At 33.6% G+C, this 72,089-nt stretch overlaps 7 protein-coding genes, 1 long non-coding RNA gene and 2 pseudogenes across 8 annotated transcripts in view; 2 read left to right on the plus strand and 8 right to left on the minus strand.

Annotated features, from left to right (window-relative positions):
• Positions 1 to 343: 343 nt before the first annotated feature.
• LOC120219421 lies at positions 344 to 10,511 on the minus strand. Its single transcript, XR_005525302.1, has 3 exons — positions 10,256 to 10,511; positions 6,878 to 6,883; positions 344 to 355 (listed from the first exon to the last, which is right to left on the minus strand). It is a non-coding gene; the product is annotated as an uncharacterized LOC120219421 (long non-coding RNA).
• A 25-nt stretch (positions 10,512 to 10,536) lies between these two features.
• LOC120219419 lies at positions 10,537 to 11,986 on the minus strand (annotated as a pseudogene).
• A 3,290-nt stretch (positions 11,987 to 15,276) lies between these two features.
• LOC120219420 (ethylene-responsive transcription factor ERF070-like) lies at positions 15,277 to 15,978 on the minus strand. Its single transcript, XM_039216235.1, has one exon. It carries the CDS (start codon positions 15,886 to 15,888, stop codon positions 15,457 to 15,459), a length of 432 nt encoding a protein of 143 aa, XP_039072166.1. The 5' UTR covers positions 15,889 to 15,978; the 3' UTR covers positions 15,277 to 15,456.
• A 3,441-nt stretch (positions 15,979 to 19,419) lies between these two features.
• On the plus strand, positions 19,420 to 19,827 carry LOC120219241 (agamous-like MADS-box protein AGL62). Its single transcript, XM_039216082.1, has one exon. The coding sequence runs from the start codon at positions 19,420 to 19,422 to the stop codon at positions 19,825 to 19,827; it is 408 nt and encodes a 135-aa protein (XP_039072013.1).
• A 1,094-nt stretch (positions 19,828 to 20,921) lies between these two features.
• LOC120219422 (elongation factor 2-like) lies at positions 20,922 to 24,582 on the minus strand. Its single transcript, XM_039216236.1, has 4 exons — positions 24,528 to 24,582; positions 24,102 to 24,141; positions 23,901 to 23,988; positions 20,922 to 23,589 (listed from the first exon to the last, which is right to left on the minus strand). Exons 2-4 carry the CDS (start codon positions 24,102 to 24,104, stop codon positions 21,149 to 21,151), a joined length of 2,532 nt encoding a protein of 843 aa, XP_039072167.1. The 5' UTR covers positions 24,105 to 24,141; positions 24,528 to 24,582; the 3' UTR covers positions 20,922 to 21,148.
• A 16,411-nt stretch (positions 24,583 to 40,993) lies between these two features.
• LOC120219313 (transcription factor JUNGBRUNNEN 1-like) lies at positions 40,994 to 42,466 on the plus strand. The gene is made up of 3 exons (XM_039216131.1): positions 40,994 to 41,266; positions 41,495 to 41,817; positions 42,018 to 42,466. The coding sequence occupies exons 1-3, from the start codon at positions 41,065 to 41,067 to the stop codon at positions 42,399 to 42,401; spliced, it is 909 nt and encodes a 302-aa protein (XP_039072062.1). The 5' UTR covers positions 40,994 to 41,064; the 3' UTR covers positions 42,402 to 42,466.
• Positions 42,467 to 49,246: 6,780 nt separating this feature from the next.
• On the minus strand, positions 49,247 to 50,566 carry LOC120113440 (probable glutathione S-transferase). Its single transcript, XM_039134613.1, has 2 exons — positions 50,239 to 50,566; positions 49,247 to 49,495 (listed from the first exon to the last, which is right to left on the minus strand). Exons 1-2 carry the CDS (start codon positions 50,551 to 50,553, stop codon positions 49,280 to 49,282), a joined length of 531 nt encoding a protein of 176 aa, XP_038990544.1. The 5' UTR covers positions 50,554 to 50,566; the 3' UTR covers positions 49,247 to 49,279.
• Positions 50,567 to 52,174: 1,608 nt separating this feature from the next.
• LOC120219424 (probable glutathione S-transferase parA) lies at positions 52,175 to 54,030 on the minus strand. Its single transcript, XM_039216237.1, has 2 exons — positions 53,610 to 54,030; positions 52,175 to 52,674 (listed from the first exon to the last, which is right to left on the minus strand). The coding sequence occupies exons 1-2, from the start codon at positions 53,925 to 53,927 to the stop codon at positions 52,327 to 52,329; spliced, it is 666 nt and encodes a 221-aa protein (XP_039072168.1). The 5' UTR covers positions 53,928 to 54,030; the 3' UTR covers positions 52,175 to 52,326.
• A 1,618-nt stretch (positions 54,031 to 55,648) lies between these two features.
• On the minus strand, positions 55,649 to 62,853 carry LOC120219423 (annotated as a pseudogene).
• A 904-nt stretch (positions 62,854 to 63,757) lies between these two features.
• The window catches only part of LOC120219425 (probable sugar phosphate/phosphate translocator At3g14410), a 9,107-nt gene continuing 775 nt past the window's right edge, over positions 63,758 to 72,089 (minus strand). The window contains exons 2-7 of the mRNA XM_039216238.1: positions 71,407 to 71,514; positions 71,273 to 71,307; positions 69,638 to 69,750; positions 65,463 to 65,724; positions 65,079 to 65,347; positions 63,758 to 64,272 (exon numbers count right to left, since the gene is read on the minus strand). Of these exons, the coding sequence (XP_039072169.1) occupies positions 64,148 to 64,272; positions 65,079 to 65,347; positions 65,463 to 65,724; positions 69,638 to 69,750; positions 71,273 to 71,307; positions 71,407 to 71,514 (912 nt within the window). The 3' untranslated portion in view covers positions 63,758 to 64,147. The remainder of the gene's footprint in view (positions 64,273 to 65,078; positions 65,348 to 65,462; positions 65,725 to 69,637; positions 69,751 to 71,272; positions 71,308 to 71,406; positions 71,515 to 72,089) is intronic.

Raw genomic sequence — 72,089 nt, forward strand, 5'->3', positions numbered from 1 at the left:
ATTTCTTATTTTTAATAAAACTAACTCCTACTAATATATATATAACGGCGAGACTAAGTGGAGGCTAGTGGGGGCAACGTCCCCAAAAAATTGAAAAATTATAATTTAGACCTATAAAATTTTTAAAATATTTAATTTGGCCCTCCCAAAATTTTCAGAATTTCATATTAATCTTTAAAATTTTTGAATATTCTCAATAAAACTCCTCCCATAGTTTTTAAAAATTCTTATTAAGTCTCAAAATTTTTAAAATTTTAGTTATAACCCAATTTTTTATAAAATATAAACCCTTCAAAATTAAAAAAAAATAATTTAAACCTTTAAATTTTTTAAAATATTAAGTCGACCACCTGAACTATATCACCAAGTTTTATCACTATATATATATATATATAGCCATCAGATTGGACCAAATAAATTGGAATAAAATATGTATGGTAATGTCATCCAACATCATAAATGCGTCACACATATTGTGCTGTCCGTCCGACAATTAATTAGGTCATTGCTAAAGGGGTGACCACCAATATTAATAATGGACCATACCATAGTTTCATGACCCTATAAAATCACAACTCATACATGATTAGGACACCAACATGCTTTCATGTACGGAGTTTCTTAATGAAATCTTAAGATATAACTTTGATATAACTTTAAATTACACATTTTCTGGCGAAATCTTTATGAAAATCACGATAACGACATTGCCTTTGTCACATTCATCTGACATTGGTAACTACCTCTTGTGTTTTAACATCATTAATTACGCTCTAAGGTAGGGTTTTTTTCTTCTTTTTTTGTCATCTTAGGCTGTCCACCAAATGGACCACGTTAAACAGTGGGATAGGACTCGGTGTATTCAAATCTGGTTCGGTTTTTTAATGGAAACGTGGACCAGGCTACACCTGTCCTATCCAGGGACCCTTCATAAACACATTATTCAGTATGTATGCATATATATATATATATATAACACATATAACTCTTCTCATAATTAGGTATAAGAGGTGTTTAAAATTTAATTTTATCTATACATATCTACATTAAGGGTCCGTTTGGTTCACTGAAAACATTTTACAGAAAATGAAATCTGGAAAATATTTTATAGAAATGTAAAACATTTTCCATAAAATATTTTCCAGTGTTTGGATGGTTCATTGTAAAATGTTTTACACAGTTTGGGTAATTTTCCGGAAAATTATTTTCAGAATCTGTTTTTAATGAAGAAGCTGTACATATTGAATATGTTTTATTATTTATTATTTTTCAAAGGTTAATTTTTTTTATATATAATTATATTTTATAAAAATATGTATTTTATATAACATTAATAATTGATTAAAAATATATTATAAAAATTTATAAATCCTAAGAATGTTTAATTAATAGTACACCAAATTAAAACAACAATAGTACATAATATTATATTAATAATAATATTGTCAAATTAAAACAACAATAATATACAACCGTAATAATACATAGTCTAATTCATAATTAGAGCTACAATATATCAATCTAACAATACAAATACTGAAGCCTATACTACAACACTACTTTTAATACAAAACAACATCTCAACTTAAACAACACGAGTAGTTCAATAGTTTGTTCTAAAAGCCAAGATATCACATAGCTTGATCTAATTCCGGGAATGCTCAAAAGCATGTTTTATATAGACATCGAATGCATAAAAAACCAGAGCATCTACAATGGCAACCGTGCATAGCCTTTTAATTATAGGCCATTAAAAATGTTAAATGCATCTCTCATATAACAAAACTTTCTAGCTTGAAGTTGCATATTTTATTGTAAAAAGCAAACATGTTCGATCATACAATGATTCTAGCTAAACTGGGAACCAATTTATGATTAAATCTTAAGCCATAAGGTGACTGGCTAACCCAAAACTTAATGTTTAAGTTTTTTATAAACCATGTTATACTGACAGTGACAGACAACATGTTTATCCGATCAATGGTCCAGGAATCTAAATATTTTGGACCACCCAACATCAGGATTCATCTGATATACAAATACTTGTATCTCTAAACTACTTCCTATTTATTCTGGTATGAAATCAAGATGGGTCTAATCTCGAATCCATCTTAAACTGAAACAGAAACGATTTCGTTTAGTAAGAAAACTGCTTTCAAGAATATCGTGAACAGAAAAGATAAAATCAAGAACCCAAACCATATTGAGTACCAAAAATTCAAGGTAAAAATGATGATTTCTCAGTTGAGATTAAACAAACCCAAATTGAAATTTCACAGAAACTATAAACAAAATCAGAAATCGAAGAAGTGAAATAAGGAATAAGAAAAAGGAGATGAAGAAACGAGACATACTTGAGAAGGATTTCAAACGGTCGACGGTGTGGAGCAAGCAACGGGAGAAATCGTTTCTGTTTTTCTTCTCTGTGTGCAGCAAGTGAAGCTTGGAAAACAACTTACCCTTTTAGAAACGGTAAGTTGAAATACCGTGAATTTGCTTAAGTTTTCCATTGACCGTAAAATGTTTTCCGTTGACTGGGAGTTTTACGCGAACCAAACACCTGAAAACGGGGAAAACATTTTCCGTAAAATGTTTTCCCCGTTCCAAACAGACCCTAATATTATATATCGTTATAATTTCTCCATAAATTAAGTTAGTTACACTTTCAAACTGATTTCTTATATTCTGATCAATTATATTTAAAGATGTGATCATATGTAAACTCATGTGATTTACTAACAGTCGAATTTATTCACCTTGTCAACGTACGAAATGTTATTATGATCTTACACATACATCTCTATTAAAGAAATTTATATAAACCTTGCTACAAATATAAAAAAATGTTATATCGTAATCTTCATTTTGCACTCTTATTATATCTTCTTTTTTATCACTTTAGCCACTATTCTTTAATCAATTTTAATTTTTCATTCAGATGGAAAGAGATTAACCACTTATAACTAATACAACTAACTTATTTCCATCAACGTGCGTGTGTATATATATATATATATATATATATATATATATGTAACGTGATTTTTAACTGTAACTTTTAGTTCATTTTCTATCATAGAACTGGACACACCTGAAAAATCAAATTAATTTTTTAAATATTATATTTAATTGACTTAAATGGTAGAAAGTCTATGGGAAAATAGTGAAAAGAATTAAGTTTCAAGTCATTAATGTAACGTTCATATCAGATTTTTCATTAATTTTTAAAATCGTTTTGGGGTTTTTTAGATCGAAATAAGATTTCTTCAACTGAAACGCCTATAATTAAAGAAAATGAAGTTTATGATTTAATTATTTGGTATTTTAGATTGTAGCTTTTTAACAATTTGACATATATTTATTTTATTATTATTACATTGATATTATGTGTAATTTTATAATAATTTTAAATTTTTTAAATCAATATGTTAACGTCCACGTCAAATTCTAATTATTTTTTTAACGAAAATGAATTATTTTGTAACTTTCGATTAGTTAAGTAACTATTTTGTAATTTTTATAGTTGAGGCACAAAATTAAAAGATATTTTATAGTCAAGAGACTATTTGAATAGTTTACCATATTTAAAAATAAAACTATTTGTTATAAAAAATAAATGAATTTGAACCAACAATTGGTTGACTAATAAAATGATATATTAGATCTCTTAAACAATGTTTGAGATTCAAATTTTTGACGACGTTAATGGATTAAATTGGATTGAAAGAATTGCTCTCACAATATAATTTTACGATATCTGATTTGAATTAATCGGTCAAGAGATCAAATATCGATGGTTAAACTAGAAAAAATAAATTTTAAAGAATATTAAAATATGATTCATAATATTTTTTTGGTTGCTCTCCATGTTCCAAGGCTTCGTCTTGACTAATTCGGACCGACATACGTCGCACAACTAGCTTTGGTGGGTGAGTCTCCCAGCAAGAATTTTCTGTATACACAAGGACTCGAATTCGAGACATAGCTTAAGCGATATCAAGCTGCTTACAACTTAAATAAATAATGTTATAAATAAAATCAAAATTTTAAAATAAATGTAACCTCATATACCTGGTCTATGCGTTACGACCAAATCTATCAGATTACGATAAAAATTTCCAAAATATTTTTCAATAATTTAAATCCATATTATGAATAAACACCTTTTAAAAACATAGTTATTAATAATAATTTCTAATTCAAGTAATATATAAAATTATAAATGTCTGAGTAAAATAAAATCTTTCACAAATCAGTATCGATGTAATTCTAACATCAGTCGCAAAAGCAATATACGTCGATAAATAGGCACATGTCACCCATTATAATGACAAATCAGAAGATAAAAACATTACAACAAAATAATATTGTACGAATGTGTCGATCCTCTAAATGCCAAGTCTGGGTCGCCTATCAAAAAGTATCTAAAAGAGAAAAGTTTGGGGGAGTGAGCTAGGAATCTCAGTATGTTCCAGTAGTGCAAAATAAAAACATACAGTTAAGTTTCAAAATCAGTTTATTATCAAAGTTATGAAAATGATAGTAGAGTTGTAGTTTAAAATACAAAACAACCCTCAAACCATACGCCATATACAATTCCCCAGAACTACATCCATAAAGACTTACCCTAGGCCCAAAGAGCGTAGGTGTTAACCGAAGGGAGCACGTTGGGTCCATAAGATCTTATCCTAGCCAAAGCGTAGGTGCCCACCTGAGGGGTGTGCCCTCAAGCCCATAAGGACTTACCCAATGCATATAACAGAGGAGCCACCCTAAAGGAGTATCTTAGGATCCATAAAGGTTTTACCACTACGCCCATTGGGCCCAGGAGCCCACCCAAGGGTCACCTTAGATCTATAATGAATTATCAGCTTAATCGGAATTGAACATGCATGAGGAATTATCAGCATGATCAGAGTTGAACCTGCAGAGACTTCATACCAGATCTCTTAATATCCCAAAGAGAATAGTTTTCAAACAGTAACTAACAGTAGCAAGGAAATCAAAGTTCTAACAAATATCAATTCAGTAAAAACATGAACCAGAAAACATGAACCAGACAAGTAACCTTAAAACTTCAGTAAATCAGAAACCAGGCTTGAAATAGATAAATCATGCGAAATTAAATCAGATCAACTAGTCATATTGCAAATTAGGTAAAACAATCATGTACACATGATATTTCAAATATACATACATACATATATATATATATATATATATATACGCACAAGGAACACACCTCACAATAAAAAGCAGTCTGGTAGATTTATTGAGCACCAGCTTCACTATGCTCTTCGACTGTACGAGAACCTAAGTCATATCAGAACAAAATTATTATTAGAGTAGTACACTAAACCAAGTATTTAACAGGGTTACAGAACTATACGAGTAATCACGGGCTCTTGCAGACGAGTGGATCGGGAGGAACCGGGCCAAGCAGACGAACGGTCAGGAGAAATACGGGTACCTTAATATACGACAACATAAATTAGTCCTTGACTCTCAATTAAATTAGATGCACTTAATTAAATCGCTTAAATAAATACTTAAATTACATAAACATATTCGAGTTTAATGGGTAAATTCAGAGACTTTTAAGTTCGAATTTGGCAAAACAGACTTCAGATTCAGACTCAGGACGTCGAAAAACATAAAATATAACTTTTAAGAAATTTTGACTTTTTTTTTATCAAAGTCAATGGTCAAATGTCAAAGTCAACAGTTCTTGTCAATGGTCTTGTCAAAGTCAACGGGTCAGACCAGTTCGGGTTGACTCAAGCTGGTTCAGGTTGACTCAGTTCGATCCGAGTTAACTCAAACCAATTCGAGTGATTCTAAGAAGTTTCAAGACAGGGGAGGAGCCCCACGCGCACGCGGTGGTGCGTGATGACGACGATGGGGTTAGGGACGATAGCCCAACATTTCGAGACCACCAAAACATCAAGACCAAGCCATAACTATGCTCAAAACAAGTTAAAATCATCAAAATCAAAAGAAAATGGCTGAATTTCTTACTCGACGGTGGACGGACGAAACCAACAATGACACGGTGGCCCACAAATTGGGTTTTGAGCACACAGAGGTAGGGAATTCAATGATGCAGGCGGTGAGGCGAGCCGATGACCGGGGCGACCGAAATCGAGGAAAGATCGAAGTGGCATAAAGGTTTTCGGTAGAACTTCAACGGCTTCTCTACGGCGATCAGCGACATATTTCGACAATCAGTCAGAGGGGTTTTGATCGGGTTGAGGCGTCACACCGCCGGCTGGAGGGAGAGAATCGACGAAGAAGAGCACGAACGAGTTTATCCCTTCTTCTCGATGAACGGTGATTGACTTTGGTGTCCCGACGATCGGAGTCGGGTAACGAAGGGACGTCGATTCAACTGGTGGTGTCGGTGAATGTCACAGACGGATGAAATGATGGTGGACGGTTGAAGATTGTGACGGTTGGGTTTTTTTGGGGGGGGGGGGGAAATAGGTTTGGGGTTTGAGATTTCACGAGTATCGGGGGTTTTAAAAAATAGGTTAACACCCCGTTTATTAAACATAAAATAAAATTTTATTATTTCCAATAAAAAACAGTAACCTAGCTCGATTTATAGCAATCATTTGCATGAAAATGTCTCTGCTTAAAGTGTATTTGCTATCGATATTACATTTTAGCATATAAAACAAAATCAGTTAAGGATCTGCCATATTACAGATATATAAAAATTTAAAAATAATTTAATATATTTATATCAACACTCGTATTTAAATTCAAATATGATATTTTTGAATTTTATTTATATAACAGTTTGTAAACAAACATTCTTTTTCTTCGTTTTTTTCATTTTATTTTAGATAAAATAAAAAGGGTAATTTGAGCTGACCATGAGCTAATAAAGAAAAACAAGGCTCGGATACTTAGTTTAAAGTGAGTAAATAGAATTCTATACTCGATCTCATAAATATATATAGAATTCTATAATAAAAAATTCGTATTCAATGAAGGTCGTATTTATGGTTTGGAGTCAAAATAAATGATTTTTAAATCTTATGAAAATAAAATAGATTTTTAAACTCCTTTAATAGGTCTCGATAGAGTATCGGGACAAAATCCGATATCAAAACAATATCATTTATCAAGAATTTAATCGATTGTTTGACCGATGATACTTCGAAGAACTCTTTCGAGAGAGTCAATGATCTCTTAACAATACTCATTTCCGAGTGGTGCCTATATGACGAAAAATAGAAATGTTAAATAAACATATTGAAAGCTTTTATTTCTAATCACTAAAGTTTCTAAACCTACGTTTTGGTCACTAAAAATATCAATAAATCATAAAATGGTCACTTTGTTGACTTCGGTTAGGTTGATAATATGACTTGTTGATAAAAAGGATTAATACCCAATTTGACACCTAAACTATAAAGTTAAAATATTTACTTGGTCCTTGACAAAAGGCTTTAACCCTGAAAATATTTATATATATAATACAAACTCCATCTTCCTCGAGTAACCCATCATCAACATCACCAACCCTCACACTCAGCCACCATACCACCGTTTGGTGTATTTGGTAATGGACAAAAATGCTTCGTTAAAGCTAACAGCTAGAAACCAAAATAAAAGGGTGATTTTCACTAGATAAACAGTAAACGTTTCCAACTTACCAGGAAAACAACAAAAAGAAAAAGGGAAAAAAAGGTACAATTGAAGCATTGGATCCAATAATTATTTATGATCCAAACAAATTTCACATGTAGAATAATAAAAAGGACACATGTACCATCTAGATCTAACAACAAGGAAAAGGGATCATAATCTATATGAATAACTAATGAATTATTGAACCATTGCAGTAGTTTGGGACTGTAGTTGATATCTATTTTCAAGGCTTCCTTTACTTCGGTTTCTAGTTGTTAGATTTAACGAATCAGTTTTGTCAATTGCCAAATACACTAAATGCTGGTGTGGTGGTTGATTGCTCAGGGTTGATGATGTTGAGGAAGTTAGAGTTACAACTTCTTGTTGAGGACTAAATTGATGTTTTAACTATAGTTTAGGGGTCAAATTGGATATTAGACCTTTTTATTACGGTGCCACGTGACCATATTGTGATTTATCAATAATTTTAATGACTAATACATAACTTTTAAAAATTTTGTGAACATTACCCTAAACACAAACCAATGGTCCTTTTCTTATCCTTCAAACATGGCCACCTAAAGAAAGATACTCGAAAGATCAAAAGTTTGATCTTTCCCATCATTTCATTAACTCAGCGGTTGGCACAGCATTTAACAATAAAAATCTTCAAGTACAGAGTCCACCTTTAATGAAAGTGTTGAAAAAACAACAGACTTTACCTCGGCAGTGGGGCAAACATGTCTCCTTTTGTCTTGTTAGAATCCATTGATCCTCTCCACTTCATTTCTGTCAAAGATAAGATTAGGCAAAGCTTGAAGAAAGTAAAAAATAAAAATAAAATGGAACCTTTAATTAGCACTATGTTGTGAGCAGCATATTGCTATATTCTGAGCTAATCAAAACAATCTAAAGTTCCTTTTCCAAAGTAACACCACAACAACTTTAAGAAAACAAATAGTTTTACTCGGATTCGGGTGTAAATGTCACAAGTACGAGTTCAAAACGAAATATTTGATTCGTGCATTTGAAGGGTTATACCCAATGCTCATGTCTAGTTATGGGTTGAACCTGTCATGAAAATAAAAGAGTAAAAGCAAACAGTGACTTCTGCAGAATAAGATACTTCCAATGATTCTCACCTTCTTTTCCTTCCCATTCAATGAGAACTGGTTTTTTGACCAAACAAGAAAGGGGATGAATCTATTCCTATCAAATGCTGCTTCCCTTGATTGCTTTCATTGTTCAAGTATGCAATTATTTCAGGTTTATGCATTTTCCAAATTTCACTCTGTTGAAAAAATACAGCATCATCAAGTGCTTAACACTATAATGAATAATCTTTCACAAAGATCATTGATGAGATAATAGTAAACAATAGCATAACTGCAGAGCAATCATCAAGATCCCTACTTTCTGTTTCCACGGGTAGACCATTTCATCATGTTTTTATTATCAAACACATCAACGACTTTCTCTAAAATGCTTTCCAGTCAACTTGGACCAGTAAAATCCATAGGAGCACATAGATGAGTGCTTAAAATATCAAGAAAATGCAGTAAAGCAAAGTCACTATGGAGTTATTTAGTCCCCAGGAAATTCAATCTATTGTTTGTGGGCATTAACAACCACCACTTGATTTATCAACTTCATAGCACTAAAATAAAATAGAGCAAGTCACATTGTCGAGTTGAGTTGGAAAATTAAGTATAATGGTACAAATCTAAGTCAAAAGGATGAAACAGTAGTTCTAAGCTTGCATTAGATTAAAAAAGCACTTATGTTAGACTTGTACCTATAACCGACACTCAAACTGATATTTGAGTTGCCATATTTTTTTTATGCAATATGTAGCTCCTAGACCTCCCTAGTTCAATCAAATATAACCAAAGAAATCCTGGATTTGATATGATAATAAACAACTGAAGATCCTTTAAAATCATCCTGTTTTCCAGCAGAGACCACCGTTACTTATAAGCTGAGGATTCGTTCTTGGTTTTCCTTTTATTTCAACATTGTAATATAAAGTCTCAATAGCCAGTACCAATCATAAGATGAGAGCATGAACTCAAAGGAAAGCCAGAACAAACATCACAATTAAGTTGCAGGACCAAAAGGATAAAGGAAAAAAAAGGCATTCACAAGCATAAAGATCTGAACTTCAGCTTTGAAATGAGCGAAGACATTTGGCTACTTACGTGAAATAAATGTCAGTACTACATCTGACAGTACCTCTTTCGCGGAACTAAATAAATTATCTGAATCTGCATTCTCACATAACAAACAAATGAATGAGCATTCACTATGAAACTGCTCCTTCAATTACATAAGGCCTCAAACAAATGCCCCTTTATTATAGGAGGTCCAATAAGCACTTCACTTTAGTTGCTGAGCCTTCTTATGTTGAGTCTCCAGCCTTTGTCGTTGACCCTTGTTAGCCAAATGCAGTATTTTAACAATTCGCTCCAAACTTAGAAAATGGGGAAATTGGATGCGGTTTTTTCCATTAACAATAACAAGACGATTTATTAATCCCCGCACAACATGCTGCAATTTTAGCAGTGAATTTCAACATTTATGGTTAAAGGACAGTCTGCAAATTTTCTTTGGTCTCAACAGGGAATGATGGTCCAACTAAAAGCTTACAATTCTGGAGTGCTTTTATTCAGATCTCAATATTTTTCTTAAATGGAGTAGAGAAAGTAACCTCTGTCTCTGCTTGCTCTGCTTTTTTTCAAGTTATGTCAAGTTTGTTTATCAAATAAAATAACTAGCATAAGAAAAACTAGTAACTCAGCAGAAAATGGTCCCGTGCATACTCCATTCTCAAATGGGAAAGGCAGAAAGAATTCCACCTTCTGTGGTTTTCTCCATCCAAATAAAATACTGACATGTCTGTTAAGTAACAACCTCTGAAGAATTCATATTGTTACATGACTGGTTCGTTTCTACCGCTAAGTGCAACAAACTTATCATTAAACATCAAGATAGGACATTTGTCTACCAATCTTGTACCATCATAAGCTTCTTTAAGAAATACAGTGCTCCTTGCACCTTTATTTGTAATGTAAAAGACACCATGGTGCTTTATCAAACATAGCAATAACTTAGATGGTAGTCGGTACTCTGAATGAAATGCATCCAATTTTGCAGATACCATCCTCTTCTCCATAGTCAAACTGAGGAGTTCATGAAGTACGGCTACCACTCTTTTTCGGGTTCTTGGATCTGCAACTTCGAATCTCCTCCCGTTCAAGTATGGAGAAGGGAAATCCGTTTTCTGCCACTTCTGAAGCTCCTCAAGATAACTATTATTCGGTCTAAAACCAGCCGCATAACACATTTTAAAAGCAAATGGACCGAGATAGTTACCATCTTTCATGATCCTAATCTTCTTTTGACCACCAGCAGACTGCAACGTCCCCTCAGGTGCGAATCTCTCTTTCACGAGTAGTCACTGCCAGTGAAGAATCCCAGCTCTCCAAGTTAAGATAAGCTCTACCATTGATATCTTTGATCGATAAATATTCGGGATATTTGAAAATCAACGACTTTTTGAAGTCCTGGGGCAGGCCAAGTTCATTTCCAATTAATTCAACCTTTTCCAATGGCACCCTATAATCAATCGACAACATTAACAACTTCCTTAGATTTTTAACCAAAATGGGTTCCATTAAATTCCAAGCTTCACCCTCTTCTCTAGCAATCATTTCGGCTTTTCCAGTTAGTGTAACAAAAGGGAGTTCTTTTCCACTACCACCACCAACATGGAATATTGAAGGGTACTTCTCAATGATGGACATGAAGTTCCATTTTGCCACAAACCCAACTTCCTTTTCGAGGTCACGGAGAAGAAGACATTGATGCTTTTGAGATTGGATGATGGACTTTAGCTGAAGAATTAAAGATGGCTTCTTTTGCATGTCCATTACTTTGTCAAGTTGATAGTCCCTATGGTATATTTTCTTCTTTGATCTCTTTGTTCCATTTGATATTTGCCGCACTGAAACTAACATAGAATCCGATTTTTGACATCTGATTGCTGAAGATAACCACATTATTATGGATCTTTTCAACATCGATTAATAAAATAAAGACGGTGTTTTTCTTTCACTGAGGCAAAACCTCGAACAAATGGTGTGCAATTCCCAAAACCAATATCAAAACAAACAACCGGTTGGAGATGAACAAAAACCCAGATATGGAAAAATGGATTGTGATCGATTGACAATACCTTCTGTTGGAGAAAAAAGTAAGGATCGAAGAATCTTATGTTTTGCTTTCGAAGTCGTAATCGGAAGAGTAAATCAATGTAGCAAGGTTTAATTGTTTATTTGGAAGTACGATGAATTTGTCGATTTTTTTTCCTTCTCATTTAACATAAATAAGTATAAAAATTATACTCTATAAACTTTATAATATAAATCTTGATTTAATATAATACATGAAATTTTAATTTTAAATTATGATTAACACTTTTGAAAAAAAAGTTAATTAATTAATTAAGCTTTTATATTTAGTTATTCTTTTATCAAATATCAAATAAAAGTATTCGAGAAATATATAATTATAATAAGAGTTAACTACATCATATGTCTCCAAACTCTAAGCCTTAAATTTTTGAAGATTCTAATTTAATCTATAAACTAAGACTCTAATTCTAAATTAGTCCTTAAATTTTTGAGCATTGTAATTTTATCCCTAAACTTAGTCCTTTAACTTTTGAATATTCCAATTTCATCTCCAATTTCATCTAAATGTGTAATTAGTTTCAACCATTGTTTAATCTATTTTTTTCAAATATATAATAATATAACTTGACCTAACGATTTTATCAACAAGTGATGTGATTAGAATTTGCCTAGAGTTTAGAATTAAATTTGAATGTTCAGAAAGTTTGGTACTAATTTATAACAATAATCATAGTTTAGGGATAAAATTAAAATGTTCACAATTTTAAAGACTAATTTAAAATGATAATCATGATTTAGAGCTGAAATTAAAGTATTTAAAAGTTTAAAAATTAATCTAAAATGATAGTCATACTTTAAAAACATATGATGCAATCAACCCCTATACTATCCTATAGCAGAAGTACACCTATCTCTTTGTTCCTACTTTCTTTTAAATCATCAAATGAAACAAAATTATAGAATAAACTATCCGAGAAATTATTTCATCAAGTAATATAAAATTTTACGATAGTTCAAATTTATTGCGAGCATTAATAAATTTGTCAGACGATAATTTAATTACTCCGTTAGTAATGTTGTAAGTTCTTTTTTTCTTCTTTTAAAAAAGATTCTCAACTTTTCCACGACATTATTAAACATGACAGTTTAATTTTGTTAATTGAAACAATAAATATAAAAAAACAAAATCAATATTTCATTAAAAATAAATGAAAAAAAGTCAAAATTCATAATTTTTCAAAAATATTAAATATAATATATTATCGTAGGACAGTATCTTTTTTTTTAAAAAAAAAACTCCTAACTTGTTAATGTTAACAATCTATATTTTTTTTTCTCATCAATAATTCTCTTTGGATACTATTTTTTTATTGAAAAAGCCAAACTAGTGGATGATATTTATAGTAATAATTTTAATTTTAATTAACATATTAGTTCTCATCAATAACTTCTCATTGCATTATGAGTTCAACAAACTTATTAGTGGCCAAAATTATAGCAGTATCAACAACTTTTATCAATTAAAGGTTGACTCGTCAGTAATATTATGACAATATTTTCTAATTTAAGAACTTAGTTGGCATGTAATTAAATTATTGTAAATATTTTGGAATGTAAATATGTGATAGTTTTAGCATGTTGACTTTAGAAATATCATATTTTATAGTTGATCAATTTGAAACAAATTTTTACGGGTTTCCAAATGACAAACATTTTTATAAAATAATGTGACCTCTGTATCTCGTGTACGGAAATGTATACGGGATATGGGTGTTAGAAAAATAACTTCCATTAAGAATTACATAACACCATGTCAACCTGCTTTAATCTACTTAGATCAATAATCTGATAACCCATTTACATTCTACTAAAAACCAAGCCCTGCTTACAATATAAAACAAGTTTAATCAAGTAATCAAATAGGTACCAACAGAGTAACAAAAGGCTATAGTTTAGCTTCCTCATTCAAAAAGTTTGGCTGGCTTTGCTCACTTCTTCAAATTTGGCTTCGATATTCAATATATTTTATGTAACTCAACTACATACTCTAAGCTTGATGTTAAACGTGCACGTCTACAAGTTATGTAGCAACAAACAAAGCAGGGCATAATTTCCATTTGCGGGTGGCGTACCAGATTACTATGAACACAGTACGAGTTACCTCTTAAGGTTTTGATTCAGATAGGCTCAGATGTTCCAATGATAATTGCTCAGCAGTCAGCAGGGGGTTCAGGGTTCATAGACTTGATAGGGGTTATTGGAGCTGTTGCCACTGTTTCGACTCATTTGGGATCCATAACTGTATACTTGATGGTACTAACCAGGAAGAGGCAATGGAAGTAAACCATGATCTCCCCATCTGAAATTTATTACACAAAAAAGAACGTGAGGTTCACTTTAATCTTCAGATATAATTAGAAAGAAAAACTCACGACGTAGTCAAAGAGAGAGTAAGCCAGCAACACAGAAAACCTCAACCAGATTTAGGTGAATTCAGTAGCAAGATCTCTTCATTCTTATCGGACCAAATGAAGACATGGGTATTTTCCAAAACCGTTTCTACTAACACTTATCACTCTCTTCCACATTCTAGCTGAAAGATTGAAAAAAGACTGTTTTGAAAGTAAGACTCTCCACTGGATTGTTCTCCACCATACCCTAGTTTTACAAAGATGTGTATTACACTCTACTAGGTTTCATATGCATGTTAAAGCTATTTTCCATCAGAACACATCTTTAAAAGATATCAGAGGCTTCAGCATCAGAAATTTAATATGATCAATGTACACATGTGGCATCCAATGGATATCTACATAAATCTTATTGCCGAAACATTGCAAAACATCCCAAGACATATAACCAACAATACTCGATCATTGATGAACATAACTAACCTTCGGGATGCAAGGAAGAAGCGGAATCGATATAATCACTAAGCTGAGGATGCTATGCCCTCTGTACAATCATTTTGATAAAGCTCCTCCATTCAAAATCACCATAACCGATGCACACAAGTTACACCACTACGTTTACATAAACTCTACCCATCAAAAAATAAACTCGGATTTCTACTAAGAACACCAATTGCTCCAACTTTCACTCATTTACCAATCAATAACTAAACATTAACTTATGTATTTCAAAACAAATATTTCCTAAAATATCTTATTTCTATAGAGATAATAATAATAACAGAATTTATCAGCCAAATCTTTTTTAATTAATCAAAGCTAGGAAGTATTACCTTTAACAGGTTGATTATCTTTGCTTTCCGTCCAACCACCTGGAAAAACTGAACTCGTCGTGTTGCTCGTCGCAGTTTAAAGTCCGAGAACATTTAAAGGTATATAAGAAGAAAAAGATACTGAAATTACCTTACACTAAAGAAAGCTTCTTCAAATTTAGATAACAAAAATTGTAGTTCTACTTCACAAACTAGGAAATAGAGTTAAAAAATGTACAATATTATGATCAGATGAAAGAGAAAAACAAGAAGAACAATTGTTCGAAGGTTATTACATGTATAAAGTCAAAGATACAAAAACTAAAAGCCCTAACAACAACATGGACATCAAGAACAACAAAAGGTACAAAGGGACAAAGAAGGTTAATATTTACAGAAAATTCAGGACTGAACAGCATTTAAATCAAGCAACTTAAAGTTAGTAGGGGCGTTAGGTCCGCGCAGCTTCAGCGCCGCTTGATCATAAGCAACGGCCGCTTCTTCCGCCGTATCGAAAGTGCCCAACCAAAGCCTCATCCTCCTACCATCCCTAATCTCCGCCGCCCATCTTCCCCACGGCCTTTGTCTCACCCCTCTGTACCTCTTCGCCTTGCCCTGGCTCGGCTCCTCTATTACTTCGTTCTCTTTCTCAGAAACTCCGATGGTGATTTCGTTCACAAGCTTCTTCTTCGGTCGCTTTAGGGTTCTCTTCGGCGACACCGCTTCGTCGTCGCTGGAAGAGTCGGTAGCGTCGGCGTCCGTAACGGTTATTCGAACAATTCGCCGGGAAATCGGACACTCAGGCTTTCCGTTCGGCTGCGGCGGCGGCGACATAATTTTAGGGCTGTTTTTTAATACTAATTTCGAATGAGAGAGAAGGTGAAATAATTTGGTTTATATTTAAACTTAGCTTTTCTGTTGGAATATTCTTTTGAATTTTCAAACCGCTTCGCATAAAAATCATTTCATATTGCTTTCTTACTATTTCATCCCACTTTTTAAAGATTTTTAGAGAAAACGTTGAATAGGGAAAATAATTACTGAAATGTGTTATTTAATGAATCATGATAAAGTTTATAGTAGAAAAAAGTGGGAAAATTATACGGTTTTGGAGAATTTAATATGATTATTTGGGACAATTTAGAGAAAAAATTTAAAAATGAAAATAAATATTTTTTTAATAAAGAGATTAGGGACGAGCAAAATTCGACTAGACTCGACATAAAAAAATTCGACTTAAATTATCTTTGAGTTGTAATTTCATAAACTCAACTCGACTAAAAAAAATTTCAAGTTTAGATCTAGTTGTGAAATATAACTCGAATAACTCAAAATTTTTAGTATTTAGTGGATTGATTTTCAAATTTGAGTCGAATCTCTCGACTCTGTATGATATATGTATGTTACATATGAAAAAATTATAAAGATATATATATATATATATAAAGTAGCATAACTCAAAAATAAAATAATATTATAAATATTTACATTTTAAATTTAAATAAAAACTCAAAAATTTGACTCAATTTGAAAAAAAATTCAAGTCAATTTCAAGTTATAAAATATGACTCATCAACTAGAATAATTTAAAAAAAAATTACTCGACTCGATCGAACACTCACCCCTAAAAGAGAGTGGCGCCCGAGAAATGAAAATTTGTCTCAAAATTTTAATTTTAATTTCTCCAAAACCTATTGCATATCAAAATTTTTTGATTAATGCGTCGGAAAAAGAAAATAGTTGAAATAATGCATTGGACACATTAATTTATGGGATAAGGCGATCGCTACAGTGATCACTGGAGACGCCATCTAATTCGGGTGACCTAGACTTTGTCGCACTGCAGTGGGCGCGTCTCCATGCATAAGATTCACGGGCCACGTCTCCATGCATAAGATTCACGGGCCATGCATCAGCTTGAGTGCAATGTGTCTCCACCTAAGACGCATAGAGTACAATTCTAACGCATGGAGTGTGACTCCTCCCCTATTATAGCAATGACCCTATCGCAATAAATAATTTCAAACGTACATTATCTCAAAAAAAAAATATTTCCACATCACTATCTTGCCCCTTTTAACATGCATAATTGAAACATTGATTTTCAATAATAATAATAATAGACTTCGTTGACTAAATAATTCAAACGAAAAAACCGAGAAAATATAAATGGTGGAAAAATAGTTTTGAATTTAAGTTATTTACAATAGTAATTTTGGAACTCATCGCATAAAAATGACGAGTTTCACAAAATATAATAAACAATTGAAATATATCATAAAAACGTAAAAAATTCCATATAATTTTTATTCAGTCTACATAATAAGTTATACATATATTATAATAAATGTTTTAAATTTAAAAGTAAATTTTCAACTCGTTCATTTTTTTAATTTTTGTTTTCAGCTCATAATATTTTCAAAATTTATTACTTGTGTCTTTCTCTTTTCAAATTTCTCTAAGTGCGAGTGTATTTATTAGTTTTAGAAAATATAAAATAAAATAAATGTAAGGAAGAAAGCTGGTGATTGCATAGGAAATCATAGAGAATAGGAGGAGAGAGACGACGAAAAAGAAAAAGAAAATAAGAAACTCTTAGCATATATATATATATATATAGGAGGTTTTTTTAAATAAAAGGATGGTGTTCTTTTAAATATATTAACTTGGCATGTTATCTCTAAATTTTATTTTAAATTTAAATAATTTTAAATAAAAATTGATCTTATTATATTAAATTAAATTATTTTGATTATTTTTATACTCAAACGTGTGTTCAAAATAATTAACAATTTATGATAAAACTATGAGAATTGTGTATATAATGTTTTCAATTTCCTATCAACTATCAAAGTTAAGAATTTAAATCATAACGTTTGTGAATGAAGTAAATTGAATTGGAAGAATCATCTCTATAATGAATCTCTATAAAATACAATTTAAATTAATCGATTAATAAATAAGACATTGATAATCACAAATTTCCTCTCAACTAAAGTACTTAAAAACAATCGTTTACTAGAAGAAGAAGAAGAAGCAATGTTAAAGTATGGTTTAAAACCACAAGGAGACTCCACCATATTATTATGATGCAAAAACAAGTTTGAACACATGAAAACTATTGCACTTTGACTCTACTAAACCACCAAGAACAGTAAAACAATTGACTAAAAAAGTCCTTGGCCGCTTTCAAGGATAACTCATCATCCGGAATTTTATTTAGATCGATCGAGTAATGCTTGCCTTCAATCTACTCATCATTAAGCCTGAAAAATTCCACCACCGCCTTCCATTCTTAGAGTTTCCATTATCAATGGCAGCTTCTTCAACGTCATCATCACTTGTAGAGGCTGAGACTCGCTGTCCGTGTTCTTTAACAATTCTTGGAGAAAGATATCCATGAGTAACAGCACCGGCTTCGTTGTTATCATCATCTTTGTCAAATCTTCCAGACGGAGGACGATTAATATCAACCCCGACATCATCGTCATTGTCGAATCTTTCGGACGAAGAACGATGAATGTCAACACCAGCATCATCATTGATTGAACCTTCCTGTTGGCATGCCAATGCTAGGGTTTTAAGTTTTAAGGCCCCGACGTTGTCGTGTCCATCTCATTACGATCATCGCCTTCTTTAACATCTCTTTGAGACCGATAACGATCAAGAACTGCATCGGCATTATCGGAAGTATAAACCCTACCCTGTTTAGAAATTATGACGACGACGATTTCTTCCCCGCTCAGCTTCGACAACCGATCGGCTTTGATGAGCAAACCCTTTTTCCGTTTCGAAAAAGCCACCCATCGTTTCCTCTGGCTATCTATTTTCTTGATCTCAATCTTTCTTCAACCGCACCCTTTTCGTCTCGGTCTTGGCACTTCCATGGTTAACACTTGCAAAATAGCTTTAAAGAAAACTAACAAAGGTCGAAAACCCTAAATAGTTTCCCAAAAAAACTAGGGTTTTGGAGTGTAAAGAATTAAGATAAAAGGAAATTGAAGGATAAACATTCATATATAAAGCTTACGACTTTAACTGTCCCAATAGAAATCTATTAGCTTTGGAAAGTTTTAATTTCCTTTTAACCGTCCTACCCGAAAATCACAACGAAAATAGAAAATATATTCAAATAATTACCTTTAATTAATTAATTAGTATATTAAAAAAAAGGAATAGTACCCTTTTCTTGCTTCTTATTCCCTTGATGAAGTTTAAGTCTTACTGAACAATAATAATTCTACAAGTCTATATATACCCATCTTTCCCGTGTCTATAGTTAGACCGCCCGTGATGAACATAGTTTTCTTAGTCCAAATTTGCGGAACATTGTATCATCTACTTGCTCCCTTCTCTTTGTCTTCAATGGCTATGGACAATGAAAAAGCGAGTAACATAGCCGCCTCGAGACAAAGACGGAACTTGTTCAAGAAAGCTGCGGAGCTTGCGACACTATCCGGTGCACGAGTCGCCATCGTTTCCATCTCCAAGAAAGGGAAAGTTTTTTCGTTTCCAGGTTCGGATTCCGTTATTGATGTTTACTACGAATTAAAGGAATCATCTCATTCCAACATGAGACCGATGATTTCAAAGAAAAGGCCGAGTATGGACAGTGTAGACGATGATGCGACTAGGATTGAGATGATTTCGAAAAGAAGGCGAAGTATGGAAAGAGCTGGGGAGGATGGTGTGATTGATAAGAATGAAGAGTTGAAGAGCAATGTAGCGGCGGCAAGGGCAAGCACGAATCAGTCTTTGCTTGATCTAACCTAAGCCCTTGCCAAATCAGGCGATGAGATTTAATCTTGATTTCCAGGAAAGTTTCTCATGTCTGTCTTTTTTGTACAATATCAATGTATATACATTAAAAAGTAATGGTTAAAAATTTCCTTATTCAGATACAGAAATCTCATTTGAAACGAACATGACTATAGAATGTAATCTTTGATTAGTTTTAGTTAATAAATTTCAAATCGAGATGGATGTTGAACTCAAGTTCTACTGATATCTGTTGTTATACTTTAGCAAGTATCAATTCAATCTCCAAGCTGATGTAAAGAAATCAGATTCAACAGTAGCCAAATTTATTCTCTTAACATGTAATTGGTTCCAAGCTAGGCCAAATTGAGTATGAGATATTTGAGTTGTTCACTAATTCTTGAAGATTGATCGACAGCTTCTCGTTTAAAAGGATAATACTCGAAGACTAATCGAAAATATATATTGTTTGAAAGGATAATGTATAGTGTTAAATATTTATTTAGAAGGATACTACTCGAAGACATAAAATATAATAGTTTAAAAAGATGATGTATAGTTTTAGATTTTAACTTAAATTCTAATTAATAAGTAATAGAAACTTTCGTAAGATTTTTTCGGTGCTCATTTGCCAATAATAGGACTATGTTTCTTGTTTTGCAGTAACACTTATCTTGTAAGATTTCTCTACAAGCTTTTCTTTCATTGAATGCATTTAGAAGCTGCATATTGTTGTTCTTTGAGATTATGGAGTAAAATTATTTTATGATTTGATTACATTTCCACCACAAATTCTCAACATATCATTGCAATATATATTGGATGGTTAAAATAGCTTTTACTATGCATCTCCCTCTCCCTGTTTCAACATTTCTGTAAATGGAAAACAAGGATGAAACATTTTTTGGAATTTGAAACTTTTTTTATCATTAAATTTCAAAATGATAATTCTATAAAAATAAAATATCTTTTATAATATTGACACTTTCAAACCAGCCTAGACCAAAATGATTACTTACTCCACTCATAAACACCAAAGTAGACGCCCGGTGATGCAACCATACAAACACCAAATCAATAAAGTAATCAAATGTGAAATACTGGGGAGGTAAATAGGAAAATATAGCTTAAACACGATCAAAGTTGAAATACAGTCGTCCAAACTTAAAATTGCGGAGTTCATTGTGAAAAGCATCCAAAAAGACCTGACCTTGCATGATACGTTTAGTAAGCAAAACGCCAGTAAACATAAATAGGCTGCAAAACAAAACAAAGTTGCAGCCAAAAAAAAAAAGCCGGCAGAATCATACCCAACCCTCTTCAGTTATTCTCCATCTTACAGCTTGTCCTCGTACTCGGAAAGTGGGGTCATCTGCTCCTTGAGTCCCTTCCTCTTGCGGATGTCAGCAACGTGGGCAGCTGCTTGGGAACCAGGTTCCAATGGATCGGATGACATCATATCCCAGTGATCAAACACACATTGTGGGAAAGCCTGTCCTGATGTTGCAGCCCTCAGAGTGCTTGAGAATCCAAAAGACTCGATAACAGGAAGGTAAGCTTTGATGTTGTATAGCGGAGTACCAGGCCTCTGCATCTCCTCAAAGACATGTCCACGCTTCTGGTTAAGGACACTGTAAATACCACCAAGTGCCTGCTCAGGGGCTTGGATCTCAACCATGTAAACAGGTTCAAGAAGCCTTGGTTTGGCCGTGAGCTGAGAAGCATAGAAAACCCTCCTAGCAGTTGGAATGATCTGACCACCACCTCTATGGATAGCATCAGCATGAAGAACCACATCACACACTTCAAAGCATATGCCCCTCATGTTCTCTTCAGATAACGCACCTTCTTTTGATGCCCACTGGAATCCAGCAACTACAGAATCCTTTATTTCATTCAGGTACTGAACTCCTTTACACATATCAACCACCATGTTAGGACCAGTGGTCTCGGGCCCAAAACACCATATCTTCTTAGCAAGATCTTTGTCCCAACCATACTCCTCGGCCAAAATTTTAGAACGATTCTTGGGATCATCTCTTGGACCAATTCTCCCTTCATCAATTGCCTCAGCCAGACCTTCTTCCAGAGGTCGAGCTTCCATGTACAAACGGTTGTGCTTGTTTGGAGACTTGCTCATTACTGTCCTACATGACCTCTCAAGGACGGTCTCACGGAATGACACAACAGGATCCGACTTAATGATCTCAGCACCACCCATAAAATCTTCTTGCAAATCTTTGAGACAGATCTCAAGGTGGAGTTCTCCAGCACCTGCAACAATGTGCTCTCCTGACTCTTCCATGGTACACAGAACCATAGGATCAGACTTGGCCAAACGCTTCAGCCCTTCAACAAGTTTGGGAAGATCAGACGCAACCTTGCACTGAACAGCAACACGAACAACAGGAGAGACAGAGAACTTCATGGCACGAATTGGGTGAGCATCAACTTCCTTCTCATTAGTCAAGGTAGCATTCTTGGTGATGAACTGATCCAACCCAACCATGGCCACTGTGTTACCACAGGGAACATCCTCGACAGTTTCCTGCTTCTTTCCCATCCAAATAACAGTTCTCTGTACACTCTTAACATACAAATCTTTCTTCTCACCAGGGACATAGTTTGGACCCATGATCCTGACCTTCAAACCAGTTGAAACTTTGCCCGAGAAGACACGGCCAAAGGCGAAGAACCTACCTTTATCAGAAGCGGGAATCATCTTTGAAACATAAAGCATAAGAGGACCCTCAGGATCACAGTTCCTGATAGCATTGGCATATATATCATCAAGTGGACCCTCATACAAGTTCTCAACACGATATTTCTGAGCCTTGCTTGGAGATGGAAGGTGAAAGATCATCATTTCCAGGAGAGCACTGCTTGCCGGAAGCCAAGTTTGCATTACACGCTTCATTAGGGCCTTCCCCATCAAGTCCTTCTCATCAGACTTCATGGTGACATTAAGCTTTTGCAACATGGGCCAGAGCTTATCTTTCTGGTCATTCATACAAGTGTTGATTATCTGCTTGATAGGTTCATAACAGAACTGAACAAACCCACGCTTGCAGGTAGAAGTGCCAGTGTTCTTGGTGGTCCACTTCTTGGTAGCTGGATCAAAAAAGTTCTCACCCCAAAGTCTTTCCATCATTTTTGACTCATCGACTCCAAACTTTGAGGCATACATTTTAGCAAAGTTGGTCAAGGTAAAAGCCCAACCATGCAAACCAGCAGAGAAAGCAACTGTTCCCTTCTCCGGGTAGACTTGAACATCACCAAGAAGAGGATCTTCATAGGTGGCCATAATGACATTAGCATTTTCAATCACTCTTTGGAATGTCTGGTAAGCCTCCTCTCCGTCAACCTGGAGCTCAAGGAAGCACCTGTCCATCTTGTTAACAGTCAAGACAGGCCTGATTCTTTCTCCAAGAGCCTGACGGAGGACAGTCTCTGTTTGCACACAGACACCTTCAATACAGTCAACAACCACAAGGGCACCATCAGTAATACGAAGAGCAGCTGTGACCTCAGATGAAAAGTCAACATGCCCAGGGGAATCAATAAGATTGATGAGGTACTCATTCCCTTTTCTCTCTCCTTTGTAGCTCTTCAAAGAGTCATCGGACATTTCATAATACAGAGAGATACCAGTAGATTTGATGGTGATACCACGCTCAGCTTCATCAGCACGGGTATCTGTCATACGAACATCACCAGCAACTTCTTGTGCAATGATACCAGCAGCAGCCACAAGAGAATCCGTAAGAGTCGATTTCCCTGCATATCACAGAAACCCTAATCAGAGATGAAGCCAACAAAATCAACAATTCACAACAGCAGAATGACTCATTAAAATTTTCACTCATCAAGATCCAAAACCTTTTTATCGTGACAAGCTAAACTAAAATTCAATTTGTAACTAATCTAGCATAACTTTAATACAAGCTATATGCTCATATAATACTATCATCATCTTTCAAGCAGTGACAATTCGACATAAACAGCATAATCATAGTACAAATTTACTCAAACAAGTTTGATATTTGACATCAGATTCTGTGAAAACAAACATGAATTTAAACGCATACCATGATCAACATGGGCAATAACAGACATATTACGGATGTTGTGCTTGCGGTCCATGATAGCACGAAGCTCCTCAGCTGTAAACTTCACCTGTAACACATCCAACATATATCAATTAAAAAACAGTAACAGTAAAACTTAAACTAAATACAAAACAGAAAACCACCAAAAGAAGAAACGAATAATATATTCTCTGGACTCACCATCTTGACTGGTCTTTAAATCACACTGAACAATCGAAACCTGTCCAGCAAACAAAAAACCAGAGCTCTTAATCTTCAAAGTAGATTAACAACAAGCAAAGTAACATCGAATCAGAACAAACTCAAAAACCCAAAGTTCATCCAACGAAACAATATTTCAAGATCTGAATTCATATTAGCTGAATGTAATCAATACCCAGAAAATATATATAAATATATAAACAAAGACCATACTATACAAGTATAACCCTTAATATCCTAAAAGCTATGTGACTGCATAATCTACTAGTAAACAGATTCAATATGAAAATCAAAACATGATCTTAACATTAAAAACCAAGAATAAATGCATAGATAGGGATCTAAATGGAGTGTACTAGAGAAATGGCTTAATGTCAAAGAAGGGGGCAGGAGCAAACCTTAAACGATAGGCGGCGAGAGAAGGGAAAGAGACGAAGATTGTAAGGGAAAACCCACTTTCACTTGAATGAGAGACAGACGAAGGATTGGACTTATTTTATATGCCGACGAAATGCGTTTGAGACTGCATGTGGGAGGCGGCCTCAGCTAGGGTTATCTTCGACTTTCGGGGGCTTTAGATATTTTCAATATATTTCTGGGAAAATTTTATAAATAGTCATCCAACTACAGAAACAATTTAATTAGCTCATCTTATAAAGATTTATAAAATATCATTAATTTTAGCGATGGTTCATTATATTTTATATGACGATTGTAATTCTAGGAAAAAAAAGGAAAGAAAAAAAACTAAAACTACACCCTTTCTCTCCTTCAAAATCTCTAAGAAAAAGTAAATAATAAATTTCATCAACTTTCTTAAAACATCTCTTATTTTTGCATCAACACATCTAATAACAATTTTTTTATTTTTTTATTCAAATATATTAGGTTCATATTAAATATCAAAATGACATGCATTTTCGATTATTTTTTAAAATAGTATCATTTGAATTTAAATTCAAAAATATATAACTGATTAAACGTGTTTTTATACATATAGCGACTTAACTAAAAGCAACGCAAACTAAGTGATATCAGTAGTTAAAGGGATAATTATTATCTCTAGATATCCCGGATTCGAGCACGATGTCTATTTGAGTGGCTAAATATGTATAAAATTGTAAAAGAGTGGCTAAATATGTAGTTTACCCTTTTTTCTACATTTTATTTTTATCTTTTGTAATTTTTGTATTTTAATATATGATTATATTAAGTATCATATACATATACGACCCAAGTTACTGTAATAGAGACCCAAATTCGAATAAAATGGGCTCAAATCCAACTCCTAAATCAAGAATCAAACTTAACCCAATAATTTAATTTAGAATTCGATAAAAATAACATTTAATTATTTAAACTAAAATAAAGTTATTTTAAAAATATCAATTAAAATCAGAAAAAAAAATCGATGTATACGTAAATAATAATGATAAAAAAATATTTATACAATCTAAATTAAAATTCTACCTGTGTAAAAGTCTTATTGATAAGTTAATAAGAAATGATTAATCTTAGTTATATCTTCCCTTGCTCCACGTGGATTTAAAACACCTGAAATGAATTTTAAATTCATTTCTTGCTAAAAGATATTTTTGCCCTTCCATTTTTTCATCTTTGTTAATTAACCTACACCAATAATTTTAAATCAACTCTCTGAACTTTTTAATTTTTTGAAATTAGTCACGAAGTTTTAAAATCTTACATTTTGGTCACTAACCCGATTTTTAGGATATTACAGGCAATGTATCTACCGCTTTTGCCCGGGGTGACCGCTATTGAATCTTGAAGTAAATCAACATCCTTTTCAAAATCCCACATCATGATTTCTAAATTATTAAGGCAATGTCCATTTATCGTGATTAATAACGAAGCTTTCGCTTTTGCTTGGAGTGGTTGTTATTAGTCTTGGTAAATTGACATACTTTTTAAAATATGCATACACAGTGGATTTTAAATTAAATAAAATTTCGACCTCAAAATTTCCAATTTTAAAATATAGGGTAATCAACTAGGTATTAATTTTGGGCGCTGTGGGGATGCTAATCCTTCCCCACGTGTACCTGACTCTCGAACCTGATTTCTGATTTTGCATACCAAAACATGGCATTTTTTTATAAAATAATTTTTTTATTAAATGTACTTGATTTTAGGTGTTTTAATTGCACCATAAAAATGATTGGTGGCGACTCTCATCTTTTCATAAAAAACGATTTATTTTCCAAATACGTTGGATCGATCTTCCAACCGAAAATCGGTTACGAAAGATACATTAAATCCATTAACCAAGGTCGGGAGTCTAAATATTGATGCTTGTAAATAGAGTAAACTGGATTGAGATGATTGTTCTTAAAAATGAACATTTGCAAAACTCGGACAGAAACAATCGATCAATAAATTGAAACTAATAGTTAATCCAAAAATATCTAAATCTTACTTTCCTTTCCCTTGGTTAGGGGTGTTCAGACTTCTGTTAAAATCGATTTAACCATTTGAACTATTTTTTTGGGTTAATCGATTGGTTAATTTTAGGTTTGGTCAGTTAACAGTTAATGATTTTTTTAAACTTTGATCATCTGTTAATTCGATATGAAATCAGTCGGTTAACTGAATTAATCAAAAAAATTTAAATATTATATATATTATTTATGTATTAATTAGTCTTAGTTTAAACTTCAGTTTTAACCGAATTAACTGAAAAATAAAAATATTTAATATATATTATTTATAAATTTCGGTTAACCGATCGATTAATCGAACTTTGTTTGGTTCAATTAATTATTTTTGAAAAAAATTCGGTTCGATTAACGATTAAAGAAAAAATTTATTTAATGAGATTTGGAAGTTTGGTTCGATCGATTAACCAAACCGACAAATTGAACATCCCTACCCACGATTACCATCATTTCAAATATAATGTTAATAGATAATTCTTTAAAATAAAATAAACTTACATAGATTATTTTATATCAGAACTAAACTAAAATTGGTGGGATTGTCCTTGCTTTTTTAATAGTATTAATTTTGCTCTTCAAATTAATGATCATCTTATGTCATTCTTTTTTCCAGAGTATTTTGGCTATCAACATTTCATTGTAGGGTAAAAATGTTCATATGTGGATGAAAATCGTTAGTCAACAATATGGTTAACGCTTCAAAATAGCGATCTTTTTTACCTAAAATGAAACATAGAGTGAAATTATTCCAAAAAAGAATAGAGGTCACAATACCTATTTAATCAAACATCAAGAGTCTTTTTGTCTTAAAATAAAACATTGAGAGTCAAAATGTTCAAAAAAAATTAAAGACAAAAGTGATTATTTAATCAAATTTTAATGATATTTTTTTAACATTGTGCTTTTTTAGATCCTAGGTTGGAGTTTTACTCTATGTAAATTATGTTTGTGAGTTTTTCGCTTACATTTGTATGGGTTATTTTTAAATTTATTTTGTTAAGTTCGAATTTATTTCGATTTTTATTCTAAACGTGGATTATAATATTTGATTTTGATTATAACTATTAAATTTTAGTAATTATATTTATATTTAGAGATGAGTATGCGATTTAGATTATCTATTTTCGATCTAAAGTGTACCTGTAAAGTTTATTTAAAAAAAATAAATTTAGATCAAATTAAAGTTTTAAGTGAAATTTTTTCAATCAGAAATAATAATATAATTATTGATTATATATTTAAGGATAATTATAATAATAATTCTTTCTATATTTTTCAATTAAATTTATATTTTATTAAATAAAAAATATCATATATTTATATGTATACGTGTGTGTGCACGTGTATGTAGGGGTGTAAACGAGCCGAGTCGAGCTCGAGTATTGCTGAGCTCGACTCGACTCGAAAACTCGCGAGCTTAAAATTTTCAAGCTCGACTTGAACTCGAAATCCTGAACTGAAGCTCGTGATCAGCTAGAATTGAAAAAAAAATATCTTAAACTTAACTCGAGCTTTTCGAGTTGAATATCGAGTAGCTCGTTTCAGCTCGTTAAAAACTCGAGTCGAGCTCGAGTCGAGTCCATTCGATCCGAGTATTTATCGAACCTTGATCGAGTCGATCTCGAATAGTTCGCGATCTGTCTCGTCTCATTTACAGCCCTACGTGTATGCACATACAAATATTCGAGTTTTTCTTCTAAAAAAACAAATCTGATGTAATATCCCTAAACTCAACTTAAATAAAATTCTAATATACCAAAAATTCATCTCGGCTCCTACCATATCCGTCTATACTTATAACTCAAACATATAATTAAGTTATTATTAATTTTTAAAAGAGAAAATAACCTCAGTGACCAAAAATGCCTTATAATATACGATTTTAACCAACTTTTTTTGGATTTGCCAAAATGACCAACTAAATCGCAATGCGATCGATAATTCGCAACGCGATCTCCGGTATCGCAAATCAGTTTCCATATTCGTAACGCGATTCTGACTATCGCATTGCGATTTTCCTAATTCGTAATGCGAATACGTAAATCGCAACGCGAATTTGGAAAATCGCAATGCGATTACGTAAATCGCAATGCAAATACGTAAATCGCAATGCGAATCTGTAAATCACAACGAGATTCTGACTATCGCAATATTGAATTTCAAATTCGCAACTCGATTTCTGAATTCGCAACAGGTTTTAGTTTCGTAACACAAATATTTTGGGTATATAACTACGCAGCAGCAGCAACTCATAACTTAAATCCCTAAATCGCAACTCATTCCATCTCCATCTATCACTCTCTCCGGCGATATCCGTTCCTATATCCAACGACATCCTCCCCATTCGGCAACAGGTTTTAGTTTCGCAGCTCGTTTGTTTAGTAAATTAATTTACAATAATGAAATCATCTAATGTTGATCATGTTTGGATAGATTTGTGTTTTGGACGGTCATGGGAGAATGTTCATGGTGTTTTACAATATATGTCTTTACCCATGAATCTTCAACTAAAACTGTCATTTAAAAAGTTAACTTATGAAACTCTAATGTTACGTGTTACAAATAAATTGAATTTAGAGCCCCTAATCCAAATCCCAATCAACTTTCAGCACCAAATTCTGGTTTTCGTATTGACCAGTTAGACGATGATGAGCCAACAGAAAAAATTGTGAGTACTAGTCAGTATTCGAAATTTGATCTTGGTCAATACCCGGACTTTGATCTTGGTCAATACTCGGATTTTGATGATTTTTCAGAAGAAGAAACAGACCCTGCGTGTAATGATTTTGATATTGGTCAATACCCGAATTTTGATGATGAAACAGCCGTTGCCGAGGAAGATGTTGTTGATGATAATGAGGAGGATGTTACGACTGTAAATGAACATGTTGAACATCCATTCTGTAATTCATATAACACTGAAGAAGAAAAAGAAGAAGAAGAAATTCCCAAAGAAAAGTCCCCGAAGAAAATGCCACGGGAGTATAATTGGAATATGCCAGAATTACTTCAGATACCGGAAGAAGAGTTGGTAAAGATAGCAGTTGATTGTTACACAAAAATTATTTGTATCAAGGAAGATGTTTGTTTTGATACAAAGGAAGACTTGAAGATAGCTTTGTATACGAAATGTGTGGAAGATGGCTATCAACTAAAAGTTAACAAATCAAGCAAAGATCGTTTCGAAACAAGGTGTATGATTGACAAAAACTGTACGTGGCGTATGATTGCAAAGAGGATAAAAGATTGCGAAATGTTTCAAGTTAGGACTTTTATTAATAAACATACATGTTCAAGAACCCAAGTTTTTCCTCACCATAGACAGGCAAACAAAAAGGTGTTAGGTGGTTTTCTGGCTGAGTTAATGTTTTTGAATGACAGGGTATATCAGGGACATGAAATTATGACTGACATGAATGCTCGGTTCAAGATTAGTATCTCATATTCTCAAGCTTGGAGAGCCAAATGTTATGCCTTGGAATTGTTGAGGGGGTCGCCAGAAGCATCGTTTGCCCAACTGCCGGCTTATTGTCATAATTTAAAGCTGAAAAATCCTGGGTCGGTAACTCATATCAAAACATATAGAGATGGACGCTTTGAGTTGTTGTTTATCGCCATTGGTGCTGCGGTTAGTAAATCAATATAATTTTGTTGACTCATTTTTGTTAGTTACATGCATTTCACATTTAAATGATTATATTTCTTGTGTATATGATTTTGTAGATTCGTTCGTTTATTAATTGCATGCGCCCAGTTATTATAGTTGACGGAGCAAATTTAAAAGGTCGATACCTTGGAGTAAAATTATTAGCAGTAGCCATTGATGCTAACAATGGGATACTGCCAATAGCTTACGGGGTTGGCAAATCTGAAACCTCTGATTCATGGACATAGTTTATGGGGCATCTTAGGGATTGTATAGGTCCTATTAGCAATCTGACAATCATATCCGATAGGGCAAACTCAATTGAAAACGCTGTTAGAAAGTGTTTCCCAGATGCTTTTCATGGACTTTGTGGTGTTCATTTGTATAGAAATCTAAAATCAAGGTCTGCTGGTATAAAAAATCACAAATGAACATACTGGAAGGCTGTAAAAGCTTATCGGGAAGTGAATTTTAATAAGCATATAAATTGTTTAAGACGTGTTTTGCCTCAGTGTGCTCAAACACTAGAAGATGTCGGGTTTGAAAGATGGTCAAGAGTACATCAACTTGGAGCAAGATATGGTTTCATGACGTCTAATAGTGCAGAATCAATCAACGCTCTAAGTCGTCATTCCCGGAAATTACCATTACTATATTAATGGAGTTTTTTCGAGCCTCTATTCATCAGTGGTACTACAAGAAAAGAAACCATGCATGTATTATTTCTTTAAATTCGTAACTTATCATATATTTTACTAAGTATTATTTATTTAAATTTACAGGAACATTGGAACATCGTGTTACACCATGGATAGAAAAAAAGATAACGAAACGTGTTGTGAAGTCAACGTCATGGATAGTTGAACCATGTTCAAACACTTTGTTTGAAGTACTGGATAATAACTTAAATGGCTTGTCGATCTAAATGCAAAGACGTGTAGTTGTATGAAATGGTAAACATCTGGTTATCCGTGTGGCCATGTTATAAAAGTTTCTCTTCATCTAAACCAAGATGATTCAAGCGCATACGCTATGGATTGCTACACTACAGAAGTATATCGACAGACTTATGGTGAGATTGTCTACCCTATTCCACATCCTTCTAAGTGGGACATACCAGATGACTTACAAACAGTTTTGCCACCAGCCATGGATAGAAGGCTACATGGCCGACCAAAAAGTTACGATCGTATACCGTCTAAGGGTGAAGAGAAGAAGAGATCGACATGTAGTCGGTGCAAGGAAAGTGGTCATACAAGGTTGACATGTGGATCACCAGTGCCATCACAATCATCTTTTCCTCTACCAAAATATGGATCCTCATCAAAATCCCAATCACAACCAGCTTCACCTTTTGGGACTGTTAACTTAGGTGATTTTTAAATACAAACGTTGTATTATGTGTATATTATGTGTGAACTTTTAACATTTTCAGTTAGGCATGTATTTGTAACTTGAGTTTGAACATTGCTATGATATGTTCAGTTGTTATCACTTATTAGACATTTATTTGAATATCGCAACGCGAATATGACTATCGCAACACGGAAATGACTATCGCAACGCGGAATTAACTATCGCAACGCGGAATTGACTATCGCAACGCGGAAATGACTATCGCAACGAGTGAATCGCAATGCGAAAATGAAAATCGCAACGCGAAATTAGTTTCGCGTTGCGATTTTCATTTCGCATTGCGATTCTCTCGTTGCGATAGTCATTTCCGCGTTGCGATAGTCTGTTTCGCATTCAACATAATGCAGATTGAAATCAACAAATCAACTATTACATTTCAATCAATTAAACAAGCACAAATATTATATACACATCAATTAAACAAATCAACATTTACAAATCATCTTTTACAAATCAATTAAACAATCAAAAAATAATAACGAAATAAACTTTTGCACCCATACATCCATTTCACGCAGCTCACTTCAGGATTAACCTGCAGAAACCAAACATTGAATCAACAACACTTTCTACACATCTAAAACCTACAAATAGCAAATTATTGAATTCTAGCTACTTAACCAAACATTTTCAAACCAAAAAGAGTATATATGTTTAACAACACTTGCATTTGACTTACAAATTGTTTATGGACACTTTCATAACGCGGATGCAGGTAGGCAGCGTCTCGCATATATCGCTCTAGCCATAAAATGCCGAAACCACAAGCCTACTGCACCTCTATCTCTATCGGTGGGAGGTAGAAAATGTGTACTTCCTGTCGTCAAACGCTCCAAGCACATGCATACGAGAGGACCACAATCCCCTCTCTGGCTTCCTTCGTTTATTGTGGCGCTTTCTCGTCTCTGATAACTGTAACATTGAACTTCTTTGGCTTCGTGTTTCCAGACATAATCCAATAATTAATTGCATCCAAGAATTTAGCCAAATGAGAGCTCCATCCCTTAATAATATCTCTCAAATCAGACAATGATATGTAATTTATCATGCTGTCATATACTATTGTATTTAGGGATGGGAGCTGAAGCTCGACGAGAAGCCAATGAGTACGGTCCAAAACAGGGATAAACACCTGTATCGAAATGTAATAATTCAAATTGCGCACTTATTTATGAACACCTTTAAAATATTTAAATAAATATACTAGCCTTATCGACCTCCCACCATGCAGGATAAAGTTTAGCTTGTCCATTAGCCAACACATATGATTCCTATCGTTGATTCTTCAAGTGAACTACATGAAAAGACGTCGGCATAATTGTATATCGCGTTTTTTAATATTTTTCTTCAATTTCCTTACAATTAGAAGACGTCACTCATGCATCAATATGATGTTTTACAAAAAAAGTTATATATTAGTGAATTACATAAATTTTAAAAAAAATGAATCAAACTGAAATATAAGAAGAAATATAAGACTTACCCCCCATCGAAGTAGCCGTTGTCTTCAACCCCTAATAATACACCCCACCAAGACCGTTCAATCAACAAATGCATATCATCGTTGAGTTTGTATATGTCAGCGTAACACCATTGACTCCGCTCATATAGATAAAAATCAACTGCGGTCTTAGCCCAAAGGGTATTATCCAGAATTGTTTCTGGTAGTTGTTTCCTCTCCACTTCATCTGCCGGAATGGTACTGGTCGGTAACTTATACGAAAGCCAACAGTCATCCATCATGTCCGGCACGTGAGGGGGCTTCTCAATAATTCTATATATTACGCCGTGTGAATCGGGCTCTAGAATGTTGGGAGGGACCTCTTCAACGATGACAGTGGCCTCTTGAACGGTGGGAGGGGACTCTTGAGGGATGATAGGGGCCTCTTGAACGATAGGGGAGGCCTCTTGAACGATGACAGGTGAGTCGGGCTTTTTCTTACGGATTCTTCGCACTATTGGGGTGAACGGATACGTAATGGTACGTGCACCCCGTCTGATGCGTGAACTCCATCTTGCAAGAAAAACCCGACGTAAAGCATCCACCTTAGCGGGCCGCTAAAAATAAATTAATACATAAATTAGTAAATAAACAGACATGATATTAAACAGTGAAAACAAAGACAAATAAATTTCAAACTTGCACGGTATTCACCCAAGTCATTATTATATCATTGTTCACAAAATGCATCAGATAACAATCCAGAAGTAAGCACTTATATAAACATTTAAAAGGACAACATATAGGTTTAGTGCAGGTTCAATGACAACATAAAGAATAGTAGTTTATTCTTGAAACTTAAATTTTCAACACTGTGAAGTTGGTATTTGTCTTTTGGTTGAAGTAATGCAATTCATTCAAGTTTCAATTTGCAGAAGAATAATAGAATCTGAAACTTAAAATCGCAACGCGAAAATGACTATCGCAACGAGAGAATCGCAATGCGAAATGAAAATCGCAACAACAAAATCGCAACGCGAAAATGACTATCGCAATGCGAAAATGACTATCGCAATGCGAGTTTGACTATCGCAATGCGAATTTGACTATCGCAATACGAATTTGACTATCGCAACGAGAGAATCGCAATGCGATTTTCATTTCGCATTGCGATTCTTTCGTTGCGATAGTCAAATTCGCATTGCGATAGTCATTTTCGGATTGCGATTCTCTCGTTGCGATAGTCATTTTTGCATTGCGATAGTCATTTTCGCATTGCGATAGTAAACTATTTTTCTTCTACAAATTGAAACTTGAATGGATTGCATTACTTCAACCAAAAGACAACCAAAAACAAATACTAACTTCACAGGGTTAAAGAATAAACAGTTAAACAGTATTGGCAGCAACCGAATGAATTTACTAAGCAATCTAAGTGAAATTACGAGTAAATTTATCATCAAGTTAAATATGAAAAATATTAAACTTACCTCGTTACGTAGAGTATGAACCTCGTTTTGCAACGATGCTACAATCTCACGTAGAGCTGCTACCTCACCACATAAAGTAGACACCTCAACACGCCATGCACCATTGTCATCGCGTAAAGTACCGACCTCCTCACGCAAGGCATTGACCTCATTACGTAACTCTCCTAACTCATCCCGTGGAGGTGGAGGTGGAGAGCAGGGAGATAATGTCATGGCATCTTTACCGGTCGCCTATCATGAGGTGATGGTAGAGAAGAGGCTCGATGATGTGACAGAATAGGTGATGACTCTCGTTGTGGAGGTGTATATTCGGGTCGATCAGGTGATGGCTCTGGGTGAGGTGATGACTCTCGAAGTGGTGGCTGCTCATCATTCGTGTCATAAAAAAAAGCTTACTAGCTTGCCACCAATCAGTGGCAAGCTCAGCTTCCGTGGGTGTTAGCCTCTGTAATGGGGTGTTGGCATCCTAACAATATAAAAGCTCAAAAAAAGTTAATCGTGTACTTGTAATAACTTGTTTATAAACATATGGTAGTATTTGTGTTAACTTACATTATTTATTGTAGTATACGGTAGTAAATCTTCCCATTGCTTCAAGGACCGTTTCCTCTTCCAAGAAATAGCCCTAGGAATATCATTAGAAGTTTTTAATGCATATGTCTGCATGGCGGAAAAGGCCTCAAATATTCAAATCTACAAACAATATAATAACAAACATTAGAAATTGTTAAAGAATAAATTATAATTTTGGAAACATTATATAAAAATTATTACCTTAAAGGCTCAAATAAAGCCTGACAAAGTGTATTTGGAACCATCACCACGCAAACTTTTCCGATCATTAAAGGCAGACGACAACTTATTCCATGTAGCTCTCCATAGATACGAACCCCATGGAAACAGGTTCCATGCATTTAGGTCCTCTACCAATTTAATTAGATCATTGGGAATAGGTTGTTGGGCCTCTCTGCCTAAAAAGCCGACTTGCAAAAGTATTAGAAGGCATACTCGGACAACATCGACGTCATCCATCCGAGTAAAACCATCTTTCTTATTCAATAATCTCGTCAAGTCTTCCACGTGTAAATTCGACTTCTCCGTTGACAGCTCAGGAAAAACCCGGGAAAACCATGATAGGCGGGTAATATGTCTAGTGTACCGATCTACATCATCGTGTCCAAAGCGTAGACCAGTGATTAAGCAAAACTCCTCCCGCCCAAAACACGTATACGCCGGTGGAAAATCAAATCATATCTCTTCATCACGACGTTGTATAGTCTCTGGTAGATCGCTAGTCATGGTTTGAAGAAACAAATGGGTCAACATAGCATTTCCACCCGGATGTTGTACTTTCAGCCATGGCCCGAAACAAGTATCCTCAAATATTTTTCTTTGTGCAGGTGAAAGCTTCGACGCAATTGTTTTGGCCAGGCTTACTTTATTTCTTAAGGTCAATTGAGCCGAATAAAAGTTCTGCAAAAAAAAATAAATATACCAATTTAGATATACCAAAAACTACACTATGAAGATATGAACAATAAACATAAAGAGTAGTAGTTTATTCTTTAAACTTAAATTTACAACACTGTGAATTTAGTATTTGTTTTTTTGGTTGAAGTAATGCAATTCATTCAAGTTTCAATTTGCAGAAGAAGAATAGTTTCTGAAACTTTAAATCGCAACACGAAAATGAAAATCGCAACACGAAAATGACTATCGCAACGCGAATTTGACTATCGCAACGCAAGAATCGCAACGCGAAATGAAAATCGCAACGACAGAATCGCATTGCGATAGTCATTCTCGGTTTCAAATACTAAAATTGAAAGAAACTTGAATGGATTGCATTACTTCAACCAAAAGACAAAACAAAGACAAATACTAACTTCACAGGGTTAAATACTAAACAATTTAGCAGTATTGGCAACAATCGAATGAATATAATAAGCAATCTAAGTGAAATGGTTAATCTATTATTGAAAACACCAGTAAACTTATCATCAATTTCAATATGAAAAACCTAATAATAATGCAAAAATTTCAAAATAAAAATAATTAAAAAAACTAACCATCGGTGGTTGATTTGGTTGATTTTCCATTTCTGACCGTGAATGATTTCGTCGGAGATGGAGACTGATTTCGTCGGAGATGGGGATGGATGTCGCCTTAGAGAGTGAGAGATGGAGATGAGACTGAGTTGTGATTTTGGGTTTTAGGTTATGAGTTGCAATTACGAGATATACTGTGGACGGTTCAGTGTTCCGATATATTAATATATTCGTGTTTGGAATTTGAAAAAAAAATACGCGTTAATACGAATGACGCTATGTAAATCGCATTGCGATAGTCAAATTCGCATTGCGATTTACGTAATCGCATTGCGATAGTCAGAATCGCGTTGCGAATCTGGAAACTGATTTACGATACCGGAGATCGCGTTGCGAATTATCGATCGCATTGCGATTTAGTTGGTCATTTTGGCAAATCCAAAAAAAGTTGATTAAAATCATATATTATAAGGCATTTTTTAGTCACTGAGGTTATTTTATCTTTTTAAAATTGGACAAAAAAAAAAGCAAGACCGAAGAAAATAATATTAATGTATATTTGGGTTGTGATACGGCCCGGCCCGGCCATAGAATTGTAAAGTTATATAGCATTTGTTACTTTTGTTTTTATGTTTATCAAATATAATGTATTTGTAAATGGTCATCATTTCATGCCCAAATTTATTAGATTATTCGTTAAAAAATGTGTCGATTAATATTTTATATAAGAGATGTCAATGAGTGTTGTCACTAGTGGCTGATATTTAGGAATTTTAACTTGTAAGGTCAAGTTTGAATCTCACTACCGTTATTCTTAGTGGACAATCTGTAAGTCCTATGTAAATCTCAATTGAGGTATACCCTAACCAAGGATCGAAAAAGTCACCCCTGACCTAATTTTTTTTTAAATAGTTTACATAAGAGATAACTTAAAAAAAAAACCGAAGTTTACATAAGAGATAAAGTGGTCTGTGGTTTTGACGACAAATTCACCTAACCTTTTTATTTAATATGATCTAATCAAGCACTGTCAATTGTTTTTTTTATGAATCTATATATGGTTTCCAAGTCAATTTGTTGTAGGCCCTTTACTTATAAAACAACTTAAAAGTTATTATATATCTGAATAAATTTTATTATAATCATTTATATCATATACATTTTGGAATATTAATATATATTTTTTAGATTTTTTATTTTTTATTATGTCTAAATTATTTTCATTTTGGTTTTATATATCATTTAATATTTTTTTTATCTTTTTTACAAATGGAATACCTGCACTTGTATTCAATTTGGTAATTGTATTTGTCAAAATCAAATATGGTATATGGATTTTCGTCAAATATGATACTTGTTTTTTTATAAACAAATTTAATATTTGAATTTATTAAATTTATAAACGTGATATCTGAATTTACTATTTTTAACATGTATATTAGCTATTGGCACGCCACGTTTCACATGTTAAATTTCTATATTCAAATATTAAATGTGTAATATTGGATTGTATCTTGAGCATTTCATCTTAAATAAAAGGAAAATAAAATAATTTAAGCGGCCTCTAAATCTTGTCACAGACATTATGAGACCACATAGACATTTTATATAATTAAATAATTTTATGAAATTTATTCAAGAAATAACTGGAGGTGAAATAAATTCATCAATCATGTGTCCGATCTCTCTAAGTATGGGGGTAGTCGTCTTATTTAGGCTTAGATAAATCAAATAATTTTGCTTTTTTTTTATTTTTAATTGCATCATTTTAATTCTCAAATTCATTAAATTATATTAATATTGTCATGATTCAAAATTTTGCTCACAATTTTTCAATTTTTAGTTAAAACAATCCCTGTTAAATAAAAACTGCTAAATGACTAACGATCAATATGTGTGTTGTTGACGTGTTATTTTTATATGTGTTCAATTATTGACATTACACATGTCATATTATGATCACTTTGGGTAATGTGACACATACTACATCATCATTTTAAGTGATGTGACACATGTCATGTCAACTATTAATTACACATGAAAATGATAAGTCAGCAACACGTGTTGACCGTTAATCAACTAACAAATTTCATAAATATAATATTCTTTGACCAAAAAATAAAATTATAGAAGCTAAAATACTAAAAAAATGATTATGAGATAAGTGACTATTTGTGCAAACATAGAAAGTAATTTTGTCATTATGTCTTTAAAAAACTTATAAGATATAAATTAAAGTGTATTTAATCGCGTAATAAAACTATTAATAAAAGTTTTAATTTGTTTAAAAGAAAGAAGAAAAACACCAATTTCTACTATTTTATTAATCAATAATCAAAATTACAATAATAAATATTGATATAGGTTTAACTTGATGCAATAGATGGCTTTTGTTTTGTGTAAGAATTTTCCATACATTTATTCTTTATTTTTCCCAGTTCTCATACGGCACGTAAAAAGATGAAACAATATAATAAATTGACCTATTCCCATATGTAGGCAAAAATTCTCATATAATGCTACAGGGAATTTTTAATTCCCAAATTAAAGTGTTCATCCGATTAATTCCTCAAATGGGGTATTTTCTACAGTAAATTTGGGATATCTCGACGTCTTCAGGGTTAATCAATTAATAAGTATACCTACACAACTCTTTGAATTCCCTTAGTAAGGAAACTTGCCTTTATTTTATCTATTATATTAATACCCTCTTAATCTCAAATATATGCACTTTTTATCACATTAAACTAAGGGTAAATATGTGATTTGAATTTAGAGGATTTTATATATTTTTCTTTTTAAAATTCAGGTTTAGATCAAATTTTTTAAAAGACAATATCGGATTAAATTGAATTCAGAGTTTAAGATAAAAAAATTATCGACCCGATCTAATATAATAATATAATTATCCCTATTATATTAAGATATAATAATATCTCTATATTTTTTTAACTAGATTTTTATTTAACTAAATAAAAATGAGAATTATATATATATATTTGTGTCGGATAACGCGCAGAATTTTACCCAAAAATTAAATTTAATTTTTAATAGGATAAAATCTACTTAAATTCGTATAGACTTATCAAATGAAAGGATATAATAGTGAGGCCGAATTTTAGATCCATACACATCCCTACTTTAAATTTATTATTAATAAAACATAAAATATTTTTAATAAAATGTATTTAATTAATTTCAATTAAAAAATTTAACGAACTAATTTATGCATCATGTCATCCACTCATTCGATCGATTGTCACTATATCACTTTAATTGATGCATCATGATAAAGTCAATAATTAATTTCTTTTGAAAGCTAATTTTAACCTTTTTCCCCTTTTTTTTTTCCAAAACCAAGCCCGAATAATTCTAAGCTTGCAAAAAAGACTTGCTGCACCTTCAATTCCCTATGTGAAAATGGACGATTAAAGGCGAAAACGACGACAAATCGACCTTTTGAAAGAGGGCTTCAAGCCAATTTTGAACATAGACATGTACCTTAAATTTTTTTTCATGTTCCGAAGACTTGTATTTTTCTTCTTTGTCAATATAAGGGGCCACCTCACACACCATTGAATGTTCCGAAAGACTTGCCTTAGGCTCCGGATGGGACACGATAAACCAATAACTTTAGTATTTAAATTTTAAGATTTTATATTCGTATCGATATATATCTATGATATGTAGCACGTGTTCTATATAGATAACTATTGTAATTTTTTTTTAATTTGATCTTTGTAATACAAAACTATTAGTTGAATATGTCAATAATTGTTACCAACTTCAACAACATGATAAATAATCGTTGATGATATACAAGATAATACAAGATAATAATGTTCATAATCTTTTTTAATTATGAATAATACACACATATCACAGATGCAGTTGTTTGAGTCTAAATCTTCTAGAGAGAATAATAGTGACGGATATAGAATTATTTTTTTAGAGAGAATAATTAGTTGAATGAGGTGGACAAAATTTCAGGGTGAACACCATTAATAAAATGAATAACTAACTAAAAAAAATCAAATTCCAAAATAAATATTTACTCAAAAACACATTTACATGAAAAATAATACATTCATTTATCATCGAGGATGAAAGATATAATTACACCATGTTTTTTTTTTGAAAAAACAAAGACATTTATCCCTTGTTAATTAGATTTTTGCACTAACAAGTATCTGAAACTTGTAAGAAAGACTCTTTCTAAGCTGATTAGGCTTTTTGCCCAAAGTCAATAATTTGACTTGACCTGAACAACAATATTTAATATTCAGAATGACTCCAAAATTGACCATATTTAAGAAGGTTCCACAATATTCAAAGCTAGCTTTCGCTGTATCATTGCCGATTCATGCACTTCGCCCAACAAACTCAATCAAACTCCTTTTTGTTTCTACTTAGCGGCAACAGAGCTCAAAGAAGATTGAAAGAAGATGATGAACGAGGTAATCCAAGCTTCTTCTGCTGACCATAACAAGGAAGCAGAAGATGTTCCACTTCCAGGGTTTCGGTTTCATCCAACAGATGAAGAGCTCTTAGGGTTTTATCTCCGGCGAAAAGTCGACAATAAACCCCTCAGAATCGAGCTTATCGCACAGATCGATATCTACAAATTCGATCCATGGGATCTCCCAAGTATGTTCAATCTTGGTCTTTGATTTTTTAATATGGGAAAACGGTTGGGGTTTTGTTTTGAAAGATTGATAAAATACTCCAGGGTTTTCTTTACAACTGTTTGTTTCCTGGGAAAAATACTTCAAACTTGAAAATAAGTTTCGCTTTGGAATTTCAGTTTCTGCAAACTTTGCTCATATCGAAGCTAATAACTACTCTCTTTCATGTGTTTGATAATTAATTAAGCAGAAACCAGCAGTTCCGTGGGAGATGGTGAGTCATATTTCTTCTGCAGACGAGGAAGAAAGTACAAAAACAGCATTAGACCAAACAGAGTGACGGGGTCCGGATTTTGGAAAGCAACCTGCATTGACAAGCCTGTTTATTCGCACCGAGATCGTCGAGGATCGTCTGGTAATCCCCAACCCTGCATCGGGCTAAAGAAAACGTTAGTGTACTACCGTGGAATTGCAGGGAAAGGCACCAAAACCGATTGGATGATGCATGAGTTTCGCCTTCCCAACGACGCTGACGCCGGTCTTTCCGATCCCAAATCTCCTCCACTAGAAGCTGTGAGGGGAAAAAAACATTATCTTACGATTCGGAACACATTGTTTTTCACATGCGTGCACACACAATATAGATATAGCTGCTTGAATGCGGGTCCTCAACGAGTTCCTGAACAAATTGTTATCTTTATTATCATGTAGGGTTTTAGAAACCTTTCATGTTACAAACTTGTTTGATATATACTTCGTTGGGATCATTACAGGAAGTGTGGACAATTTGTCGAATATTCAAGCGGAACGCATCGCAAAGGAAATACACACCGGACTGGAGAGAAATTGCAGCGAAACGCAGTTCGACTGCCACGCCGAGCGCTCAAATCTGCAGTGTGGAATCAGACATTCACGAGAATTACATCAACTTCGGCTCTTCAGTTGATCGAAGCTGCGATGAGAAGCAAGTTTTCGGTGGTATCAATGGAAGAAACCAATGGCATGCAGAGCAGTTGAGCAGCTTGGCTCAAGCTTCATCAATGGTATTATCTTCGAGCTATCCAAATTGTCCAGAAAATAATGATTTCTTCACTCATGCAAGCTGGGATGAGCTCAAGTCAGTTGTAGAGTTTGCTTTTGATCCCTTTAGTGTGTAAATAATGGGTTTTATAGGTTGTATTTAAATTAACTTTAATTTTATTGTATTAGTTTAATTTACCACACATTATATACCCAGATTTTGCATTGATGCTTGGTATCCAAACTTGTAGGATATTAAGGTTAATTCCATTATTTCTCTTGGATATATGCATATATATATATATATATATATATATAATTTTATTGATGGTTGGTTAGTTTTATTATTTTTTAATAAGACCGTCTTAAAATTAAAATAAAAGTTCTTTCTCCCGACATTATTGCATCCGAAACTTTTATATATAAATATATCCCATTCAAGCATAATTAGGATTTAGTTTTTCTCTCCGACAACATTAATTTTAGTATTGATCTTGGATGTATTTTTGATTTTTTCTTTATTTTCTTATATATCATATTTGTTTCTTATTTGATTTTTAGTTATTAATAATCATGTTTCTATGACACATTCTCTCTTCCTTTATAATACATTTTCCATTTCTTATTGACACATTTTTGATTGTTTGGTTGATCTTTTCATTTTTATTTCAGAGTTAGATTTGATGTTGTCTCGATTGATCAGGATGACACTTATTTATATTCATGTTAATATTTCATGCTTTGTATCCTTGAATAGTCGGATTAGATTTTAATACTCGGCTTGTGTTTGTGGAAGTTTTGTCACATCATTCGTCTCTCTGATTTAAAATTTTTTCAGTAGTCTTTCAATAGTTTGACCCCATTTTATTGTTCGTTTGCAGATATAATCAAATCTATTTGTATCTATCTTTTGTTCAGATTTTTTAGTTGAGTTTTTAATATTTTCATTGTATGGTCATGATATGATCTTAATTGGCTAGTTTTTTGTGTCGATAGATATAAGAAAATGTCATAATTATGTGTTTAATTCACTATTATGATTATTAACTTTCATTGTAGTTTTAAATATATATTTTTAATAAAACTAGTTGATTCTATCAAAATTAATAAAAGAGTTATTTTAACCTTATGAAATATATATCGTATATGTACATATTTTTGAGATTCCATCATAAAAGAACGTATTTAATTAATTTAAAAAAATTAAAATTGAAACCTTCCATTTAAAATAAGTTATATAATATTAGTGTGAAAGTAATGGAACTGGTAAAAAAGAAACCTAGTAAGCATGGAGACTAGGACCCTCAATGATCCTTTTAATGCTCCTAAACCCATGGATTGCGCCGTGGCTTTCTCAGTTTTGGATGTTAAGATACATAAATTAACCATTCATATTTGTATAATATTATGCTATTTTTGTCTTGTAATTGCATCTATCATGTTAATATTTTTATTAAAATATTGGATGTTTAATATAAATTGTAATTATATCTCTTAAAATATTATAAATTCATCTCCAAGTCTGTATTCGTCCTGGGAGAACCGAAACGTATGGTGAGAGGTTGGATTGTGAGTTAGTCTCGTTAGTGGACATAGCTAAAAAAACTTTGTTGGTTTGTGGATCGAAATACCCATGGAAGAGCAAAGCTAAAAAAACACTTTTTACTTCCAGCAGCTGGTACAATGAACAAACATCCCTATTTATACAAGTTTTCATCATGCATGTAAATTAAAGGAAAGAAAGAAAAAAGATAAAATAATAAAAGTGGAATACGCTAGACTTATTTGGTGGAATTCCATGGTCAAGGGGATTAGGATACTTGATGAAGAGTTCCATGATTTAATCGGATATGAGATTAATGGGTGAAAATCATTTTTTAACATAAATATAATTTAAACTCCGGGTTTGTTTAATTTATATAAATTAATAGATTACAAATTGATTCGTGAATCTATTAAGTAACATATCAGTAGTAAAAAAGAATATCATTATTCTGGGTTCAAGTAGCTTCCAGTACAGAGTGTGTGCATTATCAATAAATTAATTTATTTTGTTGACAAATATTATCTTATAATGGCCACAAACTATTTAAAAAATGTTAAAATACGTGTTTATATATAATCTATTAATAGTATAACAGTCTAATCTTATTTAAAAAAACATGAGATAAATTTATTTTAAGAAAAATTGAATTACGGAAAATGAATAACAATAGAAGAGATAGAAGTTTCATGATTTCACAAAACAGCGGTGAGGAGAATTTATGTTGCAATATATTTTCAAGATTTACCGATTTGTTATGTTGACTGGACTTGATTTTTAATTCGATCCAAAAAAAAATTAATCTTTAAAATCTTTTAAATATTCATTTTAATTCACCGTAGAATCATTTTTTTGCATTTATTTTCAGAAGAATTACACAATTCTTCCACTAATAAAAACCATTAAAAACATTTCTAACGTTAATATGATGATTTCTATTTGCAACTACACGAATTTTAGAAAAAAATATTGTTATGAATTTTGTGAATGATAATAAAAACATGTATAAGAGGAGTTTAGTTGTAAGTAGAGTAATTATCAATTGATCTAGTGGTTGCATGAACTAATATAGTAATATTTTATTTACATAAAAAAAGAAATTTGTTGAAGACGGAACACAACGTTTCAACGGATATTTAACGATTATTTGTGTAAAATGAGATATTGTTGCATTTGATTTAAATTTTATTATAATTTTAATGATTAAAGTTATTTGATATGTGTGTGTTATTACTGACATTATTATATATATATATATATATATTATACATTTTTCTAGAAAAAAATCTGCGACGCTCGTCGAGCGTAGATGAACACCATTAACGATTAGTATTATTAAATTAATTTATAAAACATTAAATCATAAAGTACTAAACATATAATTGTAAATTAATTAAAAAATAAAATGTAATTTAATTAAAAATAATATTTATAAAACATTAGTTTTAGGGTATGCTATACCATTGACCACCTAACTATTTACCCCTTTTACTTTAACCACTAATTTTTTAATTTTGTCAATCGAGTCACCTAACTATTTAAATCTTGTCAATCAAGCCACCTGCCATTAAATATTAACAGAGGAGATGACGTGGCAGTTAATAAAATTTATATAATTACACATTCAGTCCTCATTACTTACACATTCTATTAATTTAGCTTAGAATAAACAATAAAAATAAAAATAATTTTATTGTATTATAATTGAAATATAACGAAGAGTTTCGTTGACTTAGAATTTTCCTAATAGTTGAGGGCTTATCGTAGCAAGCATTTTAACTTATGCATTGATTTGTTTATATCTCGGTTAGAGTAAAAATTTTATATTTTATTATTTATTCATTATATATTTGAAGAAAATTTTAGGGAAAACTTGATTTTATTGAATTAGCCTATTTTAGTATAGATTTATTAAATAAGATTAGAATCCGATCGATGTTATAATATTTTAAAATATAAGATATGATACATTTCAGTTCAATAAAATTAGAATAATGAAGACAATTTATTAATTTAAAATATGTAAATTGATACATTTCAATTATAACATATTAAATTCACTCTTATTTTAATTTTTGCATTAAATGTGATTTAAAATATAAATAAAACATATTCATTTAATAATCAATTATAATATTTGTTTATATATATTTTATATTTTTATACTATTTCAATTATTTCATGTTTGAGTCCTTATAAGGCCATTTATTACCATTAGCTATATTATAAATTATATGGATTGTATTCTGTATATTAGACCAATTTAGTAGTCTAGCTTAGTGGTTAGGATGCTTAGGATTTTTGGCTTGCATACCAGTCATCAGCTATAATTATTAATTTAATTTATTTTCCATTGACACGTGGTACTATTTGATTGAATGGAAATTTTATTAAATAACAAATATTTAAAAAACATTCAATCACATAGTGACACATGTCACTATAAGATTGAGGATTAAATTTATTGAATCAAATAAAAGTTAGGACCAAATTAATAGAATGTGTCAGTAAGAGGACTAAATGTGTAATTATACAAATTTTATTAATTGTCACGTCATCTCCTCCATTAATATTTAACGGTAGGTGGCTTGATTGATAAAATTTAAATAGTTAGATAATCTGATTGACAAAATTAAAAAAATCGGTAGTTAAAGTAAAAGTGATTAATAGTTAGGTGGTCATTGGTATAGACCTAAAAACTAATTTTTATAAATATTGTATTTTAATTAAATTACATTAAGATTGTAACTAATTTACAATTATATGTTTAATACTTTATAATTTAACGTTTTATAAATTAATTTAATTATACTCATAATTAACGGTGTTCATCCTTGTTCGTCGAGCGTAGCAGCATCATCCTTTTTTCTATACTCATAATGTGAACGTGGACTTGATAACATGTTAAAAGAATTAATTAATTAAAAAATATTTTTTAATGATTAAGAAATTAAGCTGCTCAATTGTATGCGTGATTAGATTCTAAAAGTCTGTCTAAGCTCAAGAAGCTGAAGTACCTGCATCTGAGCCAGAATGACATGAACAAGGAAAGTTTGAACTTCTTCGGCTTACTTCCCTCCCTCCTCTACCTCGACCTATCACTCAACATCATGGAAGGTCCACTCACAGATATAGGCATGTCTCTACGGCCTTCTACACTTTAATTCGTAAATGACAATTCGATCACTCCCGATATATGATTCTAGTTCCGTCCCTTAATTGTTTCTGTACATCGGTGCAGAATTGTCGAATCTAAAGAACTTGAAGGTGCTTTTGAATTGGAATTACCCCAATGGCACTATCCAACTGGAGTTTGAACTTTCATAAAAAAAAAACTGTAGTTTGAACAGTCATACCAACGTTGTTCCTAGTTTTCTTCGCAATCAGTTTGATTTGCGGATAGTTGATCTTTCGCACAACGAGTTGCACGAAAGTTTTCCTGGTTGGTTACTCGAAAACAATACCAAACTCGCTACTCTGTTACTAAGGAGCAACTCTTTCTTAGGGGAATTTCAGTTACCTCCATTTGTTATGATCAACACTGTTATGGTGGATATATCAAGCAATCGAATTCATGGTCTTCTGGTGAATATTGGGAAAATCGTTCCACACGAGTATCTGGACATATCGAGAAATGCTTTCGATCAAGAACAATTGACCTCCATTGGTGACATGAGAAATTTGCAAGTACTAGACTTGTCTTGTAATAATTTCTCCGGCGAAATTCCCGAAGAACTTATCTCTGGCTGTGGTGATTTACGCATTCTAATAATATCTGGTAACGAACTTCATGGACAGATTTTTCCCCAGCTCTACAACTTGAGTCAATTAAGAGTGCTGCAGTTGAAGGACAATTACTTCAGTGGGGATCTGTCGAATGTGAAAGCAGAAGGCAGGGTACTCGGCAATCTGTATCTATTGGATGTTGGTTACAACTTCATGACGAGGAACATCGGTAGCTGGATCGGTAATGTGACATATCTCGACATAGTCGTGATGCAGAACAATTGTTTCGAGGGTCGGTTCGACTGTGAAGGCATTTCACGTTCATTGTATTATCTAGACCTGTCTCATAATCACCTTTCCGGTCCCTTGCCTATATGTTCTCGGTTGCAGCATTTACACTTACAAGGGAACCGATTCAATGGATCAATATCAGACGCTTTTCTCAACACTTAACAACTTTTGGTGTTGAACCTCAAAAATAACAACCTTTCCGGGAAAGTTCCCAGTACGATTGGCTCGCTGAGTAGCTTGAGAGTTCTGCTTTTGAGTCAGAATCGCCTGACTGGTTTGATTCCGGAGGAATTGTGTCGAATGAAACAAATAAGCATGATGGATTTTTCCATCAACTCCTTCTCCGGGTCGATTCCCTCCTGTTTCCAGGACATCAGCTTCAGAAAGATCGAGCCGAAGTATTTCGACATTTCACATGAAAAAGTTTCTAATGAATGGGATTACACCACACATATTTCAGATATGGAACTTTAAAGAAGGAATACAAGTTCCATAGCACTGCTGAACAATCCGTCACACATGTGGAAGTTGATTTCTTGACAAAACATAGATCAAGCACCTACAAAGGCAGTATTCTAAATTTCATGTCGGGTTTAGATCTGTCATGTAACAATCTGTCTGGTCCGATCCCGAATGCGCTTGGAAATCTATCCTGGACCCACGCACTGAACTTGTCCTACAGCCAGTTAACTGGACCGATACCGAAATCATTCTCCAATCTCGCCCAAATCGAAAGCTTAGACCTTTCCAACAATGCTTTGAGCGGAGAAATCCCTTCGTCACTGATCAATCTCGACTTCCTCGAAGTGTTCAGCGTGGCATACAACTTGTCGGGTAGAATTCCGGATACAAAAGCTCAATTTGGGATGTTCGATCGCAGATGTTACGAAGGGAACCAATTTCTTTGTGGACAGCCATTGAACCAGAACTGCAGCACAGAATCACCACATCAACTGATAAAATTTGTGGATCAAAGTAAGGAGAAATGGTATGGCATTGATGCTATAGTCTTCTACGTGATTTTTAGCACGACATACATCATTTTCTTTCTTACTTCCATAATTATTCTCTATGTGAATCCTTACTGGAGAAAGAGGTGGTTTCATTTCTTTGAGAATCATATATATTATCCTGCTTATGATTTCATTTCCAGAATTGTTAATAGGGTATGTGCTAAATTGTGTTAGTATGTATCAGGAACTATCAACTGTCACCATGCAACAACTAAAGTCGTTTTAATTCTAGTTGACATTAGAATCTGAATTCGATCCCGAACTTACAGATTTCGAGTTGTTCATAGTTTATAACAGTCTTGCTTTTGTTGTTATTGACTTGAACTTCACTCATATCCAAACCTTTTCTTGAACTGCAAAGCATCCTCGTAGATTTTTTCTTGATCAGGCAGGGACTTGGAAACACTCTCTTGCTCCAAGCAATCAGCTTCGGACACTCGGTTTAGAAGCTGAAATCCCCACACTTTTCGTACGTATAAAACCAGCTATAAATCGGAATCAACACAACATCGACATAACCGAGATGTTCCCCGCCAAAATAAGCCTTGATTCCGAGCTCTCCTTCCAGCAGTTTTAAGCTGTCGATGAGCTCTTTCTTTGCTGCTTCGTGCTCTTCTCCCTTTGATGCCCATATTTTCCGGTTCCTAGCACTATATATCTGCATTTCATTCACCAAAGGCACAACTGGAATCATTTCATATATTAAGATCATTTTCTTATACCCATATTCAAATAGGCATAATACTAACATTAGCCCCCCAACATTTACCAAAATTGTCATTTTAACTCGTATTCTTTTTTTTTTTGGGAGCATTTTCGTCCCAATGTTACATTTTAGGGGGGAAATCAAATAATATTTGATTGGATATTCATTTTGAACCTTACTCTTTTTCTCTAGAGCATTTTGATATCTAATATTTCATTTTAAGGTAAAAAAAAGTCTATATTTTAGAATGTTAATCGTTTGTTAACTAATTATTTCCATCCAATGAAGGATTTTTTGTCTAAAAATAAAACGTTGGGTCAAAATGTTCCAAAAACCAATATATGCTAAAATGATCATTTTATTAAAGGTTAGGGGCTAATTTTGAAAGTATACCATTTGAATAATTACTTGAAAATTATAGATTAATATAGCTATTAGATCTGTTCATAGTATTGATAGGATCTGTAATTATTCTTGACATTACAGCCAAAGTAATAATATTTTAAACCAACAAATACCAAAGCTTTTAATTTAGATAAATTGACTGAAAAGAACCAATTAAGCATTTTCAAGGTACGATTTCGAGCAGTTTGAAGTTCATAACCAGCCCAGAATCAAGCAAATCAAAAGAACCGATTCCGGTCTGAAAACAGGGTTATTTATGAAGACCGAGCTCAGAATCAAAAGATAAATACCTTGTTGTCGACGAAATCAGCCCAGAATCTAGCAGTGGCTCTTTGGTAAGGATCAAGAGGGAGCAGAGGTTTGTGAGGCCAAATCTCATCAATATACTGAACCGCGATGAGCGACTCGCAAACGGGTTTCCCATTGTGAACTAGAACCGGGATTTGCTTATGAACCGGGTTGGTTTTCAAAAGCAAATCACTCTTGTTGCTCAAATCTTCTTCCTTGTGCTCGTAGTTTACGCCTTTCTCGGCCAAAGCAATCTTGGCTCTCATACCGAAGGGACTTGCCCATAAATCCAACAGAACAACCTCTTCATTTTCCATTTTTGAAAGCTGTAGCAGATTCAAATTATCATTTTTTCTCTCTTGTGATGTCTGAAGCTGAAGGGTTCGAGGGAGTGCAGTTTTACTTGTTTGGGATCAGCTTCCGATGATTTTTCTCACTTATAATACAATAAAAGGTAAACTATACCAAATGGTTATTAAAATTTAAGTAGGTTATCGATTTTTCCACAAATAAATTAGTGATTAATGTTATCGATTTGTAACAAATCGGTCGATCGTTAATGGATAATAAAATGACGATGTGATGCATTAAACCGGTGACTGTCACATTTTATCACATATTTGACCAACGTTGGTTTTCTCTCGACTTCTTCTTCAAGTGATTAACACCATGCAACCACCACCCGAAAGAGGAGTGTTGCATAACTCACAGGTGCAATAGCTATGACCGATGACCCTTTGCAACAGCTTATGGCGGACGAGGAGTTAAAAAAAATTGTGGATAAGAGTAGGGAGAAACGGTATGGTATTGATGCTGTGGTTTTTAGCACAACATACATCATTTTCTTTCTTACTTCCATAATTCTTCTTTATGTGAATCCTCACCCGAGGAGGTGGTTTCATTTTTTTGAGAATCACATATATTATCCTGCTTATGGCTTCATTTCCAGAGTTTTACATAGGGATGGCAAACGGGCGGGTCGGGTGCGGATACCCCCTCCCCCATCCCCATATCCACCTAATATTTTTCAATCCACCACCCGCCCACCACCCATAATGGGTACAAATTTTCAAATTCACACCCGCCCACGCGGGTACATTTTCAAATCCATCCCCACACCCACTACCCACTAGCGACATACCCATCTAGACCCGCCTGACAGCAAACTAATGGGATGTTGGAGTTGGTTCCCAGACAGTTCGTGATGGGGTAGCAACGCATGCTTCAATTTAATTTGTCAGAGGAGTGGCTCTAAGAATGTTATGGAGACAGATTGTAGGGAGCATGTAGTCGCAGAGCTGGATTGTTGAGTTGCTTTCGATGTTAATGCTCATAGTGCGCCTAATATGGGTTTTGAGGGACTAAAGAACATGGAAACTTTTACTTTTGATGTTAATGCATATAGTACGGCTAATTTGTGTTTGGATGGACAGAATGGGCTAAAGAACATGGAAAGTGACGTGGTTAGTGGGATTATGAGTTTAATCAAAGAGCCGAATATTTCCCTAATTAAAGACCAGATTAAAGACTAAATATCCTTAATATTTGGTTAAATTATATGTTATATATTATACAATATTAAAATTTATAAATTAGTCTCTAAAATTACACCTAAATTCATAATGGTCCAAAATTTAATAGATATTTAGCTGGGCGGACGGATGTGGGGCGGGCGGATGCAGGGCGGGCAGATGCGGGGCGGGTAATGTCTCAAACCCATTACCCGCCCACCACCCACGATGGGTACCACTTTATAAATCCACACCCGCCCACTACCCGCTAAAATTATACCCATCCCCGCTCCAATTGGAACGGATGCGGTGCGAAATCCACGAAACTGGACCCGTTTGCCGTCCCTAGTTTTACATAGGGTTTGTGCTGAATTGTGTTAGTAGGAAGCATTGATTTATTAGGAACTATCAACTGTCACCACGTAACTAACTAAAGTCGTTTTAATTCTAATTGACATTAAATTCTAAATTCAAACTCGAACTTACAAAACAAGTACCAAATCACCATCCCAAAGCACTACTAAGTGCTCAAATTTATTTCCAAACACAGTATTGCTCTTGTTGTTCTTGTCTTGAACTTCACTCAAATCCAAACCTTTTCTTCAATTGCAAAGCATACTCGTAGATTTTCTCTTGATCAGGCAGGGACTTGGAAACACTCTCTTGCTCCAAGCACCTTCTAGCCCATGCAACCAGCTTCGGACACTCTGTTTCGAAACTGAAATTCCCACACTTTTCGTATGCATAAAACCAGCTATACATCGGAACCAACACAACATCGACATAACCGAGATTTTCGCCACCAAAATAAGCCTTGTTTCCGAGCTCTCCTTCCAGCAGTTTCAAGCTCTCGATGAACTCTTTCTTTGCTGCTTCGTGCTCTTCTCCCTTTGCTGCCCATATTTTCCTGCTCTCGAGACTACATATCTGCATTTCATTCACCAATATGCACAAGTACAACAGTTTTAGTATTTGATTTAATGATTTATCCGTGGAAAACAAACAAACGAGCTATTGCACATTGATACAGATATGAGGACAAGATGCAGTAACGAATACGAGAACATCAAAATGTAATTTTCAAAATTATATGATATGACAAGAGTACGGTAAATATAAATAAAATTTTAAATTCATAATTACTACTAAATCACTATTAGACTCGTATCAAGTTTTCTGATTGCATTATCTTCGTTAAAACTGACATATCTTGAATTTATGACATCCGATTAAAGTGCTTCAAGATGTCTTAGGAAGGTAACTAAAAGACCACTCATACGTAAGAAGACATCTCAACCTAGAAATACTCATATCGCATTCCAGTACAGTAAGTATAGTTTTCTGATTGCATTATCTTCGTTAAAACTGACATATCTTGAGTTTATGACATCCGATTAGGAAGGTAACTAAAAGACAACTCATATGTAAGAAGACATATCAACCCAAAAATACTCGGATTCCATTCGAAAGTTCACCATAAATAAAGTGATGTTCCAAATTTTAAAAGCAGATATAATTTCTTATTCAAAATCATTTTTTACTTTTTTAAGTAAATTTAAAAAATAACCTTGAGTAGGGCGAGACGATCAACCTCCGTCACTGATACATCCCGAAAATTTATTCAATGTATTCAACCCAACATAGCAAACGGAATTATCTATTCTTATTTTAATATTTGGGGGTGACCACAAAGTATCTATTAAAAAATTTTAAAACTAATGCCAATATATACACACACCATACATATATAACTACTCCAACCCAAATTTTATAGAGAGAATTCAAAGGAGATGTTATCTAAATTTATGGTCTGAAAACAGTGTTATCTATGAAGACTAAGCTCAGAATCAAAAGAGAAATACCTTCTTTTCGACGAAATCTGCCCAGAATCTAGCAGTGGCTCTTTGGTAAGGATCAAGAGGGAGCAGAGGAGATCTGTGAGGCCAAACCTCGTCAATATACTGAACCACGATGAGCGATTCACAAACGGGTTTCCCATTGTGGATTAGAACCGGGATTTGCTTAAGAACCGGGTTGGTTTTCAAAAGCAAACCACTCTTGTTGCTCAAATCTTCTTCCTTGTGCTCGTAGTTTATGCCTTTCACGGCCAAAGCGATCCTGGCTCTCATCCCGAAGGGACTTGCCCAGAAATCCAACAGAACAACCTCTTCCTTTTCCATTTTTGAAAAGATTCAAAGGTTTAAGAATCAACTCAGAGACTAATTGGTTTTCCTTGTGATTTCTGAAGCTGAAGGGTTTGTGGGAGAGCAGTTATACAGGACGTTTAGGATCAGCTTCCAGCGACTTTCCTCGAATACAATTCAACAAATGATTCTTGGAAAAGTAAACCGCAAAAGTAAATTACAGCATTAGTCATCGATTTATATTATTTTTTAATTTTGATCATCGAATTATTAAAAGAATATCATTAATGTTATATATTTTAAACATTAACGATGATATTAAGGTAAATTTATTTCATGATCTTTTCTCTTTTATCGTCAACGATTCACATGTAATTTTTCTTTACATTTATTTTATCGATGGTTTCTTATATCTATTTATCTCATCAATTAATGAATCTTATAATTATTGTTTATTCATTTAAATGTATAATTTACCAAAAGAAAATTATGTTTTTAACTTTTATATCAGCACATATCAATAAAAATATCATGTCATTTAATTATTAATAATTTAACGGTCAAATAACTAAAAAATTAGTTCAAAAAATTATACAAAATTGAACCTTTCATACTTTAGTGACTAATACTAAAGCACTCATTAAATTTAATGATTTAATGATGTAATTTTAAAAAGTAATAGTATACTGAAATCGTAATAGATGACGCAAGCATTTGCATAGTTACCAAGAAGAAAGTTAAGTATACGAGTCTGGCATGCCTTCCGTCAGGTGAAGTTCCTAGAATGTAAATTTGGATTGTGGATAGAGATGGGGGCTGGGTTTGGATCGGGTATTAGTCTTCCTGTCTTTGTTTCCGTTTAAAAAATTCATATTCGTTTCCGTTTAAAAAATCGCGGGATTTAAACGGGGACCTTATCGGATAATCGGGGAAAATCGTGGGGAAACGGGTATTCCCGTTTAGCATAAACAGTTATTTAAACGGGTATCGGGCCGGGTATATATATATTTAAATTAAATATATAAATATTATATATATATATATATATATTAAATTAAATTAAATTTATTAATATTATATATATATATAATAATAATTATTTTTAATATTTATCGGGACGGGTATTGGGCCGGGTATCGGGGTGGGGATTACCAAACCCGTCCCCGTCCCCATCTCGATTTAGCATAAACGATTTTTCTCCATCTCCGTCCCCGTTTAACATAAACGATTTTTCTCCGTCCCCGTTTAATTCGGTTTTCAATTTTTCCCGTCAGATTCGAATTTTTTTGCCATCTCTAATTGTGGAGAAATTCAAATTATCACAATATTATATAAAATGTATAATTATAAGTAAAGAAAAAATGATAGTTTATTTATTAAATAATAACGAATAAATCCTAGTTAGTTATATTTATTTATATGCACAAAATATTTTATTTACATGCATATAATAATATAGTATTCCGAAGATTATACTAATTGTCATTATTTCTTTTAATAAATATAATCTTTTTTTTCATTATTTCATTTTGTTTAGATAAAATTTTATTTTTTCATTTATCAATAATAGAGGAAGAAATAACCCAACTGACTTGTCACACAAACAAAGATGTTTTTTCAAGAGATTTTTTTTGAAAGAACGTTATCACGTAGGCACTCCAATAATTTGTATTCCATCCAATAATTTTTCATTATAGACAACCGCAATTTTTCATTGGAAATTGTCATTTATGCATCCATCCAATAATTTGTATTCCCCAAAAATGCATATCTTACAAAATGAATTAAAGATTCCTTACTTCTTTGCCAGAAAAAAAAAAAAAAAACCAAATTCGAGTTGTTGAGTCTTTCGGCAATATTTGAACTCGGGCATCGGGAAAACGACATGCAAATCTCTGACCACATCGCTGGAAGTTGCTCAAAGAGAGAACTAATGTATGCCGGATAATGTTCTTTCGCTACAATACCGATCTAAAATACAGTTTATACACCATGACTGCAGAAAGCATTGGCAAGAATGGAAGTTGTTAGCCAAGTTCCTGGCATCAATAATTACCAGAATTCGGAATAAAAGAATACTGCATATTTAAAAGTTAATTGTCACATTACCAGTCAAGGATCCGGAGATTCTCGGTTTGTTCGGCTGAAAGATTGGAGATGTTTAATTAATTCCTCCTTCAGTGACTCCGGTATTTGTGGAATAAAGGTTGGCTTTGCATCTGCAATCAGCTTCTTCCTGCATAAAAGCAGTGAAGGAATGAACCAAAGTTCTTTTTATGAAACAAAAGCATGACGATAAAGCCAAGTTACTCATATTTGGGATTCAAGTAAGCCCTTTTTCAATTATGTAGGTCTTTAAAAAGTCATATTTCCATAAAAACATTCAGATATGTGTTAAACACGGTGTAATTTACATTCTAGATCATGGAACTTAACTTCAACTTTCATTTAGATCACAAACCTTCAATTCAATAAAATTATAGCACATTTATTATTAATTTATTAAATCACTTGTACTAACACCGTTAAACAATTCTAATGAAAATAACTTAAATTCACATTTTCAATGAACGTGTTTTTCACATATCATCATCAAATATTGTTTAATTGTCAACTTAATTAATTTTTGTTAGAATTTATAAACAAAAAATCAGTTCTTTTTCCTTTTGATTTATTTGAATAAAATGTTTGAGAAAATTCTAACAAATATTATTTAAATTATCAGTTAAACATTACTTGACGATGATATGTGAAATACGTGTTAGGTTAAAGTGTCAATTTAAATTTTTTTTGTTAGAACTATTTAACGTATTAGTATAAATGACTTACTTTACTAATAATAGAAGTTGAATGATCTAATTTGATTGAATTAAAGTTTTGTGATCTAAATGAAAATTGAAGTTAAGTTCCATGTTTTATTATGTAAATTACCCGTTAAACATGAGTGTTCAATATGAACATAATGGTGGAAAAAACAAATATGAATATGAAAATATGAGACTTGGACAGTGCATCTAGCAAAGGAAAGAAAATGAAAGCCATTTTTAATGTTTTAATGAAATAAATGAAATGCACTAAGAAGCTATGTTAACTCAAAATAGGGTTTTGAGTGAGTGTCTATTTCCTTGGAAAATAGGATATGAGTATCAGACAGGGATAAGGAAAAAGAAAAGGTCGAAGCAACTTAACTTGGGGAAGAGTGCCTAAAATTGGTTCATAACATATTTTGACTTCTCTACCTTGACTACCAATTTCACAAAACTGGGTAGCACACCTACATATAATCAATGAGTAATTGTTTCTAAAAAAGATTCAGATAGGTGTTGTGATGAAAACAGAAATATTGTGATTTGTTAAAAAGTGTTAGAAATCAATTTCTTTACTAAAAAGCTATTTGCGCCAAATCCAATCAGCATGGAAATATGAGACTTGGACAGTGCATCTAGCAAAGGAAAGAAAATGAAAGCCATTTTTAATGTTTTAATGAAATAAATGAAATGCACTAGGAAGCTATGTTAACTCAAAATAGGGTTTTGAGTGAGTGTCTATTTCCTTGGAAAATAGGATATGAGTATCAGACAGGGATAAGGAAAAAGAAAAGGTCGAAGCAACTTAACTTGGGGAAGAGTACCTAAAATTGGTTCATGACATATTTTGACTTCTCTACCTTGACTACCAATTTCACAAAACTGGGTAGCACACCTACATATATTCAATGAGTAATTGTTTCTAAAAAAGATTCAGAAAGGTGTTGTGATGAAAACAGAAATATTGTGATTTGTTAAAAAGTGTTAGAAATCAATTTCTTTACTCAAAAGCTATTTGCGCCAAATCCAATCAGCATGGGTTATTCAAAAAAAGAAACTCCATCCTTTCTTTGTAACTAATTTAGATGGGAAATCTACAGCAACTCAAATGCATCAAAAACTAGCCACAACAAAGAACATAAATTCCTAAAGAAAATCAAGCATACTTGAAGTACACATAGAATTAAATTTGCACATATAAGAACGTTACTTAACAGTATAAGAAAGGCTTACTCTAAATCATTGTCACTCTGGGTGCTTCCAGTCTCCTGTGCATATGACTGCTTCTTTGAGTACATGAAATTGTAAACATCAACATACCAGCCACAAGATCGCAAAATTGAAGAAGCTTTGTTTTTCAACCTAGTAAATTTTTACCAGAATCAAACATGTAAAAATAATAATAATAATAAGATGAATAAAAACACAACTTCAGATGAAGTTGAATACAACCCAAGTAATAGGTGAATAGTAAAGAAGTCCTACATAACTTTGACAAGTTAGAGCTGGATAACTACAGCCACATGTGGTAAAGCAAAACACCCTAGTTTGAACTAATTGAACTCACAATTCAAAGACACGTCAGGCATGAAAAACCACAAAAAACAATATATTAAAAGAAAGAGAACCTCTTAAGTCACATAGAGCATGCAACATCTAGATAAAAGGCATCCCTAAAGCAATTGAGATAAAAAGGTAGCTTACATTTCTTTCATCTTTTCAACTTCTGCTCGAGATTGAGCATCCTGGGAAAGCAAAACACAAGATTTTCCCTTTAGCATCGAGAAATCACCAGTGTCTTCTGTTTTCTTTAGCCCTGAGTGATCACACGAGTCTTTCAATTTTCTGTTTCCCCCTACGTTAAAAGAGGAGTCTTTCGGCTTTGTCATTGGAACTGAGTTATCAGAAGACTCATCTGATTTTCTTTTTGGCCCTGATAAATTACAGGAACCTTCAGATATTCTCTTTGTCCCCGAGAAATTACAGGAATTTTCATATTTTCTCTTTGCCCCTGAGACATCAGAATAATCTTCGGATTTTCGCTTTGTCCCTAAAATATCATAAGAATCTTCTGATTTTCTCTTTGGTACTGAAATAGCACAAGAATTTTCTGAACTTTTCTTTCGCCATGAGTTATCAGAGGCATCAGAAAGCGTAGTATCAATCTGCCCTCCGACCGCCATGCTCCTGGTACCATTAACTACAAAAGAATCAGGTTTATTTCCATTGGACCATGCAAATTGTTGGTTATTTCCACCAGCAACAACATCAACTTTTCCAATTTTGTCAGTACCATTCCTGTTCATTGATGACAAAGTGTCTTTCTCATTCTTCTCCATACGAGTTGAATCCATTGAAACTCCATTCACAGCAATGGCCTGAGTCTTATGGAAATCAACTTTTCCATTACTCGTTAGAGGAAGCTTTCTGGGACCAGGCTTTTCAGAAATATTGAATTTCACACGTGGGCTAGAAGACAGTTTTCCAACCTTCCGTGAAGATTGCTCAACACAAGGTTTTGTTTGGACTGGTTTCAATTGAACTGCTTTCAGGATTTTGGATGCCTCACTTCCATTAGAATCATGTGGTTTAACTCCATTTGAAGAAACAGTGGTACCGTGAGACCCTGTCCTTTGGTTAGCACGAGAGAAGAATATATAATTCTCAGACAAGACCTCCTGTAAGGTTGAAAGTGAGACAAAGAATCATTGCAGCAATACCACCTGCCCATTGCATCCTTTACAAATAGAGAACTAAGTCAGTAACTACTCAACATCGGTGGCATTGAAGACACGGGAAAACATAAGCACCTTAATATATGCATAATAATGCCCAGATTCTGGTGAGTATCCCGAGTGCACAATTGTACCAAATAGGTTATACACTGGATGTGGATCCTGTATTGAAAATACTAACAAAATCACAAAAGAAAATAAGAAAAAAGTAATATAGGATATAAGGAATACAACCAGTAGAATAGATTACTTTGTGCAGGATAACAAAGAAAATGTTTTTGAATGCATTAAATTCAATTGGTAGAACCATGCATAAACTTCAACAACCAAAATCATGTAATCTTTGTCAATCACTAACGTTCACTCCAGGGTTTTAAAAAACGGTCTGCGACCGCGATTTCGGCCGCGATATAACGTTTTTCGCCGCCATCCGAGTTACCCGCGATGGCCGCAATCACGGTAAATCCGAAATAACCGAAAAAAAATATAGGATATAAGGAATACAACCAGTAGAATAGATTACTTTGTGCAGGATAACAAAGAAAATGTTTTTGAATGCATTAAATTCAATTGGTAGAACCATGCATAAACTTCAACAACCAAATCATGTAATCTTTGTCAATCACTAACGTTCACTCCAGGGTTTTAAAAAACGGTCTGCGACCGCGATTTCGGCCGCGATATAACGGTTTCGCCGCCATCCGAGTTACCCGCGATGGCCGCAATCACGGTAAATCCGAAATAACCGAAAACGCGACCGCGATTTGAAACCCTGGTTCACCCTCCTTCCTCTAAGGTAATGGTACCAGACTTATTCAACATTGCTAGCAAACCAATGACGTGATTGAAGTAAACGTAATATTTATTTCATAGACCCACAGAGAGTACTAACACAAAAATCATACCCTGTTATATATGACAGATAGTTGAGATATTCAAGACATTATTATCCTAGAAATTCCAAAAGGTAAGCATTGCTAGCAAACACATTGAGATACTATAATTTCCCCCAATCCTTTAGTAAAATAAACACAAGGCAGGTTCATAGCTACTCTACACAAGCAAAAGGAAAGCTCATAAAATGTAATGCTAATATGAAATCTACAGAACTCTGACTGCAGCAAGCAATTAACCTGTCCCACGAAATAAATTATTCGCAAGGAATTCATTTATAACATCTCATCTAGAAATATTATTATTTGACTTTTACTTTTTAAAAAAAAAATATTTGACTTGTAACTCGTACTATATCATTATCATCCACAAAATCAAACTTGGATTCTAGAAGCCGTAGAATGCTGCAAGCCTGCAACTGTAACTTTTTCCGACTGAACAAACTTACATGCAAAGATTAACAACTTAACAAACCTGACTTGCTTTGGACATGAAGGTTGAAAGAATCAAAACTTCATCAAATGTAATTAGCCTATCAATCTTCGCACCAAGTATTCCCTCAAATCTCTGCCACAACAATCTAACAATCATTCGCTTACTCCAAAAATAATGATAATAATAAAGACTAACATAAGCAACTGTAAAATCAGAATGAAAACTTCAATGAAATTCTGTAACTTACCTTCAGTTGAATAACAAGGATATTTGGTGCTTGACATATAGACAGTTGCTTCCTTGCTGCCACCAATTTCTTACAACTAAACAACCATTAGTTTCTCCCTCAAAACAAAATAAATAAATAAGATTAAAAGCAAAGTGTTTAATTAGGATCACTTCAGTTTGTTTCTTTCTCTTGCATTTTTCTATTTGTTTTTTCCTCCTAAAGAGCCGAAATAAAGTCAAAACTATGGATAAAAAGTAACAAAATCTCTAGAAACACCACATACGACAGTAAAATTTTGTTATCTAGAAACACTATATTCCTAGTTTTTTTTTATAGGAACTATATTCCTAGTTTTTAAGTTCTTCTCATCCCTATCCTATTCTTCCAAAGTAAAAGCATGAAACAAAAGCAAACAACAATACATAAACAAGACCCCATTTCATCGTTACTTCTGACACTTATTTATTTTTTTCCAATTTGTTTTCTGATTCTTGAATGGTTATTAACGGGCAAAAAGTTGTACTCTTCAGAAAAAATATTGCTTGTTATTCTAACTGGAAAGCCAAAAAGCAAGTCGCAAAATTAACAATGAAATCATAGCCAAACAAAATAATATCTATGTAATGCAATTAATTGAACTATGAACTTACTTCTCACGCTTGTACTCATATTTTCCATCCAAAGCCTTGATTATGTTCACGAGAAACACTACAAACGGCGGTAAAATTTTGTTCTCTCTAAACACTATATTACTATTTTTTAAGTTCTTTTCCTTCATATCCTATTTCACCAAAGTTTATGCATGTAACAAAAGCAAACAACAATACACCAAAAAACAAGGCACCATTTTATTGTTACTTTTGGCACTACTTTTTCTGTTTGTATTCTGCTTAAATTGATTCTTAAAGGGTAAAAAGTAAACAACATGAAATGCAATATTCTTCAAAAGAATTGTTTATTGTTATTCTAACTTGAAAGCAAAATACCCAAGTTGCAAAACTAACAATGAAACCATACCTAAGCAAACATAATACTGATAATTCAATGAAATTGAAACATGAACTTACTTGTCACACTTGTACTTATTATTTCCATCCAAAACCTCAGGCTTAAAAAACTTGTGCATAGCTTCCTTAAGTGAACCACTGTTCAAAATATCAAGACTAATATCCATAATCTCATCAACTTTATTTGACTCCCCACCACACCCCAAGCACTTAACCTGACTTTGCAGAGCACCCCCGAAGATCTCTTTAACTACAGTATTGCCATTCACTGCTTCGCCCCCGCCTCCCACGCCTTCACTTCCTTTTCGCCGCAATTTCTTTAAACGAAGACAGGTATTATGACAAGCATCGATGACGTACCTCAAGAACTCATGGGCATCCTCTTGTCTGCCGAACCGGAAGTGTTCAGCGAAGATTTTAATGCAGCTTTGGATCTTGGAAGGCGAGTCGAGAGTGAGATCGAGGGTTAAGGAGCGTGCAATCCACGCTTCAAGGATACAAAAGGGGCAGTCACGGGGTTTTTTGGAGGCGGAGGCGTCGCAGGAGGAGGAGTGTTGGGAGCGGAGGCAGAAATTGGCGAGCGGTGGAGTGTAGGTGAGACACTGAAGAACGCTGTTGAGGTAACACGAGTTGCCGAGGTTTCTTAAGCCTAAAGGGGGTCCCTTCTTCCGTTTTTCACTGAGTAGACTCGGCTGCCAAGTCATTTGTAACTCGACAAATCCCATCAACGGCGATGATCCTCCTTCGCCGATCTCTCATCGGACGGCCACCCACACCGCCAGAATCGCATATCCTTCAATTTTTCCGGGAAAATTTGCTCTCAAAATCAAAATTCCCCCTTCTCAAAGGAAATAAGACAAATCGCGAGGGCTCGTTGCTTCAAAAAATATTTTATTTATTTATTTTCAGTTTTCCCTTCTCTTCATCTTCGATTTTGGGTTTTTCTTTTATGTTAAGGGTCCATAGTTTTATTTCTATCGGGCTTTTAGTATTTTGGGCTTACTTATATCTTACGGTCTGGTCGATAATAGAATAAGTTGTGATGGGGAAAAAGATATTTAAAGGTAAAGTAACTATATTTAATAAAATTTAAAGCTAGAAATACAAGCTTTTTTATTTTTAATATATTGGTTTATTTCATATAATGAGATAGTTTCTTTCGATTATTGTTATTTACCTTTAAAAATTTTGATATTAGTGTTAGGTAGTAGAGATTGGCATAACATGTTAATTAGAATAAAGAAATTACTGCATTATTTTATTTAAGTAAAAGTAATACATTAAAAATAAAAATAAAAAATACTGTTTAAATAATAAATAAAATAATCTAAATTTGATATAAATACATAATACTATTATAGAAAAAATTCCCAAGATAGAATTTTGGTAATCTGAGATTTTCAATTTCACCCAAATCATTTTAAAGTAGTATTTATTCAGAAAATTTTAATCATTAATGACACGTATGACGTATCTATAAGCATTGTTGTTTAAATATGAAACCTCTAAAAAAGAACATTTCCTTTTACATTTGAGACCACTAATTCAACTCCATCCAAATTACTATTCAAATGATGGAAATATTTTTATATAAATTTAAGATAATAATCATAAATAACACATATAAAAAAGGATATTTTCATATTTAATGTTATTTTAAACAGTAAAACGAGCTTTAAAGACTAATTAAGTGGCAAATGAAATTTTATTGTTTAAAACCAAACCCGAGTCAAGATGAGCATGGATACTTCTAATTCGATCCGATAAAGCAATGCACATTTAAGACAGAGCAAAAGCAAAAATCATAGTAACACTGTAGTTTAAAATAGTCCAAGTATTTCTTTACAGTTTTTCTACTTTATCTCATCCCAGTAGGGCGCTTTCTCCAAATATAACAACGGATGCTGCAGCTCGATGGTGGCACAAAGAACCCCAAATAATCTGCTGCAGATTCAATTGAAAAACAAGTTAAAACTACGACAAATCTGTAATCGAAAAGTCGGGACATGGTGTTTTTTGCCTGCAGTGTGTGATGAACATTCCGATATAAATAGGGGCAATAAGATTAACTGGTGTTTCCGAGTAGCTCTGATTCTTGTAATTATTTTATACTTTCAACACCATCTTGGCAGATAAGTGTTGCACATAACTATCTGTTTGGATTCGAGGATGTAGTCATCGGAATGGTCTGGGAATCTTGGGAGTTGTCAGAGATATTGCGAGATGCTTCCCTTTTCAACTTGTGATTATTGTATGCCGCCACACCAGCAATGGCTACACGACAATTAAAAAATATCAAATTAATCAAAGAAACAGAAAAGACTGATAGAGTTTATGTCTGAAGTAGATGGTTTCTTCGGAATGCCACAACAAAAGCTAGAAAGTATTCAAAATTTATGACAATACCGACACATGATAACTAGTTACAAGATGAAAATATAATAAAGCCTAGGACTGGATCAGGATAAACCCAGCCAAGAAACTGCCTTTAATGGCATAACTTCGGTACCATCTAAACTTCATGCCATTTTCATAATGAAATGAATGTCTCATGGTACTTCATTGAAACAACCACACATTAACATAAGGCAAGTTAGTGATTAGGTATGTGAGAAAAAGGGGTTGCTAGGTCAGCCAATGTTGAGGCTGATAGTTTAGCTAAGGCTGGTATTGGCTAGTTTACTGTTGGGATTAGCTAATTTAGTCTTTGGGTTGGTTATTGTAAAGGGAGTGTTTATGTTTGTTTTTAAACATTATGTATATTTCGGTTATTAATGAATCCTAAGGCACTCTTTTCCTCCTTCCGCTGATTAAGGAGCACCTTGTGCTCCATTAATCATGAAGGGGTTTTTAACGAGGCCTACTTTCCTATCAAAAAAAAATTCTATAATCCGATAATAATTAAAAACACCTGCTGCTAAGGTACTTTTAAAAATAACCTCAAAGACTGATGTACATCTTTATCCTCCATAATATGAATGGATTGTTGGCTTTTGACTATGTCCTCAAAATGATGTAATAGATAAATGCTCGTTACAAGAGATGAAGATCTAAAAATGAATTAACTTTAAGATACTTACCGATGCCATAACCAAGTAAATTTATGAATGTCAACTTTGTATCTGCAAAGAGAAGGGCAGATACTAAAACAACCACCCAATCCTTGACAACTCCAGCAACACGAATGGTTAGAGCACTAGTGTGAGAGATCACTAGGAAAACTGACAAGTTGAGTGCAAAGGTGCAGAGAGAGTTTAGCGTTAGCACAACAGGCTGAAGGTTCCACATCCTATGAGCATCCATTTTTGGTTTCTCCAGAAAGAGCCAAGGAATAAACAGACAAAGGGCACTGCAAAAGAGACACGAACCTTCAATCCCAACTGGAATTAAATTTGTATATGGGGAAGAAATGGAATGTTGGCAAGAGAATAAAGGATAAATAAGAAGAATGATGTAATAAGTACCTGCAAGGACTAACATAATACATGAGAGATATAGGGTTTAATTTGAGACCCTTTCGCTTAACCAGAATCTCCATGAATATAAGTCTTAAAGATTCTCCAACAACACCACCCATTTGGTAAACAACTCCAATCCAGCTAATATTTATTTCTCCATAAGAAGCCACCAGAACACCAAAGCTTATCACTGACATTATTAAAAGCATTCTGCAGCTCATTACCTCAAGTCCTGCTGCTACTCCAAGGATGAAAACAGACACTGGCACTGAAAGCTCATTCAAGAAAAGTACTGATATCACAATCTTCATATCTGCCATCTAAATAATAGTAATATATAGTAATGTATTTATTGGCACATTCATGACCCTAATTCATGGTGTTTGAATGCCTAGATTTTAATCACGAGTCTAACATCTTTCACAAAATCAAAAGATATTTTACAACATTGAGACAAACTCAATTTATACAGGCATTAGTTACCCACCTGAAACTCAATATAGAGACAATAACAGTTAATCCCTAGTGGTTAAGGCAGAATTAACTTCATCTAACAAGATATAAAAATTTCACTTAACCTAGTGCAGTTCTCACTGTTTTGACTTATCAACAAGTCACACCATTCCCTACTTGACTAGAGTAGCAAAAATAACCTTATTAGTACTATCAAAACAAAAAAACCTTATCAATAAGTCCGATATATGTACACATATAGGCATACACATTATCTCCTACAGGATTTTGCTTCACTTCAAAATCAAGAAAAGGGCCAAGAAACTGAAGCCAGGGATGCTCTTCTATTTCAAAAAACTAATCAGATGAAAACATCATTTTTTTATAGGAATAGGTGGCCTCATTAAAAACCTCCCTCTTAGAGGTCCTTAACCATAAGGTAAGAACCTACTAGCGGAAGGAGGAAAAGAGTGCCAGAATATATTGATTTCTAAAAAGTTACATAAGACTTAAAACAATCCTGCCAATTACATAAAACTTAAACACACTCCTCTAAGTCCTTACTAATAAACACCTCAACTGAATAAAACAATGAAAACTATCACCCAATCCCCTCCTTCGCTAGCAAATCAGCCTCGCAGTTACAACTCCTCGGAATCCACCTCACAATAATCTCATACACAGCAACCATAGACACTAATTCCTTAACAAAATTTGTAAGAAAAGTAGTGATAACTCCGTAAAAATGTCATATTTGGGACCTTTTCACTTAAGTTATTGATTGTCTAAAAGCCCATTTAGGATCATATAGATGCATTTAGGAGCATATAGTTGCATGTGGTGAAATTTTGTTTGTCGCGGCATTTTATTTTGTAATCAATGTTGTATTATGGGGAAGGTGTTTTGGTTAATGATATGCAGGATTTGGGAGCAAGGAAAAGCAAAAGGGAAATGCCATGACATAAGGAGACTACTGAGCAAAATGCGATTGCCGCGACATCTCGGACGGCATTTCTGGGCAGAAAAAGTCAAAGAATATATTTTTAGTAAGAGCCATCTGTCATGGCATAAAAAGTGCTTTCTGCAATCAACATTAAAGGAGGGGCCAGTTACCATCTTTTCACCAACTCTCGCATAAAAGGAATAAACTTTAGGGTGCAAGGATAATTTTAACACAAAACCCTAGGTTCATTCTCCCCTATAAATAGAAGAAGAAGCCTGACTTTTTAAAGAGATTGGGAGATTTTTAGACAGCCGCCAAGAGCCTAAAAATGCGGAGAAAAAGTTCTCTCTTTTTCCCGTCAATCGTTTTTGCAGTGGCATTCTTCCGTTGACATGCTATAGGGAGTGGCGAACTAGGCGTCTGAGAGGAGCTAGATCGCTGGGACTGTTCGTGGTGGCCGAGGGAAGCTCCGACAGTGCACGTCGAAGGCTTTTCCTCCTTCCCTTTGCTCTTTGCTTTCGTTATTTATTATTTGGGTTGTAAGGAACGGATTAACTTGCTTTGTGCTAGCTTATTTCGAACCCCACCATGAACTAATCCTATTTGGTGGGGAGTTTATTTTGGATATTTAAGATTTGCTTTAATGAATGATTGTTTTTCTATGTTATAATCTGTTTTGCTTATGAATTTTAATGTCTTAAGGTTGTAGGAGCTATGAGAGTAGCCATTCTTTAGGTGATTACTTAGTGTTCGAGAGAATGCCTAAGTAGCATATCCTTAGTATTCGAGAGAAACTAGGGAGGAACCACATAAGCAAGGGGTTCTAAATAGTAACTAGGCCTAATCCACCTTAGAGATAAGGCTAGGATTTCATTCGACTAAAAGGAGTTGTGCATGAGCGATAGGTTAGATGTTAATGTTGCCGCAAAAAGGTATTGCCGAGACATATCCTGTTATCTGGACCAATAGGATCCCTGCAGTAGCTAACGCCAATCGGTTTTACCAAGGCATCTTCAATCTGTCGAGTCCCTTAACTAGAGATAGCATAGAAGTAAAACCATTCTGAGAAGTGGACTTAGATTTTCCTAGGTAACTCCCATCACTCATTCTCATAGTAGCTTGTCGTGTGAGGAGTCTAAAGTTCTTATAAGCAAATTCAGTATTTACAGTTTATTTTGCCTTTACATTTTTATTTGATCGCACTACACACAATCCATTTTGCCACAACATATTCATCTGCTACCACATTGCCATCGTTTCATTTCCATATCATCCATTCATTTTGCCACAGCATCATCATTTGTATATATACCATCTCTAACTTTACTTAGGTGACAGAGTAAAATGTCGTGACAAACTTATTTGATTTCCCCCAATCCCTGTGGAGAACGATACTCACTCATCACTTTATTATTTGTTCGATTGTGTATACTTGCACACATATCCGCACCAATTATAGTACTCACAAACAGCGGACAAGTAGGAACTGATACTTGATTTTTAATCCACTCCACAGCTAATTTAGAATCACTTTCCACAATGAGTCTTCCTTTCGATACCCATTATGAGGAAACAAAGGTTTCTATTCCTTTTTTGATAGCTTTCAGCTCTGCTATGATGATTGGATTAGGACCAACATTTTCTTTAAAAGAAAACAGCACAGTCCGATTCCAATCTCTAAGAATACCCCCAATTCCAGCAAACATCCCAACACTACTAACTGCCCCATCCACATTCATCTTAAAAAAATCAGTTGGAGGAGGACCCCAGCAGACCACAGGTCTATTCAAATCTGTAACCTCTGAAAGTTTGTCTGCCAATGAAGGATCACCTATTAAAGAATCCACTTGAATAGAGAGATTAGGAAACTTCGCTAGGAACCATTTCGCTAACTTGAACCGAACTGTGAAAAAAAGAGAGAATTTGTGCATCTTTCCTCTGTAAAAGATAATTTCATTTCTAAACTTCCATAATGACCAAAAGACCGCCCCTGGAATAAACCTCCACATAGCCGAATAAGGCCTCAAATCAGACCATGAACTGAGAAGGGAAGGTGGATCAGAAGGTAAAGCTAATTTAATACCCCAAAAGCCAATAATTATGTTCCACAATTCCCACGTAACCTGGCAGGAAATAAAAAGATGCTGGACAGTTTCTTGCCACTGATTACATAGAGGACATAAAATATCATCCCCTAAAGGGACCCCCCTTTTCTTCAATTCCACTCTCACGCTAGTTTCTTATGTGCAACTTGCCAAAGGAATGTCTCCACTTTTGGAGGGACTAACCCCATCCAAATACATTTGTTCCATGGGAATGATTCCTCATTAGAAGAATAAAAAGATCTTCTGCAAGCTTTTACAGAAAACACCTCACCTAACCCATCCCATAACAAACAATCGTCCAAAGAATCAACAAGTTTTATGTCTTTAAGTTATCCAAAAGTTCAACCAACTGCTCCACTTCCCAATCACAAAGATTCCTTCTAGTCTTGATATTCCACTCCCATCCACTAGAAAAAAAGCTTCCAAAATCAGCCACCTTACCCCCTTTATTTAAAGAGAGGGCAAAAATCCTAGGGAAAACTATTTTCAATGGAAATTCCCCAAGCCAAGTATCAGATGAAAACATCATAATACATACCATCTTTTCACTGCATAACCCCATTAGTCAAACAGCAGACAGGGTTAAGTGTAAATTTATATGGCACATTTGATCAAAATAAATTCAACAAAAAGAATACGTGTATCAAGTGTAATTTGCTCAATGAATTTTGACAACTTACTAATTGCCTTCAGCATTTGTGCAAATGCAACAGATATATACAGATAGGCAGTGTTTCCCAGCCAAAGAGTCATTGCAAACATGGCACCAATTGGGACCACAGATGTTGTGTATCTGTGCATGTTTAACTTCATCAAATTAAGGGTACATTATATAAAAGAATATAATAACATACATAGAATGATGAAGGAATAACAAAGACGAACTCCTGTTCTTAAGATAATCTCAATTAAAGACAAGATGTATGATAATGGTTATATATATATATATATATCAGAATGCTTAGAAAGATATGTTATGACCAAAGAGATGATATGAGTTGTGCAGTGAAAGGGAACTTCAATTTATCATCAGAAAGTTTTTAGCTTTGTCTACTTCACAATATGCTCCCATCTTGCTAACTTTCCAAATCAATTGTAGTTGCATTGGATTCTTGGCTTGTATTTTAACTTTAAGTTTCTAATTTATTCTTTACTAGAATACCCTACTAATATTTTGGTTCTCCATTTACCAATATCAACTGAAACATCAAACTCCAAAAACTGCCTTTCATAATCTTCCATGGAGAAAAGAGAATTGTCATGAGTTCTAAATATTTAGATTGGGGCAGGCAAGTACCAGAACACGAAACATGATTAATCAGAAACCGTGAAATAAATTAAAACAATCATTTACTTTATCTCATCTTTCTATAAATTTTAGAACTTGCTGGAAATGTTTGTCTATTTTCTAGAGTATATGATACCAGAACAATAGAGGACAACCAAACTAGGTTAAAAACTACTTTCTTTTCTAGTAAGAGTCCTATTAAGGTGCTTAAAGAGGAACTAACCCCAACAGAGCCAAGGACTAAGTACCAGCTACACAATGCAATTATTGTAGAGTGAGAAAATAAGAACAAATTTCAGGAATGAGGAAGGTATGGCAGGTTAATGGGCTTCTCCTAATCACCAACAAAAAAAAGAACTATCCCTTTCCAAATTTGTATTGGAGCACCATAATAATCATACATTCCCTAATCTAAAAGAAAATGGCTAGGTCAACAACTTGTTACGAATCTTTGATGCAAGGGATGCACGTAAAGAGACTACATAGTTTAGGAGTTTATTATGATCATTCATGCAATTACAGCTTTTATTTCCAGTTTCAAGTATTTTGGGTTATCGAAGTTATTGAAAATTCTCTGGAAAAAGAGTTACAATTTATCAATTACTTTTAGAAAGTCGTCTATAATGCTATATCATTTCAGTTTATGATTTGCCCGAGTACCAAAAGAAAAAGCAACCAGCTCATTTCTTTCTATTATTTTTCTCCCATATTAACCCTGTTTTCCCACGCTATTTAATATTTTCTTCCCATTCTGTCTAATTTCTCTCTTTCTCTGACTTTTTGTCCTTCTATATTTCTTTTTCCCTTTTTTAATAATTGATCTTCCCCCACGTTTTACTCTCTTTCCCTTTCCCTATTTAGTCACATCTGTATCCTTTAAATTTTCATCAAAGAGCACCAAGGTTATTCATTTGCAATCACCATTAAAGACACTAATGAAACCACCAAGTATATAAACCTGCAGCTAATCATACAAAGTACAAAACTTACAATTCAAGCATCATAAATAAGGTGGTCTGTTACTTACATTTCTAATGTCATTCCATCTTCAACTTTCAAAATCTGGCATGGTAAAAAAGGGCAATCAAGGTTTCCACATAAAGGAAATTCAAAATCATCACTGAATAGCAGTTTACATAAATATATAGTGCTGTGGATTACCTTGAAGCCCTTAGTGAGTATGAAACATAGAACAGAGGAGAAGACCATGTGAAGCAGAGTCAACCCAAGGGGATATGGAAAATTAATTTCCTTTGATGACAAAACCCACTGCAGTTTTCACAGAAAGGGGAGAAGATAAAAAGATAATATCAGCCTTATGAATCAGAACCACAAGAGTTTCTTGTTCTTTGCTATATCAAACGATCATTCCAAAGAGGGAAAATGACGAGCAACACTGAAAATTAATGGATAACATGGTCAAGTTAATAAAACATACAATGTTTGAACTGACAGAGAAAACATTGTATTTGGGTTTGACATTGCCAACACGATTCTGAACTCTCAAGTTTGCACAATCAAGAATGCATAAGGAATAACATAGCTATCAATAGCAATTTTAGCCCAATCACCCGAATGGACCATTTTTCAGACAAAGGTTACAAAGGGTAACAGCATTCATTACCCGTGAGATTCTAAATCTTTATCAGCATATTGCTAACGTAGTATGGAGAATTCAAGCAAACAAGAAGATTACCAAAAAAGTTAAAAGCGTTTCACATTCTTTACCATTTCAAACAACCATTTTATGGCAGAAAAATAACAAGCAACAACTAAAATTTCATGAACAATATGGTCAAACTAACAATACACGAAATATTAAAACTTACACAAAATGCATTACA

Source organism: Hibiscus syriacus, unplaced genomic scaffold (assembly GCF_006381635.1).
Source record: "Hibiscus syriacus cultivar Baekdansim isolate YM2019G1 unplaced genomic scaffold, ASM638163v2 tig00110206_pilon, whole genome shotgun sequence".
Lineage (NCBI taxonomy): Eukaryota > Viridiplantae > Streptophyta > Magnoliopsida > Malvales > Malvaceae > Hibiscus > Hibiscus syriacus.

Excerpts from the sequence above, each read along its gene's own strand:
- LOC120113440 (XM_039134613.1), bottom strand. The coding sequence starts at position 50,553 with ATGGAAAATGAAGAGGTTGTTCTGTTGGATTTATGGGCAAGTCCCTTC. Across the intron at positions 49,496-50,238 it reads CTGATTTCGTCGACAACAAG|ATATATAGTGCTAGGAACCG; the intron begins GTATTTATCTTT and ends AATGAAATGCAG.
- LOC120219420 (XM_039216235.1), bottom strand. The coding sequence starts at position 15,888 with ATGTCGCCGCCGCCGCAGCCGAACGGAAAGCCTGAGTGTCCGATTTCC.
- LOC120219313 (XM_039216131.1), top strand. The coding sequence starts at position 41,065 with ATGATGAACGAGGTAATCCAAGCTTCTTCTGCTGACCATAACAAGGAA. Across the intron at positions 41,267-41,494 it reads CGATCCATGGGATCTCCCAA|AAACCAGCAGTTCCGTGGGA; the intron begins GTATGTTCAATC and ends TTAATTAAGCAG. Across the intron at positions 41,818-42,017 it reads AATCTCCTCCACTAGAAGCT|GAAGTGTGGACAATTTGTCG; the intron begins GTGAGGGGAAAA and ends GGATCATTACAG.
- LOC120219422 (XM_039216236.1), bottom strand. Across the intron at positions 23,590-23,900 it reads TATTGCCCATGTTGATCATG|GGAAATCGACTCTTACGGAT; the intron begins GTATGCGTTTAA and ends TGTGATATGCAG.
- LOC120219241 (XM_039216082.1), top strand. The coding sequence starts at position 19,420 with ATGGCTATGGACAATGAAAAAGCGAGTAACATAGCCGCCTCGAGACAA.
- LOC120219424 (XM_039216237.1), bottom strand. The coding sequence starts at position 53,927 with ATGGAAAAGGAAGAGGTTGTTCTGTTGGATTTCTGGGCAAGTCCCTTC. Across the intron at positions 52,675-53,609 it reads CAGATTTCGTCGAAAAGAAG|ATATGTAGTCTCGAGAGCAG; the intron begins GTATTTCTCTTT and ends AATGAAATGCAG.